Source organism: Camelus ferus, chromosome 27 (assembly GCF_009834535.1).
Source record: "Camelus ferus isolate YT-003-E chromosome 27, BCGSAC_Cfer_1.0, whole genome shotgun sequence".
NCBI lineage: Eukaryota > Metazoa > Chordata > Mammalia > Artiodactyla > Camelidae > Camelus > Camelus ferus.
Window position 1 is genome coordinate 16,592,278 of NC_045722.1, and position 72,089 is coordinate 16,664,366.

General features: G+C 40.8%; 2 long non-coding RNA genes across 2 annotated transcripts; both read left to right on the forward strand.

Annotated features, from left to right (window-relative positions):
• Positions 1–30,286: 30,286 nt before the first annotated feature.
• LOC106728891 lies at positions 30,287–32,472 on the forward strand. Its single transcript, XR_001365172.2, has 3 exons — positions 30,287–30,396; positions 31,721–31,802; positions 32,325–32,472. It is a non-coding gene; the product is annotated as an uncharacterized LOC106728891 (long non-coding RNA).
• A 4,313-nt stretch (positions 32,473–36,785) lies between these two features.
• Positions 36,786–48,168, forward strand: LOC116660192. Its single transcript, XR_004315585.1, has 3 exons — positions 36,786–38,392; positions 39,978–40,155; positions 48,117–48,168. It is a non-coding gene; the product is annotated as an uncharacterized LOC116660192 (long non-coding RNA).
• Positions 48,169–72,089: the final 23,921 nt, after the last annotated feature.

Below are 72,089 nucleotides of genomic sequence, written 5' to 3' on the forward strand. Positions count from 1 at the left end.
GTGGAGTCAGATGACTGGGGCTTGAGTGCTGACCACACCAAGAACCAGACCATCTACTTAAAGGAAAGCGTAGCTCCCAGCACCTTCAGTCTCATCAAGGATGGAGGTGAGTAGTGATACCTGGTAAGGTTAGAAGGGACAGTAAATAAGCCATTATCTACGAAAGCACATTATAAACTGCAAAGGGTTATCTTGTTCTAAGGAACTAACATTATGAGTTTTATCATTACCAGCAGAAAACTTAACCACGAGCAGGACCTGCTGTGAATGGCTGAGGAAGGGCTTCCAGTCTGCTCTCAGTGAGATGGGGGAGGTGACTGGCTTGTAGCACAGGCTCCGTTCTGACTGATAATAGAAGCTGAGGCTGCCTGATGGTGACCTTGAACTCTGCAGCCACAGGCAAGACCCATGCCCGCCCTGAATAGCCGGCACCGGCTGCTCCATGGCAGGAGGCACGACCCAACGTAGAAATTCACAGGCTCATAATTTTCCTATGATGCTGATACCCATTTTACTTTCTCTGCCCCCTTTGCTATTTCTGCATGCTGTCTTGCTACTTCGAGGCCAATTCAATTTAACAAACATTTACTGAGGACTGAGAGAAAAATCAGAAATATTTATGACCTAATCACTGTTACTAAGCTACTTCTATTATTGGGTGGGGTGTGAATAAATCAGTTTTATTTATAATAAGAAAAGGTAGAAAAACAGCAAGGATGATAAAAGCAAAGTTATCAACAAATAACCTTAGAAGAAAGAACAATTATATTTAGCTTGAGGGTTCAAGGAGATGGCAGAAGATCTTGGAAGTAGGCGTTGAAAGATGAGCAGTGATATGTCAGGCTGAGATGGGAGGGAAGAATATTGGAACTGAGAACACTGTGAACAAAGGCATAAAATCGGAAAGACCCATATGAAGCGTGGGAATACTAGCTGGATCGTGGAGACGACTTGGAAAATATACTGAATAGAGATTGATACTAAGTTATAAATGGTTTTCAATGCAATTTACTGAACTTCAGGTTTTATTCAGCTGGAAGTAATTCATAAAGGACAAAATGAAAAAGGAAGCCATCTATTCTCCCAGACCTGGTGCAATGACAGTGTTTCGGCATATTTTTTTCTAATCTTTTTTTTCCTTACATACTTATATTTTCACACAGCACACTGGCATATTACTTCCCTTCCCTTAACTAACATTATTTAATAAGTATTATTAAATGTTACCCCATCATTGTCCCAATCAGCATGTTTATGTAAAAGTCCGTCTGGTATTGAATATATGGGGCAGGTTCAGTGTTCCTAAGATGAAAACTTGGTAAGACTGGAGATACAATTTTTTGAAGGAATCGGTCATTCTGACTTTCCATGGAAGAACATACAGAGACAAATAGGTACTCAGTGTGTTCAGATGACTTTTAATAGAAATTGTAACACAGGCACATCCAGGAAACGAGTGCCAACTTCCTGATAGGCACTGCGGTAGTGCTTGTTGGGTCAGGATTGACCGGCCTCTCTGAGATCTCTGAATGTTCTTTCTTCTGCCCAAGGCTCCTCTGGTGGGAAAATGAAACATTAGCTTGCAAAAGGCCAGACAGGATGGCTGGACAGACAACCTAACCGTGCCAGGAAATCAATCTTTCTGGAAAAATGACTTAACTATGTCAACTATATACGTCCTACTTCAAAATATTGTCGCCTGGAATAGGCAATGATTTCTTAGATATGACACCAGAAGCACAAGCTACAAAGAAAAGTGTAGATAAACTGGGCGTCATCAAGATTACAAGCTTCTGTGTTTCAAAGGAGATCATCAGGAAGGTGAAAAGATTGCATATAGAATAGGGAAGAATATTCACAAATCGCATATCTAATAATGAACTTACCTAGAACATATAGAGAATTCTTACACCTAAGTCGTAAAAATTCAAATAACCTAATTAAAAATGGGCAAAGATCATAATAGATATTTGCAAAGAAGATAAAGCAATGGCCAATCAGGACATGAAGAAATATTGAACGTCATTAGCCCTCAGGGAAATGCAAATCAAAGCCACAATGAAATAGCACGTCACAGCCGCTAGGATGAGTATAATTTTTAAAAGGCAGATAATAACAAGTCTTGGTGAGGGATGTGAAGAAATTAAGACCCTCATACACTGCTGATGGGAATATAAAATGGTGCAACCAGTGTGGAAAACAGGTTGGCCATTCTGCAAAAGGTTAAACAGAGTTACCACATGGCCCCCAAATTCCACTCCCAGAGGAATGGTATCCAAGAGAAATAAAAACATACGTTCACACAGAAACCTGTACATGAATGTTTATAACAACATAATTCATAGTATCCAAAATGGGAAACAACATAAGTGTCCATCAACTGATGAATCAGTGAACAAAATGTGACATATCCTTATAATGATATATTATTTGGCAATAAAAAGAAACAAAATACTGATATATGCTGCAACGTGGATGAACCTTGAAGACATGATGCTAAGTGAAAGAAGCCAGTCAGAAAGGATCACACATTGTAGGATTCCATTTATATGAAATGCTTAGAATCGGCAAAGCTGTAGAGACAGAAAGTTGATCAGTGACTGCAGGGCTGGGACCGTGGGACTGGAGTTTTACCACTCCAAAAAAAAAAAAAAAAAAAAAAAAAAAAACTAGCCAACAGATGAAGGGGTTCTTTTTGGCGTGATAAACATATTCCAATGTGATGATGATTGCCCAACTCTGCATATATGAAGTCACTGAATGTCAATAAAGCTGCTCAAAATCAAGGCAGAATATGTAGACTATTGTTGAAGTAAAGTAGTCCCTTATTGGAAAATTGTTGGACAATTTCTCCTACTAGAAATAAAATAGAATAAGCTTTTCCACTACTTTGTATTGTTTCCTTAAGATAGACTACCAGGAAATGGATTACTGTGTCAAATTTCATGGGCATTTTCATGATGGTCAAGTCATACTGATAAATCTCTTGGCACTAAGGGACCTCCTCAAATTACAGTTCTGCCCATAATGAACCTTTTATTCGCCAGAATTGCATATTATTATCTGCTAAAATCCTTTTATCCTTTTATTTTGTGACATAAACATTTTAAATTTTTGTATGTGACATCTGTCCATCTCTTCTCTTACAACTTCTTCCTCTTCTGCTAGGATGGAAAATTCCTGCTATCTATGAGAAGCCTGATAGATACCACTTACAATTCTCTTTTTTAATGTGGTTTTAAATTTTATCTATAATCTTCATGTTTAATAAGTATTGAATACTATATTTATTTTGGTCTAAGTTATGATATGAAAGTCTATTTATCCAAATTATTATCAGCTTCCAAACCTCTCATTGAGTAAATGTTTGTGTGTGTGTGTGTGGGTGTATTTGCATGTGTGTGTGTGTACAAATCATGAACCATTTCTCTATGTTACTAAGTGATTTTTCTGTTCAGTTTCTCCATCTGTCTAGCTTGTGCCAATATCAAACAATTTTTGTCCTATTCATCTGTAATATGCATTGCGATCTGATAAGATTGCTCCTCCTTAATCATATATTTTCAAAATTATATTTATACATTTTTTTACCTGGTGACATTTAGAGCAATTTTTTTAAGTTGAAAAAAAAAAACAGGTTGGGATTCTGATTAGACTTTTATAAAATGTAAATTGATTTGGGAAAATTGTTCCTTTTAAAATATGTTGTCTCCCATCTCAGATTGTAGTGTTCTTCTTCATTTATTCAAGCCTTTATTTATGTCTTTCAGGAAAATATTGCTGAGTTATTACTGTAGATCACAGATACTTCTCATTAAGACTATTTCTTATAATTGCATATTCCTATGGACACTGTGAGTAAGTCTTTCTTCATTATAACATCAGCCACACTATGAGAATTGGGGTGTGTGTGTGTGTGTGCACGCGTTTATCTTCTACCAGGCTACCTGTCAAACTTTGATTAATTAAAATAGTCCCTTAGCTTATTCTCCTGGGTTATCTGACTATGAAATCATACTGCCAGAAGTTTTTTTATCACTTATTTTTCAATATGTCTAATCCTTACTGCTATCTCATTTTTGCTTTCAGTGAATAGAATTTCTAGAATATTAATAATAGTGAAACTGAACAAATGAATTTTATCATGAATACGGCTTTTAGATCAAAATAGATGGCCTTTATATGGTAAAGCAGTTTCTCTCTGTTCCTGTAGTTTAGTACTTCATCAAAGGACATAATCATTTTTGAGCATTTTTTCTTCTTTAATCCATTTATGATAGGTATTATGTATCCTTAGGTCATATTTTTTCTTCTTTAATCTACTTATGTCAAGTATTATATTAATAGATGCCCTTATCTATTTACAGCACTTTTCCTTGAAAAGAAAGAAAACTCGGAGAGAGAGCATTTTGGTAAAAGATTTTTTTCTTATGCCAAGTAGCCTTTGAAATCACAGTGTCACTAACGTTTGGGTGTGTCCCCCTATGTCCAGCTACTAATCAAGGCTTTCATATTAAAAATAAGCCTGTGATTCTCAACTCCAACTAGAGTAAGGAACTCCTTCTGAGGAAACTATGGCCTCGGGGTCCGTCTCAGAGTTGGCAAGCCTTGCCTTGTGATACTGGTTCCAGTCTGCTCAGTTTGGGCTCCGAGGGCAGCCAATATTCCTGTTCTTTCTTCCTTCATCCCTGGAAATTAGCTCAGAGAACAGAGAGAATTGGGGAGTTCCTTGGCTTTGCTGTCAGTGGTTACCCCAGTGATCTGCTCCAACTGGCATGATTTTCCAAACTGGGCTCCATGTCATTTTGTAGAACAGTTTGCTGCAAGTATTAACACACAGCTAAAGGGTCTGCATGTTTCCCTTTTCTCCCCCTCTCTCTTGCTACATTCTCTTTCGTCTATTTCAGTGCAGTTGGACACTTGCCTACCAAGATGGCGGGATTGGTGGCCACGAGATCACATAACATTCCCAGTACTGAAAGTTACAGGTTTCCACAAATCCCCACGGCTACTCCTACTCCTGAAACAGTTCAGTGGTGCACTTTCAGTCCTCTGGGTATCCTCTCAAAGTGCTGATGCCTGGTCCCACCATGCACCAGTTAAATCGGTGTGGTGTCTGCCACTCCTTCCAGGCTGGCTGCATGTAGTGAGGTCTCAACCAGAGCCTCCAATGCTTGCTTGGTGGCCCCACAGGAGTAGTCTTTCCAGGGGGGCCAGCCATCTCTCTGCTGCTTCTCCCTCCCCTTCTGGGTAACTCTGACTTCTTCAGGTACTACCTTTCAGTTGTGCAAGCGCAGCTTGATTTGTGTGACTCATTGCCTTGGAGGCAGAGGGTTGAGTTAGCTGTTCTCAGTTCGTGGTACACTGTTATTGGGATTCATGTTCATCCCACCTCCCTCCTCACCCTTCTTGCCCTCTTTCCTTAGTTTTTACCTAACGTCCCCTTTCTGTTCCAGGATCCCATCTAGAACATTGTGTTACATTTAGTCATCACGTCTCCTTTGGATCCTCTTGGCTGTTTCTCAGACTTTCCTTGTTTTTGACGATCTTGACAGCGTTGAAGATTACTGGTCAGGTATTTTGTAGAATGTCCCTCAGTTGGAATTTGATATTTTTCTCATGATTAGACCTAGGTTATGGGTTTTAGGGAAGAAGACCACAGAAGTAAAGTCATTTTCATCCCATGGCAAGGGTGTATATTATCAACATGACTTGTCACTTTTGATGTTGACCTTGATCACCTGCCTGAGGTCATGTTTGTCAGATTTCTCCCTGTAAAGTTATTCTTTTTCCTTCTTTCCACACTGTTGTCTCTGGCAGGATATCACTATGCACAGTCCACTGCTAAGGAGTGGAAAGTTGTACGTTTTCCTGAGGGTGGGCCATCTACATAAACTATCTGCAATTCTTTTCAGGGGAGATTATCTCCTTTCCCCATCTTTAGTTATTTATTTGACCATTGATTTATATCAGTATGAACTCATAAATATTTATTTTATACTTTGGGTTATAAACCAAGCCTACTTGATTTATTTAGTTGCTCAAATGAAGTTGTTTCAGCTCTGGCCTCTGACAATGCTCAGTTGGCTTCTGTGTCCTTTTGACATACTAGTTCCCTCTCTCTCTCTCTTTTTTTAAAAACCACTTTCTTCCTTTTTGGCACTTCAAGATGCTCCAGATTTTATTGAGAGTTTACTGCCCTTGTCTTAGAATCAGTTATTTCTCCAAGGATCCTTGGTTCTTTTATTAAGAGTATCATTAAAAACCAAGATATTGGTACTTGGTGTGCTTGTTACTAAGATAATGCTCCTTCAGGCCCTCTCAGTTGTCAGAACAAGGAAATACATGTGGGTATACACACACACAGCTAATATGTAATCATCTGTATCTCTATTAAGCTAAATATGAGTTCATACTGATGTCTCCAACTATAACCTGTTTTCACATGACTCACTCAAGTCTCCTCCCTTTGCTTATCCATCACGTGTCACTCAACAGTGAGAAACTCAGCCCTGCATCCACCATCCACTTATTTAATTGTCCTAATCCAGTATACATGTAGAGCAGGATCAGAATTATTAGCACCTACCCCCATAGAAAACAACTCTAGAATGCATGTTTGTCTATAGTTATTTTTGCCTTTAGTCTTGTGGATTTCGTTCATTTCCAAGGTTATTTAGATCATGACCTTTTTCTCCCACCCTCTTCAGTGCAGTTGTTTTGTATTTCTGTACTACAGTTAGATTCATTTGTTGCAATCTGCATTGCATCCTGGGATCCCCTGACCTCCTAAATAATTTTACGAATTTGCATACATTATGGTTTACTATTTGTGCTGTAAAGTTCTATGGGTTTTAACAAATGTATGGTGACTCTTTCAGACACAACCACCCTTGGAATATTGTTTTACAATACACATTTTATATATGTTCGGCTTCATTTAAAAGTTTGTTATTCTGGATTCCTACATGATTTCCCCTACAAATAATAATAATGTGTTTTTTTTATTTAGCGAGCCCATATATAGCTCTTACCATGTTCCAAGCACTATTTTAAGTGCTTTATAAGTATTTATTCATTTAATCCTCTTAATATTCCTATGAGATAAGTACTATTGTTGTCCTTATATTACAGATAAGGAACCTGAGGCAAAGAAAGGTTAAATAAGTTGCTCAAGGTCACACACCTGGTATGTGTTTATCATCCAGGGCAAACACAGCACACATGGCCTTTTGATTAGATGTTCATGTCACACTGGTAACTGGCTGAAGCTGAACGGATCTCCAGCTTCCTGCATGTACAACTCATCGCAAAGTCATGCCCGGTGGCGGACTGCTCCAAGTACACAGCAAGCAAGAGCCAAGAAAAAATGCTTTGAACAGCTTCCTTCAGTAGTTGTAAAACTGATGAAATAGAATAATTTATGGTTGCTTTACTGAATAATTTACCAATCAAATCATTCAGAAAAGCAGTCAGATGTGAAATGAGAAAGCAAGGCAGACATGAATTTGGACCAGGGGAGGATCAAAACAGACCCAACAAGGCTGATATGCCCACCAGTGCTGGGTGTGTTGAAGGAAGACGAGTCTCTGCTGGCCTTAGTTCTGACTTCAGGAGGGAAAGGATGGAAGGCTGGCCAGCTTGCTGCTTCCCACACTGAGTGCTGCTGGAGAGTCTGTCCACTTTCAGTGGACTCTCACCTTGTCTTTTTCTCACTTGTCTGCTCTCTGCATGAAGACTAACATCATTGTCTAGGGTGTGGAGCAGATCTTGGTATTAGGATTCCAATCACAAATGCCACTGGATCCTTGTTGAAAACTGCAACGAAGTTTGCACAAATGGATCATACAAATGATCACTTGAACACTTTGCAATTGATAAAGGATTTTGCATGTTGTCTCCTTTAACCCATACAACTACTGTTAAGGTCAGTGTCACTATCTGTACTTCATAGGTGAGGACCAGTGCACAAGGAGGGTAAACCCCTGCTCAGAGTCTCCACAATTCAGATTTCTGATTCTAAATTCCTCTTTCTTTCCATTCTTCTCAAGTTGCCTTAGTCTCATATGCTTCAGGAAAAGAAAAATCAGATCCAAAGTCAAAGAGCTGGCTCTCTGTGAAAACCATTCCACTAATTTTAGTCATTTCTACATTCTTTACCCCATCTATTATCCCACATAGACATCTGTGTAATATCACTTGGGGTTCAAAGACATTTCTCTTGTAGTATACCTTCCAGATTAAATGGCCGTTTCAGATGTCCGTTTTTCTAATCTCATTTAGTGCCTGTACCACAGGCACTTTTGCTATTCTCTAAGCTTTTGCAGTAACTTATCTTAATTAACTGAGAAGAAACTAGTGTGACCGAGCAAAGAGAAATGATGTCAGATTTAGAATCAACTCAGACAAACAAATAGATGGAACAGAATTGTCAGATTGTAGAGGACTTGGAATAGTAGATAAAGAAATCTATGTACTTTATGAAGTGGACAGTGGAAGGCCATAGGACGGACACCAGACATGTGATGTTGCAGGCAGTTTAACCTGACTGAGTTGTATGGGTGCCTGGATTTGGAAAAGAAAGGCCAAAGGGAGGTCAGATGGGAGTTCTCCAGTTGCCTTGATGAGAAATGATAAGAGTCAGAACCAGGGCAATGGCATTAATCATGGAAAGGAGAGAATGAAGGTGAGAGATGGGAAGGGAGAGGAAAAAAAGAATTAATAATGTCATCAATGGTTGCTGGCCAGGTTAACACAAGGAAAAGTCAGAGCTTAAGAGAAATAGAGGCAGTCACCAAGAGGACTTTATTTTGGTAGAGAGATGATCTCAACTTGAGATATATTGAGGTTCTGGTTCTTGTAGACTGGCCACCTGGGGAAATCCAATAGGCAGATAGAAATCAGGGGAGACAAATAACCCTCGATCACAGTGTGAAAGACACTGGTGCCTCGGAAGGTAGAGTTTTTTCTCAGGGGGACTTAAAATCTATTTGGGAGGTCAAGGTCACACACGTTATAGGCAACAACAATAAAAAGAATATGAGTTAAGGATACATTGTGCATGGCACACTTCCTTTGTTGTAAGAACTTAGGGAAAAAGGAAATTAAAGACATCTAAGACATGGAGGACTAGAGTTGATCTTTGATGGGTGGAAAGGGTTTAGTTGGATGCAGGAGCAGAGAAGGTTGCCATGTTCTAAAGCATTAGCATGTACCCATATGATATGGTCACTATGAGTAAAAGTCTCGATAACTAGTCCTGAAGGGCGGGCACTGCAGCCCCATGTGATTTCTGGGTTTCTGTGCTCTGCGCTGCAGTTTGCTATTGCAAGCACTGTCATCCACACTAAATCTGAAGTCCGTCCGTGCCTCCTTAGGACTCTTGCTGGCACAGGGCAGCTAGTGTAACGACAGATGCAACATGTGGAACTGGAGAGATTTATGCCCTTGTCAACAGGATGCTGCCTAATCCCTTGCAAGGCAATGCAAGGCAAGATTTCACAGTCTTTAGGCGATTTTGTTTCCCAGGAAAACCTATTATAAATTATGCAGCTGTACACCCACAGCACTGGCATCAACAGACCACAGAGCAGACTGCAGTCCCACCTCACTTTTCCCACAGTGTCCTCTCTGCTCTCTAGGAAGAGGGCACTGTGTGTGCATGTGAGTGTGAGATGGGGCATTTACTGAGTTCTACAGAGCAACTTCGGGAGGTTGGTTCTTTTCCTGGGATTCTCATTGATTCCTGTGTGAAATACTTGGCCTCACGTGCCCCAGCCCCAGCTCCCTCTGGCGATCCTGTGAGGGAATATTCTGGACCTACTTAACCTGCAGATGGCGAATTACCCCCATCTGCCTGGACAGCTCCTGCTTGTCGTTCATGGCTCAGCTCAAGTGTCGTGAGTTCAAGGGAACTTCATCTGTCTGGTCCTCATTGTCCTCACCCAGGCTCTGCCCAGTGCCCCTCCACCCTGGTACTTTAGCTGTCTTTAAAGCACTGACCTCTCTAATAATGGTTGGTTGAATTGGCTGGAGACTTTGAACTTCCTGAATGATCATCTCGGGACGCCTAGCTCTAGGACCTGCACGTGGCTCCTGCAGGCTCTCCGCAAAAGCTTGCCGTGTGGATGAATGAATGGATGGACGGCACTGAAGCATGGCTCTGCTACATTTTGTGTCTACCTTTTGGGTGTACCCACATTCACAGATGAGCTAATTCTTGTTACTCTGTGGTGTCTAAAGCTGTCTTTGAAACAATTCCACAAAGGGAAAAAGAGCATTCCAGCCTGTCAACTGGTTGCCCGACATTATAATCAAATGATCTTATCTTCTCAACTGAGTTAGAATGTTCTTCGTCCCAGTCCTATGGTGGGGATGAGCCCAGTTTTAGTAATGGTGTGGCATCTGCTCTCCTTGGACATGGCTTGAGGGCAATGCCAGGAGAGATGTGGGCGTGACCTGCCATCCAGGTCTCTGGGATAGCTGTGCAACCCTCCGGGTTTTGGAAAGACTCAGGCTAGCAGACACATAAGATGCTGTGTTTCTTTGCCTCGGGGCATTGGAGCTGTTCTTCCTTCTGTCCAGTAGAGACTTGAATGGATTGAGATGCAAGTTTTGAGAATATTTATCACTCCAATTCCTCATGCCGAAGGATACAGAACTCACTGGGTCATAAAAGCAAGGACTGAATCCTCTGTGTATTTGAACAACCTCCCAACTTTTCCTTCCATGACTGTCAGAGAAAATTGCACCACACAGACAGAAGCTACATTTCCCTTTCTCCCTTTCTGGGAGAAAACACCAGGTGAGACTGGGATGCTGTCCATTCCCCTGCTCTAAATGGACTGAGCTCTGCCTGCAGTATCAGAGGTCTGGCACACTTGCAGTAGCTTTGCCGGCAAATTACCCTGCTGCTGCTTTTTCGTTGTCCTGGAGAAATTCCTGTTTCGCTTTCCTGGGAATGGATGTTTATGAAATGGAAATGGGGAGGCCAGCGAAAATGTCCTTGAGATAAATGTTGTCACAAACTGCTCTCTGTGGGGTTCCACTCAGGAAAATGGATGCACGGCTTTGTTATGACCATAGGCAGCATTGCAGCAAGTCTGTTCACATACTGACACCACCAACAAAAGTAATACGTATCTCTATAACCTTCCAAGAAATATTACAGCTTACTAATTTTGTATCTTAGGGAGGTGGTCGAAGGAATGTATACACTGAAGCTGTATTCAAAGAATTTTCATGTCAGGGTAGAAATAGACAAGAAGATCCAAAGAAAGCCTTCAGACTGAGGCTTTGGACAAGAAACAGAGGTTGTATGTTAATTTAAAAGCCTCTACCACTCCTCAACCTAGCGTTTCAGACAGTTTTCTTTTGACTAGCATGGATTCATGAGTAAATCCAGCTGTATTTTATGCTGGAGAATTACCCTTCCAAAAAGGATAATGTATCATTATCTTGAGATGATGATACATGGTAAAGGCTGAAGACAGTGCAACACATGGGAATGATGATGGTGGTGGTGGTGATGATGGTGAGGAGGATGATGATGACAAGGAGGAGGAAGATGATGACGGTGATGGTGATGGTGATGATGATGAAGATGACTTCTCAGCAGAAATTCTGGTCCAGAGGTATTTTTCCCAAATCAGTTCAGTGGGCAAATGAAAGTCTGCAGTAGCATCAGTCATAGCAAAGGAGACGGAGGTGTGGATTTCCAAGTGCAGTTTGGATTCAGAAGCAGGGGATTGAAAGCTGAGAACAGGGCATCTCTGGGAGAGGACAGTCATGGCAGGGCAGCTGAGGCAACAGAAAGGCTTGGTTTGCTTTTCAGAGGGTCCCAAACATCACTTTGATTGCACAGACACACCAGATTGCTTTTATACACAAGATCCACACACAGTCCCTAGGCACACACCCTGAGCTGGGACATTTACTCCGGATGCATACGCACGGCTCCACACCCACACTTCCCACTTGATGCACACACACCTACACTTACCCCCCTAACAAACAGAACCCCGTCCATAGTCTACACATACCACCTACACACCTTCATACATGCTCTCTTTTCTAATCTCTGTCCGCATCCATGGCCCCACACCCCTTACTCAAGTACCCTCATACACATCCATTGTAGATACACAACCTGCACACCCATGCACACTTCCTCCTACCCCTTCACCTTACACACTCTCACAGTTCCCCCTCCCCCCATATACATGCCACATACACACAGACTTACACAGATACACCCAGACACACGCATAGTCACTCCCACATCCTGATGGTCACCCGAGCGTGCTTGGGGGTGGAAAGGGGGACAGGTTTAGGGGAACAAATAAATCTTGATATATTTGTCACACTTAATCTTTCTCTTCCCCTGCTTTTGCCCCTTCCTTCTCTCTGCCCTCTTCCCTAACTATTCTTTGCAGAGCAAGTGTTTTCCATTTTCATATTCATCGTTTGCTTTGCCTAAAACGACAGCATATTTGCCCAGGTTACCATTTATCTGCCTTTTGATTAACTCAGATGATGAAAGAGCTTCTTAAGAAAAAATGATTTGAGAGTATTTTTGTGTTTACCCAACTGCCATCATTACCAGCTTGTCCAAGCATCCTAGAATCTTCAAGTCCTTTCAGATGAGATTAATTTCTTTGGATGTTTGGGCAGAGGATGGAATGACCCTAGCAAGTAGTATCTTGTAACCTGCCCATCAACATTTTCCTTGGTACTCTCCTGTCTTAGATGAAAAGGCAAAGCCAGGCCCAAGCATGCTGGAACTAATGGGCCACAGTCAAGAAGGCGTCCACGGCTGCACGGGGAGCCAGGCAACTGACTTTTCATTTTCCCTTGCTGAAGAAACAATTGTTTCAAAGACAGTAACTGTGTCTCCTTAAGTGGCATCAGGCACATATAATTTGTAACTTCTCCCTAGCAGTTCAGCCAGATGAGATGCTACTGAACCACCTTCTGGCATTCCTTCTGCCATCTAGACGAGTTCATTGATTTCTGCACAGCTGGGACATGTTTCATTGCTTGCCTTCCGATGCCAACCAGATCTGAAGCTCTCTGAGAACATGAAAGGGCCTCCTGCCTCCTGAGGGTTTCACAGTGCAGATCTTAAGCCTGTACTGGGTATAGTGGATACCTATCGGAACCGCTGTGGGTTTCACAGCATGAATGTGTGAATGTGAACTCACAGCTCTAGAAGACAGAAAAGGCTTGGAAATAAAGCCTTTCACTGGAAAAAAGAAGCCTCTGGTTCGTTTTCTTGGGGTGTTTACCAGGAGGAACACTTTCTCAGAATTCTGGTCTTGCTATTTCACACCAACAACCTAGGCTCAAGGATACTCTCCTATGTCGACTGCCCGAGGGTCACTGGACACATGAGGATGACGGAGATGGAAGCGGAGAGAAGGGTGATCCGCCTACAAATGGGGTTGTGGCGGCAAATGGACAAACTTCAAGTGCATAGTGGCCTCTTGCTTCCTGGTTTTTTAATTTTTTTTTTTTGCTTTTATTCTATATTTTAGCTTCTGATTCCATTCCATTATTCCAGTTTTCCCATTAAGTTGGAGACATTAATGGGTACAGTCTAAGAGTGGGCCTATCTGAGAAAAGACAGCTCCTCCATTGTAGTGGAATAAAACTGTTTGCAAGGACCTGGGATTTGAGCCCCGTTAACAGCATTTCTGACACCAGTGGGTTTGTGGTAAGAATTAAAGAAGGTCAGGTAGGCAGAATCAAACAAAATTAGGTAGGATTAAAGAATGGGAAAGCTTATTGCAAACTGTGAGGAGCCATACAACGGCTAGTTATTCCTACATCTTTAATAACCTTACTTAAACTATAGAATTCTTTTCCTGGAAATTTTATAAAACAAATAAGATTTTATGAACCCAAAGTAATCCAAGGTGTCTCTGAGAGCAGAGTAAGTAAATCTGCCTTTAAAACTTCTCCAAGAAGAGGACAAAAGCCCAGTAGATGATTGGAAAATCCAAAATTAATTGGTTTCCCAGCCAGGCAGGGCTTGGGTGCTGGAGTCATTAACAGGGATCATCTTCCTGGGAGCAGGTCCAGCTAGGTGAACGCTTTTACTCCTCAGAGCCCAGAAAAGGGGGGTGGCCAGGACGCCCTCAGAGCGAGCAAAGCAAGGAACAAGAGAAGAGGTAGGAGACAGGGAGAGGTCTGACATAGGGAGAAGGCCCCGGGTCAGAGGCTTCACGCACTTTAACTCACTTAATTCTTGCTGCCATTCTCAGGAGTGTCCCCCAGATGTCCTCAAGCCCCGCCCCCCCATCTTCATATCCTCAAGCTGGCTGCACCTCTCACTGCACGGGGCTATGTGTGTTGTCGTGGTGGTGGTGACTTCTCCTAACTCATCACTCCCAGCTCTGATATGACCTGTTTTTCACTCCAGCTATTTCTCCTTTTCTTTCTTTTTTTGATCCTGCAGCACAGCAACGACTCCTCATTCCCTGGGCTGCCTTCTTTTCCCCACGCTGCTCCACCCCTTGGTAGTCACCAACTACCCTCTCAAAACCCCCCACGACCCCGCTAACACAAAGTCTAGGGGGAGTGGCATTTACTGGGAGGATGAGGAGTACACAGCGGGGAGGTGTGTGTGAGGGGGACAGAACAGGGCATGAAGTACCTTCTAACGTGACATTTCATTTGATGGGGAATCGCCATTTGGGCTGTATCTCTCTGTAGACCCCCACCCAGGGCTGCGGCCGCCTTCGGTGCTTTTGCCTGAAGGATAAGGCACCTTCATCCCGGGCTACCTTCATCCCAGGCATAGGACTGGCTTGGCTTGAACAGAATTCCAGCCCCCATTGCCTCACTCACCTCCCATTCCTCACCATCTTTGTGCAGAACCATGTGCTTAAGCTTCTGTAACACTGCCTCTCATACAACTTTGGGGTACCCCTCACTGATCCTCCCTCCAGCCCTCTTTTCTCTCTGTTTCTAAAACCCTGCTCCCTGATCGGGAGTTACCTGCAGAATCTAAACATTCCTCATATGTTCTGGGGCATAGAAATCTGAATCTTTGAGTGTCTCCATCCATTCAGACTCTGTCCAAGAGGCATCGTCTTTATCAACCCCAATGACTCATCAAGACTTCAAACTGAAGCATTTTTCTAAGCACCTCAAAGGGTTAGGCTGCCAGCCACACAAAATAGAAATGTCTGCAGTGAGGGTTTTGTATTAAAAGCGATGCCCTTTTTCTGGCTCGTGTTTCTACAGTTTATATATAAACAGCCCATTTTAGAAAACAAGTAAACAGGAGCTCCATAAATCTAAATAAACTTCCCAGTAAATTGTGATGCTAATTACCACTAAAAGATAGAACTAGGATTGAAATTAGGACTCTGGGCTCCAATTCGCACTTCGTTTCCCATTTGCTGCATGATCTGTAGAAAGTCGGTGGCTATGGGCCAGCTCATACCCTAGAAGGGTGCCCATAAGACTTCATGTGCAAAGAATGTTGCTGGTACAACACTGACCTTGGCAGATGGACACTTTGGGGACATCGGGATGGGCTTCAAGGGTGGCTGGTTTTCTGCGGGGAGGGATGCTGGGAGCAGGCTTAACTGACCACAGATCATCAGCTGCCCCCACTTCCGCGAATCTGCAGTGCAGAAGCAAAAGGCAGTGATGACTTTTGACTCAGGAGAACTTCCAAGTCAGCAACCAGCCTCAAATCTTAATGATCTAGTGGCATTTGGGGCTACACACTGTCGCAGGGCAACGCTCACTTTGATAACTAACAGCAAAGAAACGTGTTTAAAGAATGATGAGCCCAAAGCACATTTGCAAAAGGAACCTGAGAACAGAACAAAATGAAAAGCAAACAATCTTCCCAGTATTTTCAAGACTCTTGGTATTTGGCCCTAAATAGTAAAAGAAAAAAAAAAAAAAAAAAAGAGATTGAAGTACTTGGGACACATAGCGAAAGCTTGTGAGCCAGGATGAAATTTCAGCTGCTTTTATTAAAAGATTTTGTAGAAATCCCCCAGGACACTGTTGAGACCATTTTAATTCTAGTTCTCCTTAAACGGCCTCTCATCTCAATCACTCACTTGTTAGTAGATTTCTTGAGCTGTAGAAATGATTTCTTTCTCATTGATCTGATACTGAGCAGATGACACTCTCAGAAAAATGGGACCAGGAGTTGTCAGCAAAGCATCTGACAACTCACCTTTAATCAGTGCTTTCTGATGAAGATGATGGGTAATAGTGAGGTGCATACATTTTAAGACCCTAACGTAATGAGAATGTTGTTTTCTGTTTTATGTATTTACATACATGATTAAAAAGAAATCTTTTTTTTTCATTGCAGTAGAGCCAGTTTAAAATGTTATGTCACCTTCCGGTGTACAGCATAATGTTTCAGTCACACATACACAAGCACATAATTGTTCTCATTCTTCGTCTTCATTTTCTTTCATTATAGGTTACTATAAGATATTGAATATAGTTCTCTGTGCTATGCCTATATGATTTTATGTTAATTTTTTTCTTCTTTCTAAAACTTTAATTTATTTACCTACTTTGTAATATTTAAAAATTTCTATTAGTGCTGGGAGTTTTCCTTTGGGTGACCCATGGAAAGTTGTAATTATCCACAAAGGAAAAGGAAAAGTGTTGGGTGGTGGAGTCAGACAGCTATGGGTTTGGATCGTCTTGTGTTTGCTCTGTGTAGCTACATTACTGACCCGAACCTTTTTTTCTTCATTGTAAAATGGGGATAACAGTATTTCTTTAACGGGATTGTTTTGAGGATTCAAATAGCTCATATAAAGGGCCTCGAATACTGCTTGGAATGAAGTGAGTGCTGAAACGGTCGTTCTCTTCCCTTTTTGCTACATTGAATTGTTTGTAATAAATATTATTACCAATTCATTCTTTTTTTTTTTTTTTTTATTGAAGTGCAGCCAATTACAGTGGGTCAATCTCCGGTGTACACACAATGTCCCAGCCAATTCATTCTTCAATACAATGTTGTGAGAACACCAGAGGCAACCAGATCAGTTTTTGATGAAATTAATTTAGCACCTCATTTATTTATTCAATAAATATTTATTAATTCCAGGCATGGTAAATGGAGTGAGCCCAAGTGCAACCAATTTACTTGCTATAGTAATTTCTTTAGTCCTGGGATTTAAGTGCCCTTGACTTTAAGTTAAAAAAAAAAAAAAAGAATCCAGTATTTTCTGAACATCCAGGACTATCTTTGAGAGTCCACTGATTCAAACATATGAAAGAGCCAACATAAGATTCAGCTGTCAATTGACTGACGTGTTTTATTTGTGCCTTTGGTGAACATGTATCCATGTACGATGCCAAGGGCTTGTCCCAGGAGGAAAGGTTTGCTGGCTTCCCTTTAAAATCCCACTGATAAAAGTTACAGTAAACATATGCCCCGTGGTTTTTTTTTATTTAGGTTTGATTTATATCTATTGACAATGTAATTATTAATAAAACCTTCCTCAACTTTTAAAAGTGTTCCAGGAGATGATTTAAAATGTTTGGATGATGTATTACATGGTATTCTCTCAAGCATAGTGGTTTTGTGGCTCCTTTGGGAAGTGGTCTCCTGGAACATTTCCTGTTTGGGGTCTGGGATCCCGTGGCAAAGGCCCCCAGAATGGTGGGGCCAGGCTGTCCATGGAGTTGCTATAATAAATGGAACCTTACAAGGCAGCTCAGGCCAGAAGGGTCAGGGAATATGGATGTCCAGCTTTGCAGGTTGCACCAAAGTTATCAGTTCCATTGCTAACTAGAGATCAGCCTTGTGAAAAATGACTTCCCATTTCCAAGCTATAATGGGAGTAAAATTGTGCAAAGACGGATGAGACGATGCTTTGAGTAATCCTTGATGAAGCTGGTTTGAGAAATAAAACCATTTGTCTCTCCCATGCGACTGGCCCTTGTTATGTAAAATAGCTATGTAATCATCTTAAACCAGAACGGACTGAAAGGGCTAAGGGACAAAAACTTCTGAGGCTTATGTTCCTGTCATCCACAGCTGCTCGTCAATGACAAAGAAGCAAATGTTCCAACAAGCACTTTCTCATGACAATACCGGGCATTCAGGCATAACCTGAAGGAAAAAAAAAAAATCCTTCCGTGGATTTGTGAGCACTTGTGCGCTCGATTTGGCCCAGTGATTTGCCTTGATAAAAAAAAAAAATCGGGAGGCAAGTCTTTGCCAGAAGCATGTTGTTGCTCTGAACAAGTTCACCTTGGAGCCCAGATCACTTCCAAACATTTGGGTGTTTACCATTCAGATCCTCGGTGGTCTTGACGCCCGGCCTCTATCCCACAGTCTGTTGAATTTGCCATGTTGATTATTCCATTGGTTATTAACACAGTCTAGACAGCAGAGGGGTTCTGGAGGAGAAGGCAAGCTGTTGGACAAAACCCTACACAAGGAGTCTGGTGGCATTATTGTCTAGTTTGCTGCTGTTTGTCATTATTTTCGTTGTAACCTTGGGAGGTCACCCTGATTCCTGTTGTTCACCCCCCCAGCCCCTCCCATCACCTGTATGCAGGGCTCACCTGACTGATGGAGTCCTGTGACACCGTAAGTTCCTGCCACATACCCTGAACCCCCCCGGCACCTGACTCTACTGTCCTCCTAAACTCTCTTCCCTACCATTCTTTATATAAAAATGAGCAATATTTTGAGATGCCTCACAAGTACCAGTTTTGCCATGGGACGATTCCCAGCCTCGTCCCAGGTCCTTAGAAGGAAATGATGTTTGCCTCCTCTGAGCTCATTAGCATATTATCTGTCCTCTTTCAAGGCAACACCCATGCTGTCACTTTCCATGTCTTACTATCATTCCGAAGAGCATGCTGGAGGGCCTGGTGGGCTGGCTCTGCTTCCAGCTGCACGTACCTGGTTGCCAGAGGCAGATTTTCCAATTTTTCTTGCTGTTCTACCCATTTTCTTCAGCTCTCTTCCCCAGTCCCCGCTCTCAGTGAAGTCAGGATAGTGGTTCCTATCCTTTTCTTGGACCCTTCTGCTCCTCGCCAACCCTACTGGCCCTGGTTTGTTCGGGCCCCTCTGCTTTTTCACGGCTGTGCAGTTGTCTTCCCCGGAACTGATGATAAAAATTGTCTACAATGAATCTGCTCTGATCTTCCTTAAAGACATTCTTAAATCTAATCAGCTTGCTTCTGCTTAACATCGGTCGGGGAGACTTGACTGCCTGCAGTCAGGGCTGGCGTCATGAGGGTGCAATAGCACAATGAACACGGGAACCCACACTTGATTTAACGCTCTGGGGTTGCCATCTTGAACTTCTTAATTTTTAAACCAGGGGCTCTGAAATTTCATTTCGCACTGAGCCCCGAAAGTTAGCTGGTTCCATTTTTGGTGCAGAATCCAAATCTGGGAAAGAGCCTTCATGGACCACGTGACTAGTGATGGCATCTCACAGCCAACATTCCTGGTCAGAGTCCTCTGACCTCACCCTGGTCTCATCGGCTTCTTCCCACCCATCCTTCCTCCACCACACTCTTTGGTCTAGCTGGCAACATTTATGCAACAACAATCCATCCCATGCCTAATGCTTACCAGAGATTGTAGCTGGGTCCTGGGAATAAATTCCCAGGAATTTATTCCTGAGGGAAGAGACTTGTTCTCATGGAAAAGACCAAGTATATACAGGTAACAAAGATACAGTTTGTGAAATGCAATAGAAAAGAAATGAGTATCTCATAAGTCAGTGACACAAATGCACACAAATATGGGACTTCCATTTGTTTAATTTTACCAAAATGGAATTCTATTTTACATATTATCCTGAAATGGTACCCATTTTTTTTATAATTTTCCTCCATATTTATGTAAGGGTTTTCTCAATGCTTTTTGAAAAAGGAACATTGTATATTCTTCTTGCTTCTTTTTTTTTTTTCCTTTTTCTCTGCTTCTTACTTTTCTCTCTCAATAATTCTTTGTGTAAATCTCTCCGAAGTTAATGATTAAAACAAAGTTTGGATTATTTTAAGAATCCCCCTTTAATCATTTCTTTGTTTCTATCATTAGAATAGCTAGCTTAAATTTCGTTTTTCATTCCACAGCTTTGGAAAGAGACATTCGGTAGTACCTGTTTTCCAACTTGAGCTGTTTGTTTATTAAAATTAGACATTCAGTTCCACCCTTATATTTATTCTTTCAAGTAGGCAAATTAGTGTATTATTTGGAAGTTGTGTTGTAAATGCTGGCTTTCCCTGACAATTTTGTTCTTGAAACATCTGTTTAAGGAGGAAATATGTAAGTCGTAAAATAATTCCATAAATAATATTCTGATGAAAACTCTGCCAGCTCAGCCCAATTTTAGGGCCACGTTACAAATATTCTGCTAAATTAATTTCACTTGCGTTTGGTCTCCTTTGTCCTGCCCCTTTCATTCCTCCATGTCACTGCCGAGTCTGTGGTTCCCTCTCTGCGTCCTCCGAGATTGGCCGGCACGAGTGCCACCTGCCCTTTGCCTCCCTTCCTCAGCCAGGGGGAAATCAACAAACTAAGCCCGACTCTCTCCACTCAATGTGCAAAGGAGGGTGGTGTTGATATAAATTTTAGGAATTAAAAGTTTTAATTTTTTCTAGTCTGAATTATCTTGGGGAAAGCCTGATTTTGATGGGGAGCCTGGGGATGGATCAGGGTGCAGGATGAATCGGAGGGCAGAATCTATTTGGGTTGGAAAACATAAAGCAGAGGCAGGAGATCCCGGAGGCCTGTTGGTCTTATCCCCTATTGCTCTCTCCACTTCTGTCTGTACATTTCACACGTTATCCCCGCCCCACTCCACACCATGCCGCGGAGTCACGCCTTCTAGTGGGAAACCAGTCTTCCACAGATTCCTCGGGCCTCCTCTTTTCCTCTTGTTCTTACCTTCATGTCTAGAAGGTACTAAAATTACTTGATAAAGTGATTTTAAAAGGAATGAAGAGACATTAGAGACTGAAGAGTTTCCATGTAATTGATGGATGATGAAACCTATAGACTTCCTTTTTCCATTTCTTTAAATTGAAGTTTAGTCAGTTTACAAAGTTGTGTCAATTTCTGGTGTACAGCATAATGCTTCAGTCATGCATGTACATGCATATATTCATTTTCAGATTTTAGGACTCCTCTTAAACATCAAAGCCATGTCTGAGTCGTTCTACACGAGTCAGACCTCACACCACACTCTCTCCGGGCATCCAGAACCTCTCCTTAGCAGCATTATCACAAACTGTCACTGCTGATTTATTTGAGAGAATACTTGCTTACTGTGTGTCTCCCTACTGGGCTAGATGCTCCTTAAAGTCATGGCCTACCCTGCAGAATAACATATAAGGACTCATGTCAGGACAGTGATGTGCCACCGAGCCTTCTGCAATGATGGAACTGTTCTCTGTCTGTGTTGCTGGCTATGGTAGCCACGGGCCACCTGCATCTATTAAGTAGCTGAAATGTGGCCAGTGTGACCGGGGAATAGAGTTTTAAATTCCATTTGATTCTAATGCACTTACGTTTAAGTTTGGGTACCCCTGTGTGGCTTCCATACCGGACAGCGCTGGCTGTGAACTAGGCTGTCGGATGTGTGGCTAGAACAACACCAATGCCAAGGAAGCTCGTGGCTGGATGTGGGAGTAAAGGAGAGTCAAAGTCATCACGGGTAATGTTTTTGCACTTCTCACATCCCACGTATACACTCACCCCACACGTTGACACCTGTGTGCTCCGCTGGCTGGACTGACCTGAATGCAGGAGGAGAATGTTTCTAAGCTCCTGAATTGGCTCTGACATCTTCCCTGGTGCCGAGTGAAACCCTACTGCAGTTGGACAGGGTTTGAACCCCCCAGCCCCGAACACCCTTGCACGTGGTCCTGCCCTCCCCTGGGTGCAAGGATGCTGTCACCAGTCCAGCTGTGCTGGTGTGGTCCCCTGAGTCACCAGGAAGTGGCAAATCCTCCCTGGCCGAGTTCCCTGAACTGGGAGGATATCCTGAACATGCTACAACCTGAACAAGCACATGTTTATCCTGTAACATAAAAGCCCTCTGTTGGCCATAAGGTTAATCCGGGACTCTTTTTAAGCCTGACTCAGTAGGTGGTAAAGAAAGAAACGAATTTACCTTCTCTGTTTCCCTAACCCCTGCAGATCGCACATGTCCTGACTAGAGGTCAGTTTTTGCTTTTCCAAGGGATGCATTTTCAATGGTGCATGGATCTGTGTCTGTCAAAGAATCCCCTGCCTGAGATGACATAGACTTGACCCAACCCAGCCAGCTCAGTTTTCTATCTAGAAATGCTAAATCTGAAAGGACTGGCTTAGTTCCCATTTTTAAAAGTTGTGTCAAGCAGGACAACCTCACCAAGTACCCACAAACCCAGAAGGTGAGGCTTCAACTCTCAAATATGCCTCTTCAGCCAATGAGATGTGGTCCCCAGGCCCCTGAGTGAGAGATGTCTCTCTGGCCATACTAAATCCAACACAAGGATTTCGATAGCCGTTCAAATATCTGTTTACATGCTCCTCTGTTGCTGGTTCAATCTGGGGTGGGGGTGCTGAAGTAGCCGAGATGCTACAGCCGAATCATAAATCTGCCTTTTCTGTGGCTAGTCTATGCTGTTCCAGGGGTGCTTAATTTATTTAGTCAGAGGAAAAAACAATCCCAGGAGATGAAGCACTTATATTATTTTTTGGTTTTAATAATGTTGTGGAATAAAGTAATTGCTTAAATAAGCACCAAGGACAATGGCACACCACAGGGAAATAAAGCCATTATTTTGTAATAATTTTAAATGGAGTATAAGCTATTAAAAAATTGAATCCCTCTGTTGTATGCCTGAAACCAATATAATATTGTAAATTAACTATATTTCAATAAAAATAAAATAATTACTATATGTAGTTTTATTCCACTGAATTTCTGTACGTTTTCAAATTGCTCAAAGGCCTTGCAGTGGGAACTTGAAATAACCCATATGCCTTTGGGACTTTGTTGTATAAGAACAATAGCATTTTTCCTCAGAAGGAAAAATAATGGATTGATATAAATATTTTGGGGCAATCGGGTATTTATCAGAAAAAAGTACCACACACCACAGGCAAAAATAATCTAGATCCCCTTCAATATAATCTTTAAAAAAATAAGCAAGCAAACAAACAACAATAGCAATTCTAGAAGAAAAAAATAATTTTTTGCTTTAAATAATTTTAAGTGTGAAAGGCTTTCCTAAGAAAAATGTAAAAAATCAGGTTTCCAAACCAAAAATACATTTTACTACACAGAAGCTCAAAACATTTGCTTGATGGAAAACATCATAAATAAAAGATAAGCAAATGGCTGGGGTATTTTTACCAGCAACAAAAAGCACAGACGAAGATTAATATTCAGAATAACGAATTCCTGTAGATTGATAAGAAAAAGAGAAACAGCTGAATTAAAAAATAAAGCAAAACCCACGAGCATATAATTCACAGTTGACGGAATACAAGTGGCCAATTAATAGCTGAAAAAAAAAGGTTCAACCCTGCTAATAATTAAACAAATAGAACTTAGTGTAAGAGTGCTTATTTTATTAGCAAAATATTTGACACAACATTGTAAACTGACTGTACTTCAATAAAAACATACTAAAAATAAAATAAAATAATAAGAATGGAAAATAAGAAGAACAATATGGAGCACTGTCGAGGATACAGAAAACGGGCACTTTCGCTGCTTGTGGGGACTGACCTGGTGCAAGCTATTTGGACAGACGTCAACTTTATCTATTAAATTTCTAAGTGCTCTTGCTCTTTTTTCCCAGCAATTCACTTCTAAGAATTTATCCTACAAAAATACTTGCCCAGGTATGAATAGATCTATGCATAAGGTGATTCACGATGTGAAAAATTTGAACCAAGAAAACTGCTACAAGTAGGACCAAGATATTAAGGTGCTTATAGAAATGGCAGAAGGAAGTCTTCCGCCCACTTCAGCTTCTCCTTCATCCCTTTCTACCTTTTGCTTTCTTGTCTTAATCATCCCATACTTTTGCAGCTTTGTCTGTTTTTTTTTGACCTGTCCATTTGTCTACATTTTATGTCTGTTAACTCACCTTGACATGTCTTCCTTCCTTTTCAACAGATGCCCTCTTCTGCGCAATCCTGCCATCTGAGTTCATTTCCGTTGTCTGTTTTTGGTCACTTGTCCCTGTACCTGTCATGCTTAGTAATTTTTGATTGAATGCTGGACATTGCTTATGAACTGTTTTAGAGGGCTTGGGTGATACTATCTTCCTATACAAAGGACTTAATATCTTTCTGTCGGACAGTTAGGGTATCAGACAACCAGGATCCAGTCGAAGCTGAGTTTCAGGCCTTGTTAGGCCTGGTCTGTTTTTGGTTTGCTGAGTCCTGGATGACGCACCAAGATTTCATTTTGACTTTGTTTTGAACTTGATGGACGTTGGTAAGCTAGTCTTAGAATGATAGTTTAATAATGCTCCTCAGAAATACCAAGTCTTGGGGGAGGGGCTAGCTCAGTGGTAGAGAGCATGCTTATCATGCACGAAGTCCTGGCTTCAATCCCCAGTACTTCTGTTAGAAATAAATAAATAAATAGTAAATAAACCTAATTACCCCCACCCCTCAAGAAAAATTAAAAAAAAAAAAAAGAAATACAAAGTCTGGTTGTATTTGTGTTGATCATGGTCTCTGAGGCTATGATTCATAATTACTTATAGTGCCCTATAATTCTGTGGGTTTTGTCATTTAAAAGTACAGAAGCAGACAAAGCAGAAATAGTAACAGAAACCTGGAGGAGGAGGTAGTTTAGGCGGAAGCTGGCCTCAGATCGTGCACCATGTTGACCATGCCGGGCATCCGTAGGCCTGGCTTAGCTCAGCAGTACTTGCTCCAGAGGAAGAAGTTGCAGTGGGAGGGGAGGGATCGGGGGGAAGACCCCGGGCACTGACAACTCAGGGTTAAGCTTAGGGTTACAAACAAGCAAACCCAGAAGCCCATAATGACCGTGAAGACATGCCTCTGAGACTCTGAACACTTGGAATTTATGGATTAACAGTGTAATAATTTTGATGGTGAAGAAACAAGCTGACCACTAATTCTTATATCCAGATTTGCTGGTTTTATTTTTTTTTTTTTTGGCTAGTGTATCTAAGGGAATTATTATTTAAGTATATATGTGACATTACTATAAAATAAATTATCTGTTTGTAATAAAGCTTTGGGGCCACAGAGATGTCCAAGTTAAGTAACTTTCCTCTGACAAAATTTAGGATGCTCTCATTTGATACATATTTGCACATTTCTGAAGTTACTAGTTGGTCTTTTGACTCTCAGAGAGAGCTTCCAATGAAGATGTTTCAGTGTTTCTCAGGGGTTTATAATCTGGATGTCACCTTCACCAGCTGGATATCCAGAGGCATACAGAACACACTTGTGCTTGCCTTTTTGTTTGTTTGTTTCCTATCAGTTTTAATGGTTTTGCCATGGGGCCTGGTCTAGGCAATCGTTTTCAGCCACGAAATTGCTGTTGTGCTTCCCTTGTAATGTGAATAATTTGACTCTGGGCATGCATGCAGTCTGGTTATGGTTAATTTCAGAGTCTGACTGTTGAAGAATCTCGGCCCTAGTGTGGCACAGAGTCCCCTCTCTTGAATTCCCAGACACCTGTTTCACAGGAGGCAAAACTTCCAAAAGTGAGGACAAACCTCCGGCCAGATGGCTGAAGAATCATAGGGAAGGCTGGACAACTGACACCAACACGCATTCCAGGGTAACAGCTATGGCGGGGTTGGTGTGTTGAGCTGGTGAGGGACTTAGGAAATAAAATATGCCAAATCCTTGATTTGAACCAGCTGCTCACCATCTCCAGATGGATGGAAAGAGTTCAATTTCCCCCTTGTCTTCTGTGACAAACAATACATTATTATAAATCAACGTTTATTCTGAAATGTGCGTAACAGCTGCAGGTTGGCTGCAATAGTGATAAGCATGCCCCCCATACTCACCCCCACCCCCCAAAATAAAGCCTGACGTGAAACTTTCAAAAACAGAGGGAATCGTCAAGTTCTACGAACTAGAGATGATTTGCTTTGGTTGTGTCTTGTGAGCTGCCTGGTTGTTTTGTCTCGTTTCCTTTCAAAATCTGTTGCTAAATCCTTGTGACTGTAGGGAGATTTTTCCTGTTACTGTTAGCTTATAATCTTTCTCCTCGGGAAGTTTTATTCACTCTATTTTGGAGAGCATAGTTTGCAACAAGCCATAAGGGAGAACCTCACAAAGGACTTTTTTTTTCCTCCACGAGCTATAATCTCTTCTTTTGTTAATTTCCAAACTCCTTCACTATTTGTGCTTAAAAACCCAGTCACATGAATAAATGAGTTAAAGCAAGTTTTCCTGTTCTTGGGAAAACAAACTTACCTATTATGCTATGAATTAAAAATTTTTTCTCATTTTATTTTATTTTATTTTATTGAAGTATATTCAGTTACTATGTGTCAGTTTCTGGGGTACAGCACAATGTCCCAGTCATGCATATACATACATATATTTGTTTTCATATTCTTTTCATTAAAGGTTAGCACAAGATACTGAATATAGTTCCGTGTGCTATACAGAAGAAATTTTTAAAAATCTATTTTTATGAATAGCTGGCTAACATTTGCAAATCTCATACACCCAAATTTAGCCCTTCCCACCCCCTTTCCCCTGGTAACCATGAGATTGTTTACTATGACTGTGAGTCTGTTTCTGTTTTGTAGATGAGTTCATTAGTGTCCTCTTTTTTCTTTTCTTTCTTTTTTTTTTTTTTTTGAGATTCCACATATGAGTGATATCGTATGGTATTTTTCTTTCTCTTTCTGGCTTACTTCACTTAGAATGACGATCTTGGGTCCATCCATGTTGCTGCAAATAGCATTATTTTATTCTTTTTTATGACTGAGTAGTTGAAAGTGTAATTTTTATTTCAAATTTACATGAACCACACAAGGAATAGAGTTATCTTTTTGAAATCACTTTCCTTTTGGCTCTGCCTGGAATACATAGACTTGATTCAGACAGCTAGAGACACTCGATGACTTTCAGAAAAACTGCATGACTTTCCCAAGGCAATTGCACTGGCTACACAGAACCCATGGACTCTCTTTTTTAAAGGGTTCTCAATCCAAGGTCATGGTCTTCTTCCTTTTAGCTCTTTATTTTAATTCCAGAGAAGCTACAAATGAGAAACCCAACTCATGTAATGGCTCTAAAAGTGGTCACTCTGCCTGTTTTGTTTTTAAAATAAATAGAGGTCCTCTCCCCATTCTAACATGGGACTGAGCTGTCTTAAGTTTAGGGAGATGGTTACTCCAGGGCAAAGACATTTGACTTCTTTTGTTGGTTCAGCTACTTATTGAGAATCAGATGGGTACATATATTCTCACCCCTCTCCCCACCAAATATATATTCAAAATTTTGCATATGATATGCAGGGGTTGTGAATCATCCTGATAGTTCATATACACCAACTAAAGATGTCCTGCTTTAGAGACATATGGAGTAGCTGTTCAAAGCCTAGGCTTTGGAGCTAGACAGACAAACGATTTTGAAACTCAGCCTGCCACTTAGTAACTGTGAGAATTTAGAGAAAATACTTAAAATCGTAGTGGATCAGTTTCCCCATCTATGAAACGAGTACTATCATACATATCTAATGGATTAGTTATGGTGGGTGTCGAAGGGCCATCCAAACCATGAGAAATGAAGCCAGAAAAATCACAGCTCGTAATCCTGTTCTGTAACTTGCAAAACAGATACCATGACATGCGACAAAACTATCAAAACTCAAGCTGTTCAAACACCAGCTCCTTCAGATGGGTATGTTCTGAGATGAAACCATAAACATACTGCTTTACCAGTAACTGCGTGAACCCCTGTGGGTCCAAAGATAAGAACACTGCCTGTTTCAGCCATTTACCCAGTTGATAAGTTCTGATGCATCCCCGCCCAGCTCTTCATTAACAACTGTCCCCTAGTCAGTCTGTAACTCCTCTTTCCTAATTCCCCATTTTGAGACACGATGCACACTTCATGTGATTAGTGGATTTCTCTGGTGTCTTTGTATGTAGGCGTCACTGGCTACTAAGAGCCTTTTGAATACAGAAATTTCCCTTTTTCCTTCCCTTTTGTGGTATATCCTCCCAAGCTCAGCTTTAATTTTGGGAAAAGAAGTGTTGCCCCAAAGTGTGTTGAGTTTGTTTGCTACTCTCATCATTAGGGCCCCTTCCAGCTAAGAGAGAAAGAACAGAGCGAGACTGTGTGTGAGGTTATTGAACAGTGGGGTATAAACAGCCCTCTTCTGTGAATTACTCATACATTTTGCCCAGTTCTTGTGAGCTGTTGGTCTTTTTGTTCCTAGGAACTTTTCATACATTAGGGAGATTAATCCATTGTCTATGATATGAGTTGCAAACATTTATTCTCCAGTTTCTCATTTCTCTTTTGACTCTGTTTATAGATTTTTGCTTCTTTTAGTTTGTCTTCCAAAAGAACTTACTATCATACAGACATAGGTATCACTTTTTTTTAATAGTTTTGCATTTTGACTTGGAGTTATAAAAGTCTTTCCCATCAAAGATAAAGTGTGTTGGGAAAAAAAAATAGGCAAATGAAACTGGCAAGAAATTTTTTTTTGAAAAAAGAAAAGCAAACAGTGAAGACTCTCAGATGTGAAAACAATTTTAAAGGTGTGGTAATAGCACATGAAGTGATAGGTGGACCAGGACAAAATAGAGTCAAGTGTGAAACTGAAAACAAAAACTCATAGGAATTAACAATTCAATACCAGTAGCATTTCAAACCAGCAGAAAAATATGGGCTTTTTAAAAAATGGAATTAAAACTGTTGAGTCACCATCTGGAAAAATGAAAAGTTGAAACTTTGGATAAATTTTTAAGGGATCAAATATTAAAGTGTGAGAAATAAAATCCATTACAATTCTAGGAGAAAAGAGAGGAGAACCCTTTTATAAGTTTGACTTGCCTTCACCTAGCATACTGGATATGCATTAGTTACCTTCCTTCCCAGCATGATTCCATTCGTATGAAATACCCAAATTTCATAAAATACTATATATTATCTATTATTATATAGGAAGTACGTTAGCGGTTACTTGGTGCTGGGGGTGGGAACGGGGATTGACCAACTGTAAATGGGCATGAGGAATATTTTGGGGTGGGTGGAAATGTTCTAAAACACGGTGATGTTACAAAGGATTGAATTGCACATTTTAAAAAAATGAATTTTATGCTATGCAATTATATTTCAGTTGAGCTGTTATAATCAAATATGGCTTAGTGGTAGCTACCCCTGGGCAGAATACACCCAGAGATATCACACACCAAGGTGTATCTATTTATCAAATGCCCCAAGAATTGGACTTGGTAAGAGTGGAGGTAACTGATGAATAAAGAAGACAGAACTAGAAGAAAGGGCAGGTTGTCCAAAGGTCTGATTTCCTTCTGTTCATTTTCTTGCTTCCAGCAGGTCCTGACAACCTTTACTGAGAACAGCATCCTAACTTGCTTCCACAGATGGTGACCAGCGTAGCCTGTCTCACCGCTGAACAATAGCCAACATCCTTTATTGACCTCAACCCAGTTGTTGCTTCTTTGGCTTAATTGGCTTTACACGGAAGCACTTTAACTGAAAGCATGTCTTTTTTTCTTTTTTTAATGGAATCTTGCCAGAAAACAATTAATTTCAAATACTCAGCTTTTATATTTGATGCTGCAGTTCCTGTCTAAGGCAACATTTATTTATGTCCCTGTCTGAGGGAGATAACACAGCAGCTGACGGAACAAGCAAATGCAGAACCCTGGGAATAGCATTGCTGTTGGACTAACCCTCCTCTTGGCTTTTGCATCCTGCAGCTGTGGCCGCCTCTGCAAATGGCAGCAATCAACTGAACCCAGGGACGGTGGCGCTCCTTTCTTTCTTTTTAAAAAATGTAATGTATTAGCTAGTTCATAATCTGGATAGAACCCTAACAACTGTGATAGAACCCTAACAACTGTGAGAATGTTCCCATGAAATCTTACATGCAAAGGGATATTCTTCGAATTCCACAGGGATTTTCATGCCCATTTCAATGCTGGCTCTGCAAAAAAAAAAAAAAAAAAAGACCATACGATTTATTCTCTTTATGTCTCTCTTTATATTTACTAATGTTTCATTTACTGCAGTATGTTTCTAAATGTATGTTTTATTATGCTCTATTGCAGTTCTGTTGCTTTCATTGAAACTTGTGAGGATGTCTCTGAGAAGGATTGCCCCACAAGGATAGGAGCTCAGCATGGGGTACTTGGGGTATTCCAGATGCCATCCGAGTAGTGGAGGTAGGCAGCTTCAAGGAGATGCACCTTACCCGGCAGCACTGTCTGCTGTTGTCTCACTCTCCAGGGCTTGAGTGAGAACTGTCGAAATACAATATTGTACACGAGATGTTATAAACCAAGTTTGCCTCAATAAAAATAAAATTTAAAAAAAATTGGAAGAAAGAGTTAAAGGGTTATTCAGTTCATTGACTTGTCTTTCAAGTATGCAAAATGGAGAGCTTAGTTAGAACTGAGCAATTCTCCTGTACCTTGGGCCAAGATCCCTTTCCCGGTCATTCAGCTTTCAACTTTCTCTTTTATGCCCATTAAGCCTGCTGTTGCTATTTGGCTAAAACAAGCCATGTAGCTTGGGTTAAAGAATCTTCTCTATTTCTTTAAGAAGAATATGGTGCTAATAAAAATTGTCAAGTCTGTTTGTTTACTGGTGACATCAAACAGAGGAAAAGGATACACTGATCATTTTTGATTCCTTGAGCAGTCTAATATCATTTCAATAAATATATTTCCTCCCTTCCCCTTCTTTCCTTCCTTCCTTCTTACTTACTTTCCTTCCTCCCTTCCTCCCTCCTTTCCTCCATCTTTTTCTTCCTTCTCTCCCTTCTACAAACATAAAAAATAACAAGAAGTTGGGGTGTCTATGTCCAAAAGTTCTGCACAAAGATAGATGGTCCCAGCCTGATTCTTATAGGACTGTTTCAGGACAGTGTTTGATAACAGGCAACCTATATCCAGGTGTGCATGCCTTGTTTGCTTACTCATAGGTTTTTAGCATCCAGACTGCTAAGGAGAAGCCCAGATGAAAGTGGAAGTGATTCACCTGATTTTATTTCCCTACATACAAATTCTTTTTGGCCTGTAGGATTTTTTTCCCCCATTTTCATGGTTACTTCATTTAACTGTAATGAAGTAATTATAAATGAGGAATTGAAAATGGAAAATTTGATAACTGGCTTTGGAATTCTTTTTATTATTTTAAATTAGAACTATTACATGTTTTAGCCCATGAAATATTTCGGAGTGTGCATTACTGAGGCTCCCAGTAGGACACAGACAGGACATTCAAATTAGGATAATCTGAGTAATGTTTAATAAAAGACCTCTTAAGAAGGTGTGAGCCACATATAGCAAAATGATAAAGGATAAAGCAGGACAGAGTTCCCATAATTATCCCAACTTTTGAACCTTAACAACAATCCTATGACGAGGCTATACAGTTATTATTTCTATTTGTAGATGAGAAAACTGAAGCCAGAGACATGTCAGAGGTTGCCCATCAAACCCGCATCTTTTTTCTACAAACCGCATGTTCTCTTTTCTATTTCAGAGCACTGGATTGACAGGCTGGTTAATCATGATGCCATGTCCAGTGGAGCATTGTCTCAAAGAAGGCTAATACAGAACCTCAGGTAACTGCTGATGGTTGAAAATGACTAAATCACCTTCATATTCTCTTTGGTACCAAGTCTGAATCACCATAGTTCTGCCTCTGATGAGTTTCTGTATCAGTCTGACCTCTTGGGAGCATCCTTGAGGCTGTTCAGACGTTGGCCTCGTATTTTATAACTCTTCTGGGGCTGATTGAAACATTTTTGCAATGTGGGGCTCATTTTATTTTATGGTTTAATGAACCCCCATTAAAAAAGATCCCCCTGTCCTCTCACCTTCCTGTGTTACCCATACTCCACGTTCTGTAAATTGCAAGAAAACGATTTCATTACCTACATTTCCCCAAAGCAAAGGGATGGTTCTTTCTGCCTGGGCAGAACACTCCATAAATCACCCAGACTGAGATGCTTCCGTGGTCCCAAAGAAGTCAGCTAATATTTATGCAAAGGTGAGAACGCACACTTTTCCTTCCTCATCAGGTGCAAGCAATTTGCATATCCCATTATCTGCTTATTAACCAGAATGTCTTGTAACAATGGCAGATTGTGAAAGAGGCACCCACGGGCAGTTGAACAACACGCTCTCAGGGGTTCATCCTGTGATTACATCCCTGTAATGAAGAGGCAAAAGGTGAGGATGCAACAATGGGATATTCGGCAATGGAATGAAATCAGGATTTGATCTAATGCAACATGACTTGCTCACAGCACAGGTAGAATATCAAATGATCCATGTGAAATTCAATCCTGGTCTAATCTTCCTATTACATCCATTGTTCTCCTATTCGTCGGAATGCCACACAGAACAGCATGTAAATTAGACTTTCATTGACATGATGTTTCCTGTTATCTTCATTCAGTTTAACTGCGACTTCTATTTTTTAGCTTAAGTTTTTGTGGGTATGCAAATGTCCTGGTAAATTTAGCAATATGATGGGGAGGAAAAAAATAAAGATACTCACTGGCATCTAGGATATGCATACTCCATACCCTTGAAAGCTATTTCTTTGAAAGCAAGTGTAGTAAGAATTAAAATGTCTAAAATGCAAAATATTTGGGCGGGGCGGGGGGGCAGGTGGGAGGTAATTAAGTTTGGTTATGTATGTATGTATGTATGTATGTATGTATGTATGTATGTATGTATTTTAATGGAAGTGCTTGAGATTGAACCCAGGATCTCACGCATACTAAGCATGCACTCTACCACTGAGCTATACCCACTACCCACTAGCATAGTTTTGGTTTTTTTTTTTTTTGAGTTTGCTATGTATTAACTGTATCCTTAGGAACCTCCCAGAAATATAATTTTTGGAGTTTATCTTATGTTAAAACAACAGAAGATGTACAAGGATCTCTTTGCAAGGAGGGTAACAGTTACATAGTTACCCTGGGCCAGGAACTTGGAGAGATGCTCAGCATCTGAATGGATTTCCACAACAACTCTAGAGGAAGCAATGACTAGGACTCTGTTTCTCCTCTTTCAGAGCCCTTCCTTTTAATCAGGATCCTTCCAGGAGGGAATGAGACAGCCAGTGGGAAGGGTTATTTAGCAAAGATCTTCTCTATTTTGAACTGCTGGAACAAGGTCTGGAGGTTCTTGAAGTTTCTGCTATTTGAAACATTACAAGCTATTTGAAACATATATACCAAAATGTCAGAATCTCCAGCCCTGGGTTTTGATTGTGCTGCCAGAGCTGTACATGCTATTTAGTAAAATGTTGCTCTGTTCCTTCCTGGCGCCGAGGTTATCACTGCTGGCTCCATCCTCAACTAGGCTGGCCTGGGTCCCCCTCTTCAGTATTGCCATCCTCCCACTCCCTTGATGGGGTGACAGCATATAGATCCTGCTCCAGGACTTTCAGGTCACCTCATTCATTCCTCATTCCTCTCCCAGGAAGAACCCCTCACAAAGGGTGTGTTAATTCTGGGATCACATCCCTATATCCTGATTGGGCAACTGGAAAATGGGTAAGCCTCTTTTTTTTTTTTTTTAAATGCAGAAATGTTAAGTGGATACAACACAGCTACAGAAATTTAGCCAAATCTATTTTATTGTTCTGGAGAAGATATCTAATGCCAATAAAATTAAAACCAATTTCTGTCTCTGCTTAGAAAGAAATTTAAGTACCATTGGAAACGAGCCTTTTTGAGAGAAACGCTAGGCTCTCGTCTCTCCTCACCATCGTAGCTGGCGGCACTGCCAGGTCCTCGTTTAAATTTGAAGGTCAAATAGTTAACTTATGATAAATGATACTATATTGAGGTCTGAGCCAAGGCAAAGAGTGTGGGAAAGCTTATAAGAAAATCATTAAGGCTCCAATTTTGCTGACCTGTGAGGACTCTGGACTGAAAAAATATAGATTCTTGCAATAAGTCCTTGTGATGAAGCCAGAGAGGGTATAACTGGGGTAAGAGGGGGAAAGGCCATCAAAACCTGACAATATCCCCATTGATGTGTGTATTTACAAACCCGTCCTCTGAAATTTCAGATTTGCCTTTCTTTTTCTTTTTTTTTTTTTTTTCTTTCCTTTCCTTTTCTGATTGGATACAAGAACTATTGTAAACTGAGCGCTGACTGAGGGTTTGGAAAAGCCCTTCTAATATTGCCTTTTCTGTATGATATTTTGTGTGTGTGTGTTTGATAGGGCTTTGAAGCCAACCTGATTCTGGTAGGGCCTAAAATTGGCTTCCAGTTCATCCAGTCCTCAGTTTTAATATCACTACCATAGTTTTTTGTTGTTCGTTTGTTTTGCTTTAAAAACCTATAGACTCATAAATATGAACTGTCTATGCTGGAGACAATAATGGGAAACCAGATAAAGTCCATTGTAAACTTGAGTAACTCATATCATTTCTCATGACCTCAGAGTCCCATGCTTGTATAACGCAGGTATAATCCCCCACCCCCTTTATAACTATTAGGATTTAGTAAATGCCTGCTATATGCCAGGAATCACCAAAATACTCTACATTCATACATACCTTGTCTCATTCAATTTCAAAATCATCCTATGAACATGTTACTTCTATTATTTTCAGTTCTTTAGAGGAGGACACTAAGGCTTAGAGATGTCAAATGATTTGGGAAGGATGGAAAGTGAATTCAGCCCTTAAGCACTGGACTAAACCCTTAAGTAACTTCCAGACTTAACATTGTTTGACTCCACTTTTTAAAATAGAGATTTTTATTGGTTTAGCTGCTGAAATATTAATTGGAATGAAATTTTTCTCTGACCAGGGAATATTTGATTTCTTCTAAAAGTTAACGTGGCTTGTACTTTGATATGTTTTCCCATAGAGTAAGTCCTTTTGTCAAAGGGAAAGAGTGGGTAGAGATGCCTGGTGTTATTTTTAAGGAAGATGCTCAGTGACAAGAAATTTATATCTTCATCACATACGCACAAATGAGCAGAGGTAGGAAATAAAAACAACACTGAAAAACAGTTAAAACTGTACACAGTATACTTTGAATTTTAAATCATCAAGTGGTTGTCATTGCTTCTTACTAGAGTACAACCAACAGAAACAACCTTTTTACTATTAAGGAGATGGTTGCTTTGATTGTTATTTAGATTTTTATTTGGTAATCTCAAATTTTTCATGCCTCTTAACTGAGTCTAACAGCTCCATGATGGTTGGAGGGCAAGTGGAGGAAAAGACAGATCTTAATCACTTTTTGCCCAGCCCATTGCAGGACAATGGCCACTGTACTGTGAGAGGCAAGTGGTAGCTGGCTTGGGAACAGACTGCAGCTTTTCTATCATCCATCCATCTCTCCGTCTATCTCTCCATCCATGCGCACATTAACTCAGACCTTTCATCAATATGTATTGAGTATTTACAGTGTGGTGGGCACAGGGCAAGCATTACCAATACTAAAATTAAGACAAAAGTCTTGGTCTTTGGAACCTCTCAGTCAGTGAGAAGGACAGATAAATGGAAAGGAAAAACAAAACAATGGCTCAAAAGTGTAAACAGGGTTATGAGAGAAGACAGTACCGAGTGTGGGGGTGCTCATTCCAATCCCTATCAGGACCGGGGCATGCTCTCTAGATCCAGAGGCTTAAAGGACAGGTAGGTATTCTCCAGGAGATAAAGTGGAGGGAAAGTGTTTCTGACATAAGCAAATAGATGAGGATTCAGGTAATAGCAATATGTTGAATTGGATAGGGCCACAGCTTGGGTGTGCAGAAGAGAATAAAGGGAGTGGAGAAGGGTGTCACAGGAAGTCCCAGGCCAAGAAGGGACTTGCATGCTGTGCTGAGTACCTTAAACCCTTTCTTAAAATTCACAAAGAATATTAAGGCAAAGAGTGTCATGAGATGATTTTTTTTAAAGACAACACTGGTGAATGATGAGAAGCAAGAAATGTTCAATTATCCAGCTGAACTATTGGACTATCTGTGGAAGTCTTCTTGTTCACCAGTGAGGACTTTTGAGAGGCTTCTAAAAATGATTACTCTTCGATTGTGAGCCCAGCCATACCTAATTTTGAGTAACGCAGAGAGCAGAAAATGGGCACTTGGCCAACAGTTTGGAGGCAATATGGCCCTTGAACACCAATCTGGTAATACGAAAATGAAATAGAAAAGGTGCAGGGCCCTAAGAGAGGCAATCATGAGAAATAATTTACTGACTGATCTTGGCCAATAAAACATCAAGGGAAACCTAAATGTGTTCTACTTTGCTAATCTTTATCTGATACTTAGACACATTAATTAGAGGTGCTTTTAAAAAAAATGTTAACAATGGGCAGAGGGAGAGTGTATAGATCACTGGCAGAGCACTTAGCATACATGAGGTCCTGGGCTCAATCCCCAGTACTTCCATCAAATAAATAAATATGTAAGCCTAATTACCCCCAAAACAAGTCAGCATAATATGGCAGGGTCCAGGAGCTGAGTTGATCATCACCAACCCATCCATGTGCTATTTCCTCATTTAAGATTTGAGCTGAGGGGTTGATGTGAGTAAGCCACTTTGGTTTAGAATATAGTGTTAAAATTAAAATAAATCTGCAAATATTTCATTATTTGTGTAATCATAACTATTTGTATAGTTATTGGTCTTAATTGTATGTTTGTATACACTATTGCATTTCTCTTAGATTTTATTATTGTAGAGAGAAGGAACTGGCTCTATTCATGTTGACTTTAGGTTACTAATGAATAAATACAGAAAGATAATGTTTAAATAAATGCTACTTGATGTTGACATTTCCAAGTTTGGTTAGGACTAATGGTTGAATAATAATTTAAATAATAAGTAAACAATTTATAGCATCTTGTGTCATAAAAAATGCCTTAGAGTTACATAGGGATGGTATTTTAAAATATTCTTACATTTGTTGTTTTATGGAATTCTCTGAACCATCTGCTACATTACTAGAGTAGGTATGAGCCCCTATTTAATGTGGAGAAATGTGGTGGAAGGGCTTTTGGAAGCTTTCCTTGCTCAACCTCTTCTTGTAAGTACTTTGTGCAGTTTATTTCTTCCACCACAACAAACCCATGTTGCACAGTTGTTCTGACAGCATGGACTCTGAGACCATTAATGCGGCAGCCACAATAAACTACACTTGCAAATCCATTTTATGCTCCAATGTGTGGATTTCTCTGCTCATGTACAAAGTGTCACTTTGAATTTTTATGGATTCCAGGAGAAATCTAGCCAGTTGGAATCCCTTCATCAATTCCCTTCAACTTGGCTGAGTAGTTCTGGGCAGTATTCTCCAAATGGTCTGTTGCATATGTACTAATATTTCCCATCATGTGCTCTTCTGTTCCCAAGTCTCCAATTTCCATTAAAAAAATCTTATTTTGATTACAATTGATTTACCCCAAAGGGGTCCAGTGGACATAATATAAAATGGATATATATGTGGTGGGGGGCAGCAGTAGCAGGGAGAGAGATAGAGAAAGAGAGAGATTTCTGCTTATGGTTGGGAGATGCAAGAGAAAACTGCTTCAATCTGGACTCAATTTCTCAGCATGATAGATGACAAGCAAGGAACTAAACAGATGGAAAGAGGGGTGACTAAAGGGGACAACCCACCTGATCCTAATTATGTACACCTATACTTGGAAGTCTTTTTGCCAGACATCTTGAATAGTTCAGGACTCAGTAGAGGAGAGTTCCCAAGGACTCAGCGTAAAAAATGCAAACCTCAGTGAAGAAAAAAGGAGTTGTGTAAAAAGAACAGGGAGAAATCACTGCTTGACAAACACACCTGGAATGGAACGCTTAGCTTCTTACCTTTTATCATCTATATATTCCACAGATCTTCGCACCCTCTAAGGGCTTAATACCTTTTAGATACTCCTTGAGAAAGGGAAGGCTGGAATACTTTATAATACACTTTCCATTATTTAAAAAAGGAAATTCAGAATGCATGATGTATGTCAGAATTATTACAGCATTTTGCAAGATTCTATGTATCATTGGTGGAGACTGGAGTTGACACGTGGCCAAAGATGGAATATGAGCCTCTGAAGCTGCAAAGCTAGAGAAGAGCAAAGTGGGAGAGAAGGTCGACATCATTTGTCAAGTATCTGCCATGTACCTGGAATTTTTCCTGATGATTTCTCATATGACTTCCATGGTTCACTGAGGTATGTTTCATTATTCTCCATTTACAGCTAAGGAAATGGCATCTCCTAAGGGTTAAATAACTTCCCAAGACCACACAGTAAATGCTGTGCCAAAGATGAGCATCATTCCCACTGGAGCAAAATATTTGAGCAAAGAGGAGAAGCAAGAAATATGGAGGCAGTTTCCCCGAACGCCTGAGCCCCAGCCTCTCTTCCCCATTCATCCTCCTATTATATGTTATTTGCACCCCGGCTCTACCACCCTTTTTGTCTAACTGATTGTATTGGCTTTCTATTGTCAACATAGTTATACTGCGATCTACCTTTCCCAGAATCTCCTTTCTAGTTTTGTTTCAGGTTTGAGTTGGCCAAAAGAGGAACTTATATCTGGGGTAGAAGGAAAGCAGCTGCTATTATTCTTTGAATGCCTTTGCCTGGTCAAATACAGGGACCAGAATGATGCTGAGGTGACCAGAGTGATCTATAGGTAGATCCCAGTTCATCCTTGCTCTCCACTGCTCTGCAATCAGCTCCTCCTCCTGACTGCAAACCCTGTGACTGGTGGGGATCCCAGCCTCACCACAGACACTGAGTGGTGGATCTACAGAGGTTTCAGCTATCCAGAAGCTCCTCAAAGACCTCTCCATAAGCTCTCCCTTTGCTGGCCCCCACACACCCCTTCCCATTCTGACTTGTTACCCCCACCAGGGCAGACTGGTTAGTGACTTTTCCTCTGATCCTCCAACTGATTTCCTCTTCCTCACCTTCATTTCCCTTAACAACTGCACGATTGTGAAGACCTGCATCCTGCAACAAGTCCTTTATCCCGCAGCACTCGCAGTGGCTCTGCCTCCCTGACTGAGTCCTGACTGATGCTATCCCAGTCCTCTAAGCCTCTGTGCATGTCTTCCAGTTCCTTGTGGGAGAAGGAACTCTGTTGTTTCACACCAATGTTCTGCACAGTTACTTACATATAGTAGATGCTCAATAAATGGCTGTTAAAATTTCAAAACATTTCCTTTTAAGAGCCAGTGAAAGCCCCTCCACTGAACTGAAGATGTTAAGAAAATTCCTTTCTAAAATGGAAAGATTCTAGTCTTCTTCTACGACGTAGTCACAGCTGCAAGGTTATTGTTTATAACTCCATTAACTCAACATCCCTGGATTTATCATGTTTTGTGAGTCTGGGGAGGAATTCTGAGAGCTCCTGTGTTCCTTGGAACTGCTGGGGGACCTGAGTGATGAGGTAGAAAACTGATGGCATTTGGGGATTAGAATAACTGGGTTGAGGTCTCAGCACTGACACTTGCTGGTAGCATGACCTTATGCACATCAATCTCATACTTGATTTCTTCAAGTTGTGTTTGTGGCTTATAACGTCTTGTTTACAGTCTGATATGAGGCTCAAAAAAGAAAATGTATGGAAAGTTTATATGTTTTTAGTGTTTATAAATATTAGTTTCTCATTTACCCAGATAGATGTTAGGTAAGTATGTAAAGCATTTTGGAGTTAGTGAGTCGTATAGCTCGTCAACTATGACTATATATATATATTTTATATCAGTAAAATGCACTTGTTAATTACTAACCTGATGCCTGTCCACAGGATTTCACAAAATGGATTATGTCATCACACCCCAGCTAATTCCTCACTCTCTGTCCCCACTGAAGTTGAATCGACATGTCATTGTTTCACTATAAAGCTTGTGCCCAGGATTATCATAAAGCTGATCAGAATCCACTTTCTCCCGGTTGGAAATTGGAACAACGTCTCCCCATTTAAGGTAAGTATAGATGTGTTAGGGCTTAAGTCTGCCATGTTGTTATTAATATTCTGTTCACTCCTTGTTTTCTGGGGTCCTTCAAAACAGGTTTAGAATTCTGTTTTGATTTATTGATACTATTTTTGAACATATCATTTTGCATCGTGATGGCTTATCTTAGTGATTACTTTAGGTATTGCCAATATATGTGTGTATATAGATAATTTATTTATTACAGACTACTGACATTGATGTTTTTACCATTTCAAGTATAGAAAACTGACTCCCATTGATATCTTTTTACCTCCCCACCTTTCAAATATAACTGTCCTAAGTATTTTCTCTGTAAATGTTGGACATACATCCTGTGTTATAAATAATATAAGTCTTAAATATGATTAAAGACATTCACAAAGTGCAGGATAGCTTGTTGCGTTTATTTTTTTTTTTTACTCATTCTGTGGTCCTTCTCATATTTATGAAGGTCCCAGCCTACTCATTTCACCATTATCTTTCTGTCAGAGAGCTTCTATTAGCCATTCTTTAAGGCTAGGTGTGCCAGAAAACACATTTTCTTTGTTTTCCGTCATCTAAGAATGTCTTTATTCTCCCTTCAGTCCTGAAGGATGGTGTTGCCAGATGCAGAATTCAGGGCTGACAGTTCTCTCTCTTCTGGATGTGAAAGAGTGTTGTACCACATCCTCTGGCCTCCCTGGTTTCAGTTGAGAAATCCGCTGTCATTTGAATCGGTGTTCCTTTATACATGATGTGTCTTTTCCCTCTGGCTGATTAAAGATTCCTTTTCTCTGTCTTTAGTTTTAAGAAGTTTAATTTTGTTGTGTCTCCATGTGAATTTCTTTAGGTCCATCCTATTTGAAGTTCATCTAGCTTCTTGAATCTGTAAGTTTATGATTTCTGCCTATTTTGAAATATTCTCAGGCATCATTTTTTTGAGTATTTTTTCAGTCTCACACTCTTTCTCTGTCTGGAACTTCCAACGACTCAAACATTAAGTCTTTTGCTATTGCTCCCCATGTCCCTGAGGCTCTGTTCATTTATTTTTTTTTCAGTCTATTTTTCTCTGTTGTGCAGATTGAGCAATTACTAGTGATCTGTTTTCAAGCTGATTCTATTCCATTCTCTTCATAGTACTGAGACCATCCAGTCACTTTGAAATTTTGGCTATTTTTTTTAGTTCTATCAATTTTATTTGGTCCCTTTTTATAATTTCTATTTCCTTGCTGAGGCTGGCCATCGTTCATTTTTTTTCAGGAGAATTTGTAATTGATTGTTGAAACATTTTTTATAATGCTGTTCTAAAATCCTTAGCAGGTGATTTTAACATCTGATGCATCTCAGTGTTGACATAAATTGATTGTCTTTTTTAATTCAAATTGTGATTTTCCTGGTTCCTTGTATAAATGATGTTTTATTTTCTCTTGGACACTTTGGTTACTATGTTAGTAATCTTGATCCTATTTAAATCTTCTATTTTAGCAAACAGTAGCCTCATTTAGGTTTATTGTCTAAGTTCTAAAATACTTTTGTAGATTTATTTCCATGGCATTTTAGTGTTCAAAGCCCTGGCAATGCTGTTTTAGCCTTTTTTCTTTTTCTGGTGTTGGTGGGACTCCTAACTCAGTCCCTGAGAGTGACATCTGCAGGGGCGAATGTTACTTTTCTAGGTTTCCTGCTGTTACTGGGCGACCTTCTGTGTGCATGTGTGTGCGAGGGGGCAGAAGCTACTAGACCTGAGTGTTCTTGTGTCATTGGATGGAGATCACGGAGACACAAAGCTTCACTGCTGATGCTGCTGTTAGCAGAGTGGGTGGCCCAGCCAGTGCTCTGGCTGTAGAGTGGGGACTGGGTTGGCCTGGGACTCCCTGCTCTGCCATAGGTGGATGGGAGCATTTGCTGGTTGTGGAGGGACAGGGGAAGATGTGCTTCTCCTTCCCAGTCCTTTAGCCAAAGAGAACAGGCTTTTCTCATTTGTGTTTGTGTTTTATCTTTGTCTGTGGTGGTTCGGGGTTGCAGGTCTCTCCAGAGCCTGGCCTGGGGTATGTGGGAGACTTGAACCCAGGAAACTCACCACATTGTTGTTCCTCAAGTCCTAAGGTGTCTAGCCAGTTCACCTTCTTTCCAGCTTTCAAAGTCTTCTTTTTAATCATTGTCTGCTGAATAAGTTCTAGGGTATTTAGTTGAATTTAGAACAAGGAAAAGTGAGTTTATGTCATTTCCCCCCCAACCCAGAACCACTTGTACCACTTTTTGATAAGGAAAAAGTATTCATTGTATATTAAGTGAACTTCTAAGATTTGAAGCAGTATGTATCATATGGACCCATTTTATAATATGCAAGTTATAAACATATGTAGAAAAGAGTTTGAAGAAATAGACAACAAACTATTAGCTTTTTCCAGAGCAATGGAATTAATGGTGATTTTTACAATGTCTCCATATTCATCTGGACTTAAAATTATTTTTACTGTGAACATATACTGATTTATAATCTAAAAATAACGGTTAAGTCCTATCATTGAACTTGGCTTTGAAAAAAATTGTACTGACTGGAAAATTAAATGTAATCATAGAAGATAAGGTTCTAATTTTGACCAAAAAAAAAAAAAAAAAAAAAGGCCTGGAGTAGGTAATATGCTTGTGGTTTTTAAATCCTTGAACTGTCAAAGTGAAGAGGGATTAAACTCGTAGTATGCTTCTTCCAAAGGCAAAATTCAGAATGAGTTCAAAAATTACAGGGAGGGATGTTTTGGCTTAATATAATAGAGAACTTTTGTGAAACAAGCTTTGCTCAGCAATGGCATGACAACTTGTTAAGTGTATTATAGAGAGAGTTTGGCACAATGGAAAGGTACTCCAAGATGGAAATGTGTCTTTTCTGCCAAGTGCATCCTTTGCATTGTAATTATCTAGTATGCCTTACTGACACTTGACTGTTGATTGGCAAATAAAATTGTCATGGTTGGGGAAAGTTAAAGTCTAAGAGAGCAAACATTTACTATTCTAGCTTTCCTATTTATCTTTCCTTTGAAAGCGCCACACACTTTCCTGGTGCCAATGATGTGGGTCTGATCTCCATTTTTGAAGTGAAGGATGGTGGACAAACCATTCTTTTTTTCACCTCCCCATTGTGAAAAAAGAAAAACAATCCTCACCCCAACATGTGGGGTCTATTTTGTCCAAATCTTTATCAATTTGGCAACTAGGAATCTTTCCCTGAACAGTTTTCATTGTGTTTAATAGTTTTTAAGTAGCTTAAGAAGGTACCCCAGATTTCAGAGGTGTGGAGGAGAGGTAGGGCAGTGGGACTAGAAACAGCACTGCAGCTGAAGGCTAGAGCCCTGAATTTAAATGTCTGTGCAGCGGCCTCTTTACTGTAAGACACCGAGTTACCTCCCCAAATCTCTCCTCGGCCATGCCCCTGGTAGGTGGCCCAGTACATGGGGCATTCAGTCGATGTTTGCTTGGGTAATAAATAAACACATGAATCTGTAAAATACTGTGGGTGAGCAATGCTAGTGGTTGTGTTTGGGGTGAACCTAGGGGTCCAGCCGATTGTTTCTGGACCCTTTGTAAAGAGAGCCAAAGACTTGCATTGAGAGCTCTGGATATAATGTTCTGCATAACCCAACACACAGACAAAACCACGTGACAGAGAACCAGCTTTGGAGAGGAACTGTGCAGAGCAGAAAAATCAGTCTCTTTGGTTCCTTCCAAATAGAACTTTAACAACCCAACCTGTAGAGTTTTCCATTTTGTACCTGAGCAATTTAAAACATCTCCTTTAAGATCTAGACAAAGCCAAGGCCACATTTCAGTATCAAAAGAAATTGCCACAGGCCTCACTCAATACAGAACATGAAAGGAGCTTTGAACATCCAGACTTTGCCTGCATCAAATAAAAATATTGAGTGTTACTTTAAAAACACGTGGATCTTAAAATCCTTTCATTCTCCTGATGAGCTTAAAGCCTGCTCTTTCTGTCTGCTGGGAGCTCCAAGGCATAGAGCCAGCATGAGAGGCTGTGGATGGCGAGGCCTGCAGGAGAAATACAGGAGGTCCCTGGGTGTCTTCGCAAGGCTTCTGGCCCTTTCTTTTCACTTCAGTTCTCATGGGATCCAGCTTGCATCCCTTCTTTTGTTTCTACAAGTTTTATTCTTTTGTTGTTGTTGTTTCCCTGAAGATTTTTTAAAACTTTTTATTGCTATATAATAAACTTGATAAATGCTTACAAAGTGAACTCACAGGTGTGATCCACAGTCAGGCCAAGGGAGAGTGTTTCCTGGGACCAGAATTGCCCTCCTCTGGCCCCCTCTTCTCCCAGCTGCTTCCCCCCAAACACACCGGGCTGACTTCTAGCACAGAAGCTTAGTTTTGCCTTTTTTGAACTTTATGTGATTGGAACCATATAGTCAGCACTGCTGTGTGCCTGACCTCTTTCACTTGTTATTATGGTTGTGAAATTCGCCTAGGTTGTGTGTCTCTCACTCTCACCGCTGTATGGAATGCCATTGCAGGACTATGACCTGCTTATTTAACATTCCACTCTCAATGAGCATTTCTGTTGTTTCCAGCTTTTGGCTATTGTAAATAAAATAGCTATGGATATTCTTGTATGGGTCTTTGAGTAAACTTACCTACGCATTTCTGTTGGGTATATGCCTAGGAGTGGAATTTCTAGGTCCTAGAGTATCTATCTTGAATAGATAGATCCTGCTAAAGATTTTCCAAAGTTAGTTGCTCTGTAGTCCCATTAGCAGTGTCTGGAAGTTCCTGATGCTTCACAGCATTGTCAACACTTGGTATAGTCTTTGTTTAATTTTAGTCATTTGGATGTGTATGAAGTAGTATCACCTTGTGGTTTTAATTGGTGTTCCCAGATGATTAATAAATATGAGCTCTTTTCATATATTTATTGGCCGCTTGGATCTCCTCTTTTGTGAAGTGCCTGTTAAATTCCACTGCCCTCTTTTTTTCCCTATGAGTGTGTGTGTTTTTAAACATTACTTTATTGTAATTCTTTTTATTTCAGGATACGAGTCTTTTGCATATATAAGTACATTATATAATGTGCATATATATTCTTTACCTAGGAAGGAATAGGCAGCCTGCATTTTTTTTTTTCTTAAGATCCTGATCCATGATGAAGTCCCCGTATTGTAAGTAGGATCAGAACAGGATTTGGAATCACCATACTATGTTGGATTATGTCTGCTCTTCGCCGACTTTTTACCTACTACAGTAACTTCAAACCTATGGCGGGAATTTTTAAGAGAAGACGAAACAGACCAAAGCATTGTATGAGGACTGTGTGAGAGCGCATTTGTAAAGCACCGTGAAAGAGGTGCTTGACACACAGGTGTCCAATCCATGTTGCCTCTGTGGCATCCCCTCCTTACCAATGCTGGGCGACTCAGGTTAGCTTCTCTAAGTCTTCTCATCTGTAAAAGCGGGAATAATATCTAAGTTACATTCTGCTGTCAAGGTTAAGCGAAATAAATGAGTTTATGGAAGGGCTTTGTAAAGTGAAACGTGATTCAAATATAAGAGAAAGTTTCCATGATTTGAACTAGCCTGACTGTCAGTCTGTACTCCTGCCCTGCTTTGTTTTTCTTCGGAGTATTCATCACTACTGAAATTAACTTATGTATTTTTTAAAAATTGTCTTTCTCCTGGAGGGCAGGAACTTTATTCACCACTAGGTTTTTAGAGTCTATTGGCACATCGTGTGTACAACAAAACTTTACAGAATAAGTAGAGACTGTGTGGTTTTTGTTATGTGGTCGTGACTGTTACAGCACACATTGAATTGTTTCCATTCTTTTACTTTTGCAGTGATAACCTCAACTCTTCCCTCTTCTCAGAGACTAATGCTTCTATTGCCTTCAGCTGTGTGTCAGATCTATTAATTTCTGCATTCAGTCTGTATACACCACTGAAGATTCTCCTAGACTCTCCTAAATTCTTATTCACTCCCATTCTGCCAGCATCCCTGGGATGTTTTCTTAGCAAAAAGACCATCACAAAAACACAGAAACACGGGCCGCTTATCTCATCATGACTCACTATCTACCTGTACATGTACTTGAGCAGGGAATTAAATATGGTAACTTTACCGTTTAACTGCACAAGAAAGGCACAGTTATCAGTTGATTTGAGTGGATGTATTTACTCTTTCATTCCATTTCTTTTCCAGCACTGTGGTTATCAGTTCTGAGCCATTTTCATTTCTAGGCTTTTACTTATTTCAAGTGTCTTCTGCTGGCTCAGTAACCTTTGTGATAATTACATCAAATGTTATCAAGCATTGCAACCAATGGCCTTTTTAATCACCACTATAATTCTTATATTGAGTATTACATAAAGCAAATTTTATCTTTCATCTGAATTAAAATGCAGCTTCATAAATATTTAACTTTGAGGGAACATTGTCTGTGTTAAATAAGATAACACTACATTAATACACTTACTGTGGAATCTCCATTCATTTACTCTTTGAGAGGAAAAATAATTCTAATTAAAAAATATAAAAATCGTCCTACTCACGGTTCCTCAAGCATCACATGACACTTCCTTCCTACCTACATAATATTGCCTTGGTTTACACTTTGTTCAAGCAATTCCTTTAACCTCAAAATGCTCTTTTTCCTCTTACCATAGATTATCTACTGGTCTTTCATAATTGAACTTAAATGCACTTCCTCCATAAAATTTATTCAAGGTTTCAATTGAAATTATTCTCTCCTTCCCTTAGGATTATATAGCTGTTTCAATAATTAAAAAGAAAGTTTTTACTGAAGAATCTTTTTTTGGACAAAAACATAGAAGGAATTGATCTTGGCTAGACCCACCCTACATTTCAACTGTAGCATTATGTATCTCTAAGGCCATCGCCATGAACACTGATAAACATTGGGGATTCGTTTTTGATGTGCTTTGCTAATCATGGGGGGGACCACAAGTTCCAGTGTTTCCCTGTCACTCCCAAAATATTCTGGATTGGAGCTACAACCTATGCTCACATAACAGATCCATGAGCTGTAGCTTGAATTTAACTGTGTATTGTTTCATTAATTAGCTACTAATCTTAGATTGAGAAGTTACATCATTCCGTATTTTCTCTCAGTGCCCGATTTCCATGGCTGCTTTCGCTGTTCTGGGCTGTCCAGCCAAGCCCCTTGTTCACATTGTCAGTGAGAGAAGCTCACAATTAATCAACGGATACACATCAGCACCAGTAGGGGGACCTTTTGACACCTCCTACCCCTAGACTCTGCACACCTATGTTGGCTGAGTTTCCACACCTGTGAAAATTTTTAAAACATGCAGACCACTTCTCAAGGCTTTTGGGAGTATTTAATGGGAGAGCATGCAAGTGAAAAAGCACGCACTGTGAACAGTGAGCTGCTATCCAGGGTGTGCTACCTACAGTGGTCTGGAGTGCGCTGGTGGGGTCATGTCCCTCTCCTAACCTCCGTTAAACTTTCTGTTTAATTATGCATTTGATAACCTGTTTCTTTGGAAGAAAACTGAGCAGCCTCGGCAGAGTCATCTGAGAAAAGATATTTTTATTTTTTTTATTTATTATTATTTTTTATTTGTCAGTTTTCTTAGGTAAAATTGATACAATTTGACTACACATATACAATATATTGCTTGTAAATACATATATACAATATACTGCACATATTTTTAAAATTTACATATAGGTACTGTTCATTGTTTCTAAAAACAGTTTAGAGCTTTAGCTTCTTAAACTTACATAGTTATCAAAGGAATAAAACCAACCACAAAATAAGAATCAACAGAAGGCAGTAATCCAATCATAAAGGACAGTCAGATGTGCTCACACATGTTCAAGAAATCAGTCATCTAAGTTATAAGTAATAAGTAGTTCATATGTGTCCTTTTTTTTAGACTCCACTTGCAAGTGGTATCATATGGCATTTTTCTTTCTCTTTCAGGCTTACTTCACTTAGAAGAAGATGTGGTGTATATATATACAATGGAATACTACTCAGCTATAATACAAAATTTAAAAAAGAATAAAACAATGCCATTTGCAGCAACATGGATGGACCTGGAGATCATCATTCTAAGTGGAGAAAAGATAGTTTTAGATTAAGAGGATGCTCTAGGGAGATGGGATGTGGTTATGAGCGCTGGGACAGTGCAGGGATGGAGGGTCAGTTCCAGTGGAGGTTGGGCAATGGGAACGGTCTGTGTGACGCCTCCTGCTCCCCTGGCAGCGTGGGGTGCTCTGCATGCTGGCTCACACGATGCCTCACATGGATTGGTGCCACCAGGTGGCTGAGAATTGGCTGCAGCTTGGCATTTTAAGAAACATTTCTCATTCTGACTTGGATGGCCTTGGTACCCAGGACAAAAGCTGCTTCAGAACCTTTAATTACCGAGGTTTACCTTCCACTCTGGGCAGCAGCACAGAACTGTAAGTTTAATCATCTCTTTGGCAGGTAGTGTACAGCTTCCCTGCTAATTAATCTTTAATGTCATTAATTGGCTGTCTGTGTGGTGACAAGGAAAAGAGTAAACACAGTTTGCAAATCAATTGAGTTCTCATCTGAACCAGCATTTAGTTTTCAGGGTGAATAAAAACAATGACCAGCCTTTCACTGGCTGGACTTCTAGTGCCTGGCTGATAAGATTATTGACCCCCCAAAATATTCAAGCAACGATCTCTGCTGTGGATGTTCTAACTGAAGGTTTTCTTTGCTACCAGCACCCACCTTTGAAATTGGCTCATCGGTTTGGCATGGATCAGGGATGAGACTGGAAAGCCAGTCTCATAAGATCAGGGTTTTTCTCCCACACCCACTTCTTTCTCTTTGTATTGATTTTGCCTCCATGGGCTATTTGAAATCAAATCTCCATCCCAAGCAGATTCATCGATGAGCCCTTTGTTTAGGATCACCCACTAACCCGACACCCATGGTGGAGACTTAGAATGGTACAGAATAGAAGTCCAAAATAGTGAGGGCCCTGGGCCAGCAGGGTCAGCATCCCCTTGGGGCTGGTTGGAAATGTCAATCTTTAAGCCCCACCCCCCAAAAGACTGAATCAGGAACTCGGGGGGGGGGGGCCAGGATTTGAGCTGTAAGGAGCTTTCCAGGGGATTCTAACGTGAACTGATGCTGGGGACCACCGGGCCAGAGCACCACTGTGTCCACTTCATATAAACAGGAGGGCATTGCTCCCTTCCCTCACTGAGGGGACCTCCTTGATGACGGAAAGTGCAAGAGGTGACTAATTTTAATGGGGCGACTCCACTGGACTCCCTGGCAAAACGCTGTGAGAAGCACATTGCTTTTGCTTGGCCTCCAGCGTCTCTGTTGACATTTGGCTTTGAGATGGGTCTGACCTCTGGGACTGGAAATGGCCATTTCAGTTTCTGATGTTGTTCCTCATTGACTAAGGTAAATAATTCAGGCCAGGGATCTAGCCTCTGAAAAAAAGAGGAAACAGAGAGCAAGTTGCTCCATATGGAGGAGAAAATATTCCCAAATTGAGCATGGCGCTCTGCTGCAGGGAGGAGAGGGGATTCTCACTGATTCTGGAAAAACTGTCATACTCTGGGTCCACATCAGAGGTGACAAGGATGCTGGGAATGGCGCCCGGCTGACTCGCAGTGGAGACCGGAAAGGAACTGAGCTATGGCCCCCGGCTGGGAGGAATGAACTCCTGCATCTTCCCCTCTCTGGGCTAGCCCTAGAAATTTGGCCAAGTCCTTCTGGAAAGGAGCAGACAGCAAGTCCAGGAGAACCAACCCTTCTTTCAGGTGAGAAAACCAAGACTCAGTTTACCTTAATTCATGTTCTGACAGTCTTCCCTCAAATCCTTTTCTAGACTTGCCAGTTACCATTAGCATCTTTGCAAATATCCCAGGAGGCAAAGCTAATGTGACATTTGCAATCAGAGGGCAGCAATCCTTAAGCAACAGGACTTATATTTCAGGCTCTCAACAGGCAGGGACAGGAGCTGCGTCATTTTCTTTATTACAGGTTGTTGATGGAGAAACTTGGGTATAAGAACTAACTTCAGCATTCATCTATTCCTCATATTTTATTAGGGAGCCAAGGACTGTAGTGGGTGGACTGTTGGGGACTATATGACAGATTATTGAATTCAATAAATTAGGAGCAAGTGAGAATAGATCATCGTGAAAAACCTTTGTACTGCTAAATTTCACATCTTGAAATTTTTTCTTCTTATCTTTCCCTTTGTCCTGTTTTCTCCTCCCTCTTCCTCCCCTTTCTTCTTCCTGTAATTGCAAAGTCTTTGCATGGATACACATGGATAAGAATGAAGCTTCTAGATGACTCTCTTCCAGGAAAATAGACTGTTCTTGGCTTATGTTGGCATACATTATTACATTATAAATATTTCTTCATAGGATATGGAAATCCACTTAAAGGAATACATGTTGTGGCAGGCTCTCTCATCAAATGCATGGAAAAACAAGTTTATTTTCTGACAACCCATATATACTATACGCAGTCTTCGCTTGATGCAGTACCACCATGTTAACTGAAACGTGCAAATATCAGGAACATTACCCTTGCTTTGCATGGTTCCGTGGTTCTGGATGGTAACTCTGAAGCTGGAGTGGTCATTCAGAGATCCATTCCACATGAACCAGTTGTTGGGTGAAGGCTGTGCTCGAGATAGGGCATAATCTTGGATGAGCAAGTTCTCATTGGCTGAGAGAAATTCCTGGAGAATTCACACCTGAGATGTCATCTGGAAATAAACCTTGGCAGCTGGGGGAATGAGTATCTCAGCCTTAACTGGGGGATCTTGGTGCTGCACCCCAGAATCAACCACAGTCTACTCCTGCTTGGATCCATTTGCTGTGGAAGTTCGGCCTATCTGGGAATGGCTCCTCCAGAATTTTGGTTGGTCTCTTTTTGTAGGGAAATTTACAAGGGTAAGGTTAGTGAAACAAATTATAGCCCCCACTGCTATAGGTGTTCACGGGGTCATCATCACTGATGCTCCCTCCTGTGTGGCCCACTGTGACTCCCCTCACTCTCTGCTAGCACCTCTTCTGTCATGGCTTACCTGACGGGGTGACCCAGACTCCCACCTGTGAGGGGTCTGAGCACATGGCCAAGTGTGCCCTTCGCGGGCCATGAGGGCTTCTCTTGACCATTTACTGTCACCATCAGGCAGGGAAATAGTGCAAAGCTCCAATGAGTCAGCTAGGTGTCCAGCATGCTTTCTTCTGCTTCACTGTGTAACAGTAGCCCAACGTCCTTCTGAAGATCAGGGTTGATTACTCCCTCCAACCTAATGAACTTTCCTTGCAATCTGGTCTCTTGGCACAAGGAGCCTGAGTGATAGGCCAGCAGCCAAGGCTTAGAGATGAATGGGACTCTTCCACATCCCCTGGTAGAAGCAGCCTGCGTCCGGGAATCAGAACGTCTAGACCCGCGAGTTTACATGTATAAGGATGAGAGAGAGAAACTCCCCAAGTGGCTCACTGGGGGTGATGGTCGTGGAGTGGCTCTTACTTCTATTCCTTAGCCCTCAGACCTGTGCATTCTCTTCCATATCTTGTAAACTCTCAGGATGGCCACACTGAACAACTACTCTGTGTGTGTGTGTGTGTGTGTGTGTGCGCACGCGTGAGTGTGCGTGTGTGCGCGCGCGAGTGTGCGTGCGCGCGTGCATGCACATGTGTGTTCAATCCTATTTACACCAACACCAAGCCACCCTTTGGGTTTCAACAGAAGCAAACCACTTTGCATCAGAGTTTTTCTATTTACTTGTTTCTGCTTGTAGGGGAAGCCTCTCTAAGTTTAATTATGCTTGCTTTTCCAAGAGAATAATATGCTCTTAGTTTGGGATAATAAGGCAGCCTAATTAGCCTTTAAAAAAAATCAGAACATAGCTTTCTAGTGGTGATATCCCTTTCATTAGGTTAGTTTGGCTCCTCCAACTGGCACAGTTAATATTGCTTATTTGCGTACCTTCTCCCATGGTATTTAGCTCCATAACTTGTAATGAAAACACATTTTAGAGTACGCTGGAGATGGACTTGATGGAGTTGGTTATATCATAAGCAGAGATCCTTACAGTGGCTCTGGCTCGATCTTCATATTTACTGCAAGACACTTAAACGTACAGTTTAAAGTGGGAAAAGCTTTTTGGAGTAATCATTTTTTAATAATTAGCTTAGGGATAATTGGGAAACTATCACTCGCAGCACTTTAATCACGTAAAGTAAGCTATTTCTGGAAATGTTAATGGAAAGCCAACTCCTTAGAGATTGCAGAGAGTTAAAAGATCTATAAGAATGGCTATTAATTATGGCAAAGCCCTCTTTCTGTTATTAGGCATTGCAGTTGTAAAGCAAGCAAGATAATGTAGCACTTAGAATTCACAGTGCCTCTCCCATTAGACACAGAGATAATCTCAGCCAGCATGGAGTTCAGGCATTGGAAAAAGCAGGCAGATCTCAAATGGAAGGACTTTTTGTGACCTAAACCTTTGCTGTACCTGCATGCAATTTCCTTTGACTTAAGGAGGAAGGGTACAACAAATACTTAGGGTTAAATTACCAGACATTCTCTATTCAAACACTCCAGTACTGAAGCAACTAAAATAACTGTATTTTCCAGGACCTGCTTTTTCTTCCACTATGTTAAAAGAACACACACATTTCATAGTCTCAACACAGAAATACAAAAACAGGATTCCTGTGAGCGCTTTGATGTGCACCTGCCCACGTGTGACAGGACTCAAGCGTTTTTAGCCTCAGCCCTTGGCTTTCCCTTCCTCTTCTGGTCCCATCTAATCATTCTCTCCTTGAATGGAGTTTGAAGGACTGCATCTTAAATGTTCCCTGTAGGTCTTGGTTTTTTCCTCCCCGCCAAGGCATCTGCTGCATACCCAAACTTGTGATAAGATGTCAGTTCCTAGAAATTGATGGATTCGTTAGCCATGGGCTTTTCCCCCTTCTTCTGCTTTGCCTAGAAGCAGGAGTATATTCTGCTTGTCCCAGGGTGTTTCTGACCTTGATCTCTCTGCATCCTGGCTTTGACAGATCATCAGACTCACAGGTGGTATCCAGCAGGGCTATTTTTATACAGTGCTTCCTGTCCTAAGTGGGGCTCGCTTGCTTCGGAGAAATGCAAGTAATGAGCTAGAGGTTTAACAATGTGCAGGAAACATACATTATGATTTAATAGAGAGCCTGTAACAAACTTAGGATTTCCCTTTAAGCTGTGAAAGCAGAGAAGAAAAAGGGTCTGACTGCAGCTTTCAGTCTGTTCCACTTATCTGCACCTCCGACTACTTTAAAACACAAGAACTGCAAATCCTTCTCCTGTACACACTTCTATCTGATATATGTCTTCTTAATGGGCAAGCTTTTTTAAACAAGAGTGTTCCTTTGGAATCAACAACTATTTGTTCTTTCTTTCTTCTGCTTAGTTGCTCCAAAGCATTAGTATCAACCAGAGATTTGTTATTTGAGAAAAGTGATAATGTTTGCCAACAAGGGCATTACCTAATCTCATTGCAGACACGATGGTGGCTGTACATGTGTAAAATTAGGTCGACTGGGCTGATGCCTGCCCGCCTGCCTATTTTTATCTTTAAACAACATTCCCCATCATGCAACGCATTAATGGCTGCCATCAGGGCTTACTGTAATATACAAGACACTGGCAGTGCCCTTTTGATAGTTTTTCAAATGCTCTCTTATCAGGGATCAGAAAGTCAGATTTCACAGCCTGCAGGATTTATCCCAAGCAAGTGAAATCTGACTGAAAAAAAAAAAATGTAATCTTGGCTGTGGAGAATGGCCGAGTTACTGATGGTCCGAGACTTTGCTGGGGAAGACGCTGTGCAGTATCATACTGGGAACTGGTCCAGCAGAAGCACCTCTCAGCGTGCAGTCTGTGAGAATGAAGAGTGATGCAGGCTAGAAATGAAGGGTGAAAAAGTGAAAACGTTAGTGCATCCCTCACCATCAAGAACTGGCTAATTTGAGACCCCTCCCCTAAAACCTTTGTTGTTGTTGTTTTAAAACAGATAGGTACTATCTTGATGTTGCTTGAATAAGAAAGAGAACACTAGAGGGAGGGGAAAAAAAACCCTAGACACCTCAGTTGTTGAGATTGTGGGTATACATGTACACATTCATCCGTTTAGGACCACATGTATGGTTTAGCACCTACTGGTTTTCAAATGTCCAAGAGCTCATAGTAAGACAGACAGGTCTCTTCTTTCATGGAATTTAGCATCTACTGAGGAAGAAAGACAAAAAAGAATTGGGCATAAAAATAAATACATAAAATAGTTTAAAGCACTTAGTAGATGCTAATTAAACAATCGTTAACTTAAGGAATGGAGATGGTAAAATGCTGCTAAAAATGAAGACCTTGATGTGATTGGAAAAGAAAACTGAGGTAGGCGTGGGAAACAGATGCCACTAGTGGGATCCCTATATCCACAGAGCAGAGAGCTGCTTGGCGGCATCCTTGGTTCACTTCAAGTGCGTTTATGGAACACCAACTGTCACGTGACAAAAAATTAGGAAAATGTTTATATTGCCAAAGAGTCCTTGATGAACTGTTCTTTCTTTTCCAATAGCAAAAATTTTCCCCCAACAAATGCTTCCATTCTTTCGTCAGGTAGGATTGAAAATCGTGAGCAATTCCATTAAAAACCGGCACATGTGGTTGGTTTTGCATATCCGAGGAGACTATGTTCGCACCCTCATCTTCTAGGAGCGAAGCCAGCTATGCAAATGCGTAACTGTGAAGTCAAGAGTGAGAGCTGTACATGGGCGAGTCCAAGAGAATGGAACACTCTCAAAAATGGCAACTCTGGAGCTGGATTTTGTGTGAAGGTGTTGTCACAACCAACTTGTAAGGAAGCGATCACAGCTATTTGTATAATATTACAAATACTCTTTGAACTCTGCTCATAATTAAATTGTACACAGCAATATGGAAGCTTAACTTGTCCTTCATAGCATATTAGAGAACTTTTCTAACATACCACAATCTGTTAACAGCATCCTGTTTTGCTCATGTCCTCAGGGCACTGAAGAGGGAATGGTCAGAATTTGAGGATTCTGGTATTGCTTCTCAAGAAGATGTTGGTGGGGCCCGATATCTGGGAATCAAGGCTTCCCTGAAAATCTGGGGCAAGTATATAAAGCCATATGTCTAATTATTGAAAAGTTACATATCCCACTAACAAATCTGACAGGCGTGACTTCACTGTGACAAAATATATGTACTGCTGTGTTTTCCTTTGACTCCAAGTTGACAAAATAGCAAACACTACCAAGCTCAATGATTGCATACGTCTGGGTGTTGTTTTGAAGGGCCAGTGATGTTTGCACAAGCAATGGTTTTATGTTGCAAGATGTTCCTCAGCCAACTTATGCAACTATCGTGAAGGCTGCATTAATTTGTGAAAACACCTGCAATAAAGAATTGAAACCAAAGAGAAGCAAGAAATTGGACACTCAGTGTTATTGGGAAACGAGAATTCCTTATGTAAGAGCCCATTGCCTTTGTAGCTAAGAAGACAGATGGACAGGTTAATTATTTCGTCTTTCCTCTTACGCAGGCATTCTTGTCTGTCAAGTCATCTTCATACTCCAAAGCAGCCCATCTCTAATTTGAGAACCCTCCAAACCCTCACAGCATCTGAATGCAGTTCTTGTCTGGACGGAGGGCAAGAGAGGTGGAAACACATTTTCCTGGGTCCAAATCGTATTAGTCACGTGAACGCTTGTTTAGGGTTCTGAATCTCTCTGTGCAAGTACTGAGTGCCAGATTCAAAGCGACAGAGGTGCCTGTGTGTCTTTTAATAAATGTATTTTTGATAAGTTCGTACTATGTGAATTCCTCTGAAAAAGAGATCCCAGAATAGGGGCCCCTCTTGTATAATCAAAGTAGGTACCATCTATTTGGGCATACTTCAGAGTTATAATCTACTCCAGCACTCTAATCATTGGGAAAACTGAGAAATGTCAGGGTAATTGTACTTTGAAATATACTGTATATTCATATATAACCTAGTTATTGAATTATATATTTTTAGACGTGTCCAGTTAGCTGTGAATCATTCTGGGTAAGGAGTAGTCCCACCCGGAGGAGGCAGTGGGGTCGTGGGAAAGTCGGGTGGTTTCTCAGGGCAGTGCTCCTTGTGCTGTTTCTGGGAGGAGGAGGAGTGGAAGTTAGACAGGTGGAACAGGGCAGGAGGGCATTCCTGGCCAAGGGCAAACAATGCACACAGCACCACTCGGAGGTATATCCAAGCAAGTGCAGGTGCTTTGGTGTGGTTGAGAGCAGGGAGAGGGGCTCGCAGAGGAAGATGAAGGCTAATGTTATTGTTCCAGTGAGAGATGGTGAATCCTGAACTGAGGAAGAGGCAGCGGTGGAGGCAGGCTGACAGATGTTAGATGCAGGGAATCCTGCGTGCTGGCTGGGTGGGGAGGGGCTCGCTAGTCCCCCAAACTCCAGCCTCTGGTGGGAGCCAGTTTGGGTTTGGCAACACCTCAGTTAACAGATGATTAGGTGCCTGTTAGTGTGAGCTTGCCTGAAGCCCTTGTCAGTAAGATTCAATGTGATTCCGAGTGTTAATCAGGAGAATGTACAGTCCATTCACAGCCCAGACCCAAGGCATGAGCGGAATGTTTCAAAGGCAGCGGAATTTCATACGAGGTAGCCTTCATGTGCTCATTCTGCAATGAAAAATTAATAACCTCCTGGACTCGTTCATTAGGAGATGTGAGTAAAGAAGAGATAATGAAATCTCCAAGTGATGGACTTGCTGATTCCTCGGACTCAGAGTGATTAAGATCAGCTGGTCAAGGATATGAGAAGGGCTCCCACCCCCCCAGAGGGGAGGTGCCACTCTGGATCTGCCTGGCTGCTTGCTCAGTTGAGGATGTCTTTAGTGAAACTTGGCAGGAACAACCTCATCTTGCTCATCACCCTAATATTTGTTCCACCTGGAGCCCTGAGGCGGGGGTACTTTTTGACCACAGCGTTGCCCCAGGGCACTGCAGTGGGGGGCTCCCAGCTGCACAGGAAGCCTCATGCCTCCCCTACGGCTTCGCATAACTCATTTTCTCTCTTTGTTTCTCCCACACCATGTCCCATTTGAACACTTTTCTCTGCCTTTTAAAAAACTAAAGTGTAACCAAAGCAAGATGAGAACTGTGTAACCACAGTGGCTATGATTCTGAACACACACACACACACACACACACACACACACACACACAAAGAAAGAAAGGAAAGAGCAGAATGTCAAGGGTGAGACAATTGGAAAAAGTAACCCATTCTATCTTGATTTCCTTCTTTCAGATTCTTATCCTTCTGGGTCAAGGATTTTTGTAAAGACTTGAATGACCCGACTGCCTCTTATTTTATAAATCCCAGTGAGATGGTTCACTCCGAAGGGTGGGGTGGTTCTTTGTGTGCTGTGTTGTGAAGAAGGAGGAAAGGTCATTTTTCCACCGAGAGGCTGTTTCACGGCTGTCTTTGGGCAATTTGTAGGAACTGAAGAGGGGGATAGCATCCCGTTCCTCAAATCCCAGTCACCGTCTCTCTTCTTTCCTTACAGATGGTCTGCTTCAGCCACCCCTCCCTCCCCCAGCAGACCAGACTCCCTCACTTTCCTAACCCATCTCCTCTGAGCTTGGCTACATATTTTGATGACATTCTCCGTCCTCACCCTGTGAAGTGAGGGGCTTAGAAGAAAAGCATGGACATCCCTGTATGAGTCTGCCCGGGCTGCCACACAGGGTAACACAGACAGAGGGGCTTAAACAACAGAGATGCATTTGCTCACAAGTCTGGAGGCTTGGAGCCAGAGATCAAAGTGTGGGCAGGCTGGTTTCCTCTGAGGCCCATCTCCTTGGCTTGTGCACGTCTGTCTTCTCCCTGTGTCTTCACATGGCCTTCCCTCTGAATCTGTGTCCAAAGTTCTTCTTCTTATAAAGATGCCAGCTGCATTGGACTAGGGCCTAGCCTAATGGCCTCATTTTACCTTAATCAACTCATGTTTTTAACTGAAGTATAGTTGATTTACAAAATTGTATCGTTTCAGGTGTACAACATAGTGATGCAAATTTTTATAGATTATACTCTGTCTAAAGTTATTACAAAATAATGGCTACATTACCCTGGGCTGTGCAATATATCCTTGTGGACTGTTTGTTTTAAGCATAGTAGTTTGTGTCTCTTAATCCCCCACCCTTGTGTCATCGCTCCCCCTTTCCCTCCCCTGACTGGTTTGTTTTCTGTATCTGTGAATCTGTTTCTGTTTTGTTACATGGATTCATCTGATGAAACAGATTTTTAAATTTATTATTATTTTCAGATTCCACATATAAGTGATGACATAGGGTATTTGTCTTCCTCTGATTTATTTCACTTAGCACAACACGCTCTAGGCTCATCCATGTTGTTGTAAATGGCAAAATTTCATTCTTTTCTTTCATAAAATATTTATGGCAGAGTAGTATTATATATCTATATCTCATTTTCTTTATCCATTGTTCTGTTGATGGACACTTAGGTTGCTCCCATATCTTGGCTGTTGTAAATGATGCTATTATGAGCATTGGGGGTGCATGTGTCTTTTCAAATTGGTGTTTTTGTGTTCTTTGGCTATATATTCAGCAGTGGAATTGCTGGATCCTATGGTAGTTCTAATTTTAGTTTTTTGGGGAACCTCTATACTGTTTTTCATAGTGACTCCACCAATTTACAATCCCACCAACAGTGTACTAGGGTTTTCTTTTCTTCACATCCTCGCCTGCATTTGGTACTTACAGACTTTTTGATGACAGCCATTTTGACAGGTGAGGTGACAGCTCATTGTGGTTTTCATCCGCACTTCTCTGATGATTAGCAATGTGGAGCATCTTTTCATGTGCACTTTGCCCATTTGTATATCTTCTTCAGGAAGAAGTATCTGTCTAGGTCTTTTGTCCATTTTTTAACTGAGTTCTGTGCTTCTTAATATTGAATTATATGAGCTGCTTATAAAATTTGGATATTAACCACTTATAGACCATATCATTTGCAAATATTTTCTCCTGTTCAGCAGAGTGTCTTTTTGTTTTGTCAGTGGTTTCCTTTGCTGTGCAAAAGCTTTTGCATTTAGTTAGGTCCCATTTGTTTATTTTAGCTTTAATTTTTGAGACAGATCCAAAATAATATTGCTATGATTCATGTCAAAAGTGTTCTGCCTATGTTTTCTTTTAGGAGTTTTATGGTTTTAGGTCTTACATTTAAGTCTTTAATTCATTTTGAGTTTATTTTTCACATGATGTGAGGAAATCAGAAAATACCTTGAGACAAATGCAAATGGAAACACAATGTTCCAAAATCTATGGGATGCAGCAAAGGCAGTTCTAAGAGGAAAATTTATAGTGGCACAGGCCTACCTCAAGAAACAAGAAAAATCTCAAATAAACAACCTAATGGAATTCTAAAAATAGGAACAAACAAAGCCCAATTTGGCTGAAGGAAGGAAATCATAAAGATCAGAGAGGAAATAAATAAAATGAGGGGAAAAAAACAATAGAAAAGATCCATGAAACCAAGAGCTGGTTCTTTGAAAAGATAACAAAATTGACTCACCTTTATCAAGGATCACCAAGAAGAAAAGAGAGAAAAACCGATTTAACAAAAGAAGAAATGAAAGAGGAGAAATAAGAATTGATACCAGAGAGATACAAAAGAGCATAATAGAATACTATGAACAGTTATAAGCCAATAAATTAGACAACCTAGAAGAAATGGACAAATTTCTAGAATCACATAAGCTTCCATGACTGAATCAGGAAGAAATAAACAGTCTGAACAGATCAATCACTAGTAGCAAAATTGAATTTATAAAAAAAAAAAAAAAAAAAAAAAAACCTCCTAGCAAACAAAAGTCCAGGACCAGACAGCTTTACAGGGGAATTCTATCAAACATCTAAAGAAAAGCTAATATATATCCTTCTCAAACTATTCCAAAAAGTTGAAGAGGACAGAACACTCCCAAATTCATTCTAGGAGGCCACCATTACCCTGATTCCCAAACCAAAGACTCTATCAAAAAGAAAATCACAGACCAATATCTCTGATGAATATAGATGCAAAATCCTTCACAAAATGTTAAATCTAATTCAACAACATGGAAAAGGGTCATACGGAGAGATGAAGTGGAATTTATTCCCGGGTTGAAGGGGTGATTCAGTATTTGTAAATCAACCAATGTGATACACCGCATTTACAATAGGAAGGATAAAAATCCTATAATCATCTCAATGGATGCATAAAAAGCATTTAATAAAATTCAATATCCTTTCATCATAAAAACTCTCATTAAAGTTGGTATAGAGGGAACAGATCTCAACATAATAAAAGCCATTTATGACAAACCCACAGCTAATGTCATACTCAATTGTGAAAGCCAAAAGTTTTTTCTCTCAAATCAAGAGAAATAAAAACAAGAATGTCCACTCCCACTGCTTCTTTTTAATGTAGTTTTGGAAGTGTTAGCCATAGAAATCAGACAAGAAAAAGAAATAAAAGGTATCCAGATTTAAAGGGAAGAGGTGAAACTGTCACTGTTTGCAGATGACATGATACTCTATATGGAGAACCCTAAAGTCTTCACCCTAAAACAATTAGAACTAATAAATGAATTCAGCAAATAAGTGGTGCTGGGAAAACTAGACAGCTACATGTGAAAAAATAGATTAGAACATTTGTTCATACCATATACAACATTAATCCACTCTTTAAAAGCCCCGTCTCCAAATACAGTCAGATTCTGGGGTACTGGGGCTTAGGACGTCAGCATGTGAATTGAGGGGACACAACTCAGCCCATACCAGTACCTATTGGTCCTCTCATTTCCCCTCTTTCTGAAGTATCTACTGATAGAAGGGAATTGGGGTTAGTCCTTTGGGAGGATTGTTGGATCCTTCCTTTATCTTTGAGTCACAACCAATCACTGAGCTTCTTGTTATAGGAGGTCAGCAGTTTCTCTGGGACTGAGCTAAAATGGAACCTTCTTTTGAGACCCCAACCTTTTCTCAGGTCTCTGGTTTAATATTACCTTTTCTGGGTTTGTCCTTACAGTCCCAGCCTCCTTGAGCCCCTGCCCTTCACCTCTCATGGGCAAGTCTTCCAAAATAGCTGCCACCATCCAATACCCCCCACCTTGGTGGCCTTGGTTTTCTAGGAATTCTGTTAAGCCCGCTCATCTAACTGAACTCTCTTGGATGAATCATTTTGCAAAGGACTGGGGCTCTCTATCTACAGAAGGCTTCTTCGGAGGTTAGTGTCTGCAGACAGACAAATTCCCCCTACCCTCCAGCCTCTTCCCTTGCTCCAGGGAGCAGACTGGCTATTTGGCTGCCAAAATCCTAGTTCTAGGGTGTAGGCTGAGAGCCCAGAAAGTTGGGTATGGAATCAAAGAATCTGTGTGTTTCAACGGGAACTTGTCCTCTATCCTTTGGATTCATTCTATCCTCTCTGCTTTCCTTTGGTAAAGAAGAAACATGACTCATGTGCATTTCCCTGTTGGTGAAGATGCATGGATGGCTCCCTACCTGTGTGAATCCAACATCCCAGAGCTCTCCGGCAACCTGAAGAAGAGAAAATAACACAGTAAGAGTCACGTGGCTTAGGACGGTTCATTCCCCTTGGTCATCTTTAGTCTTTTCATTCGTAAATAGAATGAATAATGCTTGCCTTTCCCAGCTTGCTTGGAGTCTCTGAATACTGTAGGTGAAAATCTTTGTAAACCATAAAGGACTACTACAACTCCAAATTTTTAAGATCTATTGATGATTAAAACAACTATCACAATATGGTATGGGAAGAAGGGAAGGGCTGGAAGGAAAATGCTGAATTATTACCCCAAGACATTTTCAGCTTTGCAAGAAACACGCTTTAGGAATTACAAGGGCTGATAGATTTAATCAGGAGTCCCTACAAAAGCAATCAAGATCAAATGAACTGTAATTATGGTAATCAGTTCGTGAACTTTAATGCCATGTTCCTAATTTCCAATATTATGAAGTCCTGTATAGTGAATCAATCTGTCATTGGAAAGATAATAAAATTTTCATCTCTGATGGCATATATTCTGTGTGACTGAAAGTGTGTCATTCTTTTCATCAGAAGCCTCATTAGGGTCACCATTTTAAAATTTTAATTAAAGTGAATGAATTCTACGAATCTATCATCTCCATCTATATTTATTCATGATACTTAAAATATATCAATTTAATATAACTGGTTATATTTATACAAGTCCCCTTTAAATTTTTCTTTAAAGGTTATTCCTTCCAAGAAGACCTTCCTACCCTGGAATTAAATCAAGGTCTCTGGTTACGAAGCCCCAGGGTGAGCTGGAGTCTTTCTCTGCCGATACCCCAATCTTAGTTCTACTTATTTTGTGTGTGGTTATTTATTTAGTCTTTGCACCCCACAGTCTAGACTGGAAGACTCAAGAGGGCAGAGAGTGTGACCATGTAATCCACGTGGCCCAGTGCATGGCACTCAGAATTAAATCCACCCCCCTCCTTGTGGCCTGCAAGAAGCTAGGTATGTTGGCCGCTTCTTTCCATGTCATCCCTCCTTCTGTTCCTCAAAATCTCCATCATATTCCCACTCATGGCCTTTTCCACCTGATGTTTTCTCTGCCTGGAGCCCTCTTCCTCCACATTTTGCCTGGCTGATGTCATGCAGAATGTCATCCAAATGTCACTGCTTTAGCATGGCTTTCTGTCATCTAGCATATTGAAGTTAGAATTCCCCTCCCCAGGCACGTTTAATCTCATTTTCCTCTTTTTTTTTAATTTAGTACATTGTCACAATATGAATTATCTTTTCTTAGGTACGTGTCTATGTTCTTCTGTGTATATTTGCATATTTATTACGTGTGTTCCTTCTAAGACGTAAGCTCCCTTAACGCAGAGCTCCATCTTAGTTGATTTGTTTACTTCTGAATCATCAGGGACTAAATGCCTGATATTAGAAGGCACCCAATAAATACCTGTTACCTGAATAAATGAGTAGTAGATGTTCAAAGGTATATTTTGTATGAATGAAACAATTAATCAACATTTGATCTCATTTTATTCACCTGAGTTATATATCAAAGCATCGGACACTGCTAGAAAAAATGGGCAACTAGGGAAGTTTGTTTTCTGTACTTCTAATGTGTCAGTTCTGTACCCAGTTCTTGAGTCTCAGATTCTTTCACTCACCTAGCAATGCGTTTCTTAAGTGGTTCGTGTCAAGGTGTAAATGACTGATAACGTCATCCAGTGCCATTTTGTCATCTTTGTGCTGTTATGCTCCAGACTAGAGTGAATGATGCTGGAAAATTACACATCACCAAACAGTGCCCCCTGTGGTGGACACTTTGGTTGTGCAGCCATATCCACTCTGATTTGTCTTCTGGTGCATGGGATGGTGACATTTGTCTGATCCCCTTTGCCCTTGAAGTGTTGTGATGAGTTCTGACAATGTGCTATGAGTAGACTGATGTGTGCTCCTTCTGATTCAAAACACTTTGTGCTCAGGCAAGATTCCCCCAAAACTCTCTGTCCCATCTGGTGCAACAAAAGAAATTTTATCTTTGTCTCCCTGATCGAAATGACAGTTCCTCCAACAGCCTGAATCCCTGAGAGACCATGTGGAGTAGAGCCCCCAGCTGGGTTTGTATATGCACCATTTTTGGATATGGTGCATGAATAAGAAATTGACCATTCTTGTATTATTTACCACTGAAAATTCAGGCTTTATCTGTTATCATGGCATAATTTGGACTAGCATGGTATAATAGTAATATAATATGAGCTAGATAGGTCATTATAAATTATTAAATAGTTACATTAAAGAGTAAAAGTAAATAGATGAAATTAATTTCAATAATATATTTTATTCAACCTAACATATCCAACGTTTTATAAGTTAAATGTGTAATTAATGTACAAATCACTAATGAGATGTTTTACTTTTTTTTAATCAAGCTAAGTCTTTGAAACTAAATGTGTATTTAGCTATAGCTCATCTTGTTTTGAACCAGCTATATTTCAAGCACTGAAACTCCACAGGTGGCTATTTGGATGGTACAATATTGGACAACACAGATCTATGCCATCCTGTCTAAATATATAAATTATGTGAGCATACATTTATAAATCAATTATGACTCAGGGCCCTGGGATTATCATTTTCACAAAATTAAAGGATGCTTTCTTTCATCATCTTCCAGATGTTTCTCTTTGCTATGTGTTTCTTTGCAGCTATCCAGGAACCCTAAGGCTGCCTTTGTTGTGTTAATCATAAATCTTGGCTCTTTTGAGGGCTCCTCGAATTGCACAGCGTGCTATGATGTGAATATATATAGAACACTTTGCTGGGTGCATAAGGCAGCCACAGGGTTATGTGGTTTTATGCACTGGCATGTTGAGCTGTTTACTCTGTGGGGAAGGCACCCAAGAGATAACGTTCAATTCATGCAGGTGTGTCTCAGGGTTTTGATACTTCATCCATCTATTCTTTAGAAGTTGAAAGAAGGGAGAAAACATAAAGAGACTCAAATACGTGAAACAATACTTCCAATTTAGTTTAATATCTATTTATGTCTTAGTTCGGATTCCCCCAGAAGCAGACCCTGTGACAGGCTTTAAGTACAAATCATTTATCTGGCTGTTCAGAGAGTGGAGGGAGTGACACAGGGAAGGGAAGGCGGCAAAGAGTGTGCCCTATTAAGCCAGCTGCCACCATGGGGAATTAGTATTTGATCTTGAAAGCAAAGGCTGGGACATGGTGTAGACTACAAGGCATGGAGTGAACCCAGCCGAGGGGCAAGCAGGCTGGGGAATTTCTGCGCTACTTCTTGGGAGTCATTGGTTGTGGGTGCACCCGGGGGATGTCAGTTCCCTGACACTCCAGCCAGCGGCGTCTACAGCCTCCAGGATGCCAGTTGGAGCTCATCCAGATGAATGAGGTGCTCGTCTCAGTGGCTGTGGGGCCGGCATTGGCAGGGATTGCCCTGATAAGACTTTCACCCCAACACTGGATGAAATCAGAGGATTATGGAGTCAGATTTGATTAATCTAGCCAAGGAAGAATGTTTCTGGGGAGAGATTTAATGCAGAGTCACACATTTGTTGTAAGGGGGAGTTCTGAGTGTAATGGCTACTCTTCAACGAAGAAATTGAGGCCTTAGAGATGCACATGGCCTGAGGTCACACACTTGCGGAAAAGGAAAACATGAGGCCTCACTAAGAATAGACAGCGTTTCTGAGGCCACCAAGATACAAGGAGGGGCTGGCCGCTGCCCCTGGGCACCGTGGAGCAGCGGTGTGTTCACAGATGGCTGCCACGCCCCGGGGGGCTACTCCGAGGCCAGCTGACTCCTGAAACTGACTCACACTGTGGACAGAGCATCCACCTAAAAGGTCAGCCAGCTCGATAGTTTGCAAAAGACATTTCTACCTGAATGAAGTTTACAGCTTCATTCTGATCAGTTTTTTTCCCCCCTCTGGAAGAGCCTCATGATTGGATTAGTGGACTGAGGGTTAAGAAAAAAGCAGTCTTCACATAGCACACTCAGGAACGACCTTTCTGGTGAGCACCACTCTGATTGTGGCAAACCTCATCCATTTTATGTTTTAGACTTTGTAGTAAATATTGAAAGCACGATAATCAGTCCCTTGTTGCCAAAGTTGGGAGGTATACCTTATTGGGGGATTATGGCTACTCATATAAGGTGTAGGAAGTCTTTATATTGTCAATCCAATGGAAAAGTAAGCCAGTTTTTTCCCCTTGTGTCTGATCTAGAGAAATAAGCAGAATTTAATTATCCAATTATTTATTTAACATCCATTTTTTTCTAAGTTTTGGACAGAAGAAAGAGGGTGGAGGTAAAACAAAAATGGATAATATAAGATTCATGTGACTCAAACTTCAGAATATGTTACAGTCATTCGTTCAAAAATATTTACTGTGAATATCCTATGTGTCAGGTACCGAGCTAGGTGCTAAGGACACCATGAGAACAGGACAGACACGAGCCGTGAGCTGTTGGGGAACAGAGATGAGTCAAAAAGAAATTACAAGACAGTGCGATGTGTATGATGATGGGGCAACAACCATATGTCTCAGGAGCTCAGAGTTTTCTCCTCTTGCTATTGGACATCCCATGGCTGAACTGAATGGGGATTTTATTGTTCTCAACCTGTAGGAAAAAGAGAAATATCCTTAAGTATCAGTAGGATGATGACTTAAAGAATAACTATGAGCCGCATTTGGGGAAGTCCAGGATTACTGACCAGTTCTTGCTTTGGCATTGGCTTCCATTTGCTCAGGTGGCCCAAAACTTTCTAAGGGGCCAAGTCTCTAGAAGAAGAGTGTTCCGGTGACTGCCACTCTGTGCCAGGCTTCAACAGAACAAGACTAAGAGAAGATAATGTAAATATATTTTAAAGAGAAGTATGCTAGATGAATGTGGGGAGATTTTCTTAGTTTGGGGGTACAGGGTCTACTTTGTCTCTACCCTTGAGACTTAGGTGAGGTGGGTCTGATGGGCTAGTGGGGCATGTCCCTCAGGAATCTGCTTGCATGAGAATCTCAGAGTTAAGAATTTATTTCAAAGTAAGAAGGAGTCAGGCACAACCTTACAGCTGAAGGGGAGGAGCAGAGCGATGTCAGTGCTGGCTGATGCATAATCCTTGAGTTAGAGTCCAGCTCAGCCACCAAGGAAGGACTCTCGTCTTCGTCATAAGGAGAAAGAGGCTTAAGATAAAAACTGGGGGCGCTATTCCAGGAAAAATATATAAGTCAGGGTGAGCCAATATGTTGTGTCAGAGTACGAAGAGAAAAAAATAAAAGATTTTCCTTTCGACCACTACACAGCTTGGGCACCATGGAAGTCTGATGTACTGTGGAGGTACTGGGATGTGATGGAAGTGGCAGCTGCCTCCAATGGAACTCTGAAACATGTGATGGAAGATCGCAGAAATTTCTGAGCACTAGTGGTCAAAACTCAAGCAGTGGGAGCGTGTGGCAAGCATAGTAGACACCACTGTTGGTAGCGTCCAGTGGATGTTAGCAGTGGTGGTGCCTTGCAGAGATATGAGTTCTCTAGGCATTTGGCAGTGATGTTCTGTGGATGCTGATGGGCATACTCATAAGCACATGGGCAACATCCCCTAGGGACGCCTAGAAACGCTTGGTGGCCAAGTGGAGGCTCTACGGGGGACAGGTTTCCTTGGATGAGCAGGAAGAAGCACGAGCCAGTGAAATCTGAACTGGAAACCAATTCCCCTTTGTGTTCTCAGGTGGATGGACTTACAGGAAACTCCAGGCAATTTCCCTGCTTCTCCTTCACCTCTTTGAAAATGACTATTGTATTTCAGTATTACGATTTTCATCATGCAAGGAGCTTTTACTTACTGTTGTCTTATAGATGTAGAACAAAGTTTTTACTTTTATTTATTTGTAATGTAAAGACAGTGATTTTGGAAGCATAAAAAAAGAGTGACGTTTGTTTTGAAAAAAAACTTAGTCACCTATATCCCTGTGTTTTTTTTTTTTTTTTCTGTCTGTATTCACATTCCAGGGTAGTGTCATAGCTAGAAAATGATGAAAATTGTCAACCGCCTTCAGAGAGTCTTGGGTAAATTACTGACAAATCTTTCCCAGTTTCCCTGTGGTTATGGCTCATCATATTCTTCGAAAGACATCTCCTGACATTACAGGAGAGAGGCTGAGGGACCTTCCCATAGCTGTAATTTCCTCCCCACGGCTCCTCGATCTGGTAACAATCTATCTTCCTCTCCACCAGAGCTCTTTATGAAATTTGATATTTTCTGCCCATCTCTGAACCCATGATTTATTTTTTGATTCCCTGCCCCCTTCATTGAGAGTTCCAGATAGAGACTGCTCTCTCATCACTGAATTGGGAAATTCCCTTCATCCTTTTATTACAGTGTATAACTCCTTTTGATTACCTTTAACTGAAATATTTGGTAGAAGCCCGACATAAATGGCTAGGCACCTTAGCCGTGTCCACTGGAAAGCGAAAATAGCCACATCGGGCCGTTGAATTCAAGCGGGACAAATGAGTGTAAGGGTGAGTCTCAGGGAAGCATGAAAATGGCCACACATCTGAATCTCCCCACCTCGTGACTGCTCTGAATCCTTGTCCTGGAAAGAACTACAACTTATGAATTCTCGTGACAGCCTAAGCAATTTCAAAATTTTCTAGAGGAAAAAAAAATGCACTTACTTAGCTTGAAAATTATCAGCAATCTCTTTCCATAGGTCTGATTATAATAGCAAGGGAGTGAACATTTATGAAATAAACAGCTCTTTCAAAGCCCTGAGAGTAAGCATGAGAATGTTTTTTTCTTTTTGTTGAGTGACTGATATTAGACATTCAAATCACTCTTCTCCACATTCATTATGTGGGGCTTGAATAGATTCATATAATCCCAACCTGCTGTTCTCCTCGCTCGCTCGTCTATTCCCACACCAGTGGAATATTAATAACTGTTGAGCCCTAACACTTTCCATAACCTCTGCTATTTACTCTGCGACAAAATTAAGTACAGTCTGCCTTTAATTACTCAGCATTGGACTTCAGCAGGAAAGAATTCAGTTTTGTAAAATAACCAACTTTTGGGTAATTGCATGCATAATCAATGCATACTTTGTCTGTTCAGTGGCATTATTCCTATCCGGGCCTGAAGGAATTTTACACTTTTAAGGTCACTGTCCTCATTGCCTTAATTAACAGCCAGAAAAAAAAAAATGAATTGAACTTTAGACATTCCTTTTTTTGGTTTTAAGATTTTTTTTTTCACATTGAATATTAAGGTCACAGATGTTTGAGGTCCACGTAGGGTTTTCCTTGGATATTTTTCTTGGACACTTTCTCTAGATGAAGTTTGCCTGCTGGTAAAATGTGGCATATTTTCTGTCAGAAAAAAAAAAATTATGTAACTGTCTTATTGTCCAGGGCTGAGAACCAAATCAAGGCCCAGATGACAAAAGACAGCTTCTCTAGCGCCAAACTAGAATGCATACCTACAGTAATGAGGCAATCATTAGCCATAGGGGCCCCAACAGGTTCCTTGCAGGCATTTATTTGGTAAGGGAAATAGGGCTGGAGAAACTTAGCTTCAGGCTCTCAGATGTTGGTGTAACCCAATGGAGCCATTTTTCTCTTCCAAATTAAGACATTATTTAAGCTGTAGCCCTCCAGGTCTCATACTATAGCTTTCATCCAACAACCTTTTCTTCCATTCAATTTTTTTTTTTTTTTACCATTCATCACTCCCTCCTTTCCTAAATGCCCTCAAAACTAGTCCTACACACATAGGATTCCTCCAAAGTCAGGAATTGGGCCCTGAAAGTCATGATTTTCAGTGTGGTTCATTCTGGGTCTCCTCTGAAGACAAGATCACTTCCAGTATTTCATCCAAGGCATTTTTTAAGACCTAAAGTTGATGAACCCCGGGGGGAAGGGGGAAGGGCAGTAAAGAGTGCCAACAGGAAAAACAGAGGAAGAGCTAGCTGTCCGTTTCTCCTGGCTTCCTCAGCTTGGTGTCTTGGGGTCCAGGGTCAGGGAAAATTCTGAGACCAATTCTGGGACCAAACTGGGATAATGAGAATTTCGCATCTCCCTCCCTGCACCCCTGGCCCCCACTTAAGTCCTGTGTCTGTTCCGCGCACGAATTGCAGGGAATGCTTTGTTTGAAGACTACGCTCTGCACCCCATGCCCCTCCAAGTTTGAAAACCACTAAAGATGTCTAAAGTGCTTTATTTTATAGAAGTGAAGAATCTGCCGCTCAGAAATGGTAGATGACATACACAGTCACAGAGCTAAGAGGAAAGTAAGCCAGAGGGAAGCTTAGCTCTCCTGCATCTTCTTTCTTTCTTTCTTTCTTTCTTTCTTTCTTTCTTTCTTTCTTTCTTTCTTTCTTTCTTTCTTTCTTTCTTTCTTTCTTTCCTTTCTTTCTTTCTTTCTTTCTTTCTTTCCTTCTTTCTTTCTTCCTTCCTTCCTTCTTTCTTTCTTTCTCTTTCTTTCTTTCTTTCTTTCTTTCTTTCTTTCTTTCTTTCTTTCTTTCTTTCTTTTTTTATTGAGGTGTAGTTGATTTACAATATTATAAGTTTCAGGTGTACAACATCATAATTCGCAATGTTTAAAGATCATACTCCATTTATAGTTAATATAAAATATCGGCTGTATTTTCTTCTTGAGTCTTATTTCCATGGGCCAACTGCACACTTACCCATCCACAGGGGCCACCCCACCTCAGAGTCATTATAGGAGACAGCCACATTCAGCATCAGAAGATAGACAGTTGGCTTTATGGCTTCTTACCTTTGTTTAAGGAGGACACAGCTGGTCAAAAATGAACCGTAGATAACACAAAACGTGGGTCTCCTCAGCTGTTGGCCAGTTCTTTAGTTTGAAGGTTTATCGATTCAAATTCCTGTAAAATTAGATCCAGCCCTCACCGTTGTCCACTCCCAGCCTCCTGTAACTGCTAACCCTGTTCAAGAAGGAATCTCTGTTTGCAGCTGGCTACATTCTCCTCCTGCCCGCATCGTCCGCAGTATTAAGCAAGAAACACAAAACACATGGATGCTCATGAATAATTCAAGCCCCCAAGAGAAGGCTACTCGATACTGACCCAACACAAACCTTTCCCATCAATCTGCATTTTTTAAAACTAACTCTGGGAAAGTCAACCTCCTTCAGACCTGCGAATACAAGGCAGTTCTGATTTACAGGCTTAAAAGGTCCTCAAGGAGGAAAATCAATTCAAACCCAAAGTGACATTTCAGTTTTATTAAGTCAGCTTTGTCTGGCCTGCATTATTTAATAGGGTGTATCTCTTATGACCTTTGAAGAGTTAAATCCCATGAACAGTGGGGCAGAATGCTATCTATTATAATTTCAACTTTAATGATTGGAAACGCAGAATTCATTATTCTGCTGAAAGTAGGTTCTGAAATGGTTTTCATTTCAGCTCATCCATCAGAAGGGACTGTGCCTCAGAAGATTTTTATTGACCTCATTTCAGTCTTATGACCCATTTGTTTAAACATTTAGAATGGATACCCAAAAGGAACAACCCTCAGGGGCCTTCTGACCCATCCTGATTTCCAGGCAGAAGATGGCATTCTCAGATATGCAAGGTGGAGGAATACCCACAGACCAAGAGCTAAAAGCCTCGTGAAAACATGAACTGTCTCAAACAAAGCCAAAGCCGTCCCTTCAAGACTGATGCCTTGAGTCCAACAGGAAATACCGCTGTGAGGAGTTCCTTGCTCAAGAGCTGCGATTCGACATTCACCAGCAATTTGGGATCAAATTGAAGGCATCATAGTCACTGGAAAAATTCAAAATTCAGGTTCAGTTCTGGGGTGCAACTTACGTCTGACAATTTGCTGCGTTACTTTTCTCCGCCAAGCTATATTAGTTGATTGACTGGTTTATTCAAATATAGAGTCTGTGCTGATATAAGAGACATCAGTAATATTTTCCTCACTTGTAAAGTGGATATAAGAGAAAATGAAAAGTACACAAGAGACACACGCAAGGATGCTTCTTGCAGCATTATTATAAACGCTCAAAACTTCAAATAACTCCAATAAATGCTCATCAAGAGAAGAATGGAAAATTACGGTGTATTTATACATATACTGTATACACATGCAATACAATACTGCACAGTAATGAAAAGGAACAGAATACAGCTTCATACAATGGAGATAAATATCTCAAATATAATTTTATTAAAGAAATTAGATACAAAAGAACATAAACTAGTTGAGTCTATTAAAGTTCATTAAGCAGGCAGTAGTATGCTTTGGGTGGTAATTTATCGAGAAACATGCGT